Here is a 70854-nt window from a genome sequence, read left to right as displayed (position 1 = left end):
GGGACCCCAAGTTCATCAGTGAGATTTGCCAGTAATTTTCCTTTTTCACGGTGTATTTTTTTTTTTTTTGAGTGGAAGGTATCAAAGTTATACTAGTTTCATGAAATGAGTTGGCAGTAATTATTTTTTTTTCCATTTGTAGAGAAGTTTGGGTAATGTTGTATTGTCTCTTCATTGAATATTTTGTAATATTTGTAAAGTCATCTGTGTCTAGTTTGGGATGATGTAGGAGGAGGGGGTGGTAGATTTTAAACTACTAATTCAATTTCTTTAATAGATACAGAGCTATTTGAAATTTCAATTACTTCTGAAGTCAATTTTTGTCTATTTTTCTAGAAATAGTCAATACATTTTTCTATTTTGCTTAGGTTTTAAAATTCACTGATATAAAGCTATTCATAGTATTACTTTGTATCTTTTTTATCTCTACTTTTTAATTTTTGTTACATCCCTTCTTTTCATTCTACATTGATTATTTTTGTCTCCAAACTTTGTTCTTAATTGTTTCCCAAAGTTGTTCGTTTTATTAGTCTTTTCAAAGAACCAACTGCATATCCTTTCTACTATACAATTTTTTCCACTGAATTTCTGGTCTTTGAGTTTATTCTATTGTTCTTATTTTAGTTCTCAGTTTTGAATGCTTAGGTCATGAGTTTTCAGCCTTGTTTTGTTCCTCATATAAGCTCTTGAGGCTATAAACTTTCCTCAAATACTACTTTAGCTACAGCTTATAGCTTTTTAAAAATTGTGGTACAATTTTGATGTGTGATATTTTATTGTGTTTTAGTTCTAAGTATCTTAAGGTTTTCATTATTATTTTTTGACTGTGTCATTTGAAAATGTGTTAATTAATCTTCAAATGTTGGGGAAAGGGGTTTTTTGTTTTGTCTTCCTAATGTGGTATTGTGGTCAGAAAACATGAGCTGTATTTCACGGATTCATTTAAATATGTTGAGACTTGCTTCATGTATGACTTAGTATGAGGTTTGTTTTTTCATAAATGTATAGGTTCTTCATACAAATGAATTTACTTACAAAACAGAAAGAGACACACAGGCTTAGAGAACGAACATATGATTGCCCAGTGGGGAGAGATAGTTAAGGAGTTTTGAATGCGTACTGCTATATTTCAAATGGATAATAAACAAGGATCTCAGCACATGGAACTCAGCTCAATGTTATGTGGCAGCCTGGATGGGAGGGGAGTTTGAGGGGGAATGGACACATGTATGGCTATGGATATGTATGGCTGATCCCTTTGCTGTTCAACTGAAACTATCACAACATTGTTAATCGATTGTATCCCAAGGCAAAATAAAAAGCTTAAAAATAAATGTGTAGATCTACAGTGTTCCATATGTGTCTCATGAGTCAAAGATGTTAACTGTCTGCTTAAATCTTTTATATCATTAGATTGCTTTAATTTGTCTCTTGATCTATCAGCTCCTGAGAAGGGTATTGATATGCTGACTCTTGCACTATAAAGGCGAATTTCTCAGTTCTTGTAATTCTGTCGCTTTTTACTTTTGCTTTATATATTTTGGGGCTGTATCCAAAATCACTACAGATGGTGACTGCAGCCACGAAATTAAAAGACGCTTAGTCCTTGGAAGGAAAGTTATGACCAACCTAGATAGCATATTCAAAAGCAGAGACATTACTTTGCCAACAAAGGTTCGTCTAGTCAGGGCTATGGTTTTTCCTGTGGTCATGTATGGATGTGAGAGTTGGACTGTGAAGAAGGCTGAGCGCCGAAGAATTGATGCTTTGGAACTGTGGTGTTGGAGAAGACTCTTGAGAGTCCCTTGGACTGCAAGGAGATCCAACCAGTCCATTCTAAAGGAGATCAGCCCTGGGATTTCTTTGGAAGGAATGATGCTAAAGCTGAAACTCCAGTACTTTGGCCACCTCATGTGAAGAGTTGACTCATTGGAAAAGACTCTGATGCTAAGAGGGATTGGGGGCAGGAGGAGAAGGGGACGACAGAGGATGAGGTGGCTGGATGGCATCACTGACTCGATGGACGTGAGTCTGGGTGAACTCCAGGAGTTGGTGATGGACAGGGAGGCCTGGCGTGCTGCGGTTCATGGGGTCGCAAAGAGTCGGACACGACTGAGTAACTGATCTGATCTGATCTGATCAAATGCATTCAACTTTAAAATTGTTAAATCTTCATAAAAATGTTAACCTTTTATTAGAATAGCAGCCAACATTTTCTAAGTCTTCCTTGTATTCTAATATCTGGCACTGATATGGAACTTAGTAAATTTTTAACAGAAATAAGAATTTTTAAGTTAAAAAAACAAAACAAAGCAATGGGATGAAGTTGCCCTGGGTGTGTCTCTGGCAGGCCCCCTAGAGGCAGCACTAGGAACTGATTTGAGTGGAGCCTCACTCTGCCCTGGTCAGCCCCAGGCTCAGCATCACAATCAAGAAATGTCGGAAAGGGGTGTCCAGGGAAGTCCCTGGCCATCTAGTATATAAGATTCTGCACTTCCACTGCAGGGGGCATGGGTTCAAATCCTGGTCAGGGCACCAAGATCCCACACGCCACGCTGCTGCTAAGTCGCTTCAGTTGTGTCCGACTCTGTGCGACCCCACAGACAGCAGCCCACCAGGCTCCCCCATCCCTGGGATTCTCCAGGCAAGAACACTGGAGCGGGCGCGGTGTGGCCAAAAAAAATTTTTTTTAATTTAAAAAGTAAAAAAAAAGAAAAATGAAAAGGAGGGGTAACTAGCTCCAGGCAGTCCCCATTGATGGTATCTGACCCCCCGCCTGGCATGGTCCTCCCAGAATGACTGGGCTCTGGAGTCAAATTCCTTGAGTTTTGGTTCAAACAGCCGCTGAGGGCTGTTTGCTACCCTCGGCCCCAACCCAGCTTCCTCTGCCGATCGCTTCAGGCCACTTTCCACTTCCAGTCATCTCCCTCCTTCCTGCTAGAGGAGCCTAGAACAGGCCCAGCAGCCTCTAGGGGGCAAGTCCAGGGCACAGGGAGGGGATTTTTGCTTGGGAGTTTCCCCACAAAGCCCTGGACGCAGAGCGCGGACCCCTTTCTTCTTCAAGTACTCTCCTTCTGCCCCTGGATCAGGTTTTGTATCCCAGACACATCCAGGACCGAGCACAGCCAGGCCACTCTTGCTCCCCAGCCCTCAGACCCCAGAGCCCTCCCCTCATACCCTGAGACCACCCTTCGATTGATGGATCACTGAGAACTGCCCCTCCAGTCCTGGTTCCCCGGCCAGGTCACCCTCCTCCTCCTCTCGTTCACACATCTGCTCCTGGGGTGCTGTCTTGACCTTTCTCTTACACCCCCTGGAGTCATCTCAGCCCTCTCTGGGTTCTATCACTGTCCCCAAAATACGACTCGTGGATCTCGCTCCCCTGCCCACTGTAGGGGCTACCCCCACCCCCCACAGACGGCCCACTGGTCCCTGCAACTCCACAGCTTTCCACATCTCCCATCCCATTACAACACAACTATCCTAAACTGGAGCCTAGACAGCATCATGGTTAAGCTTTTAAAATTTTTTGTAATTTTAATATTTTGACATTATCTCTGAATGAGTAATAACATTCACATGGTCTAAAACCTAAAAGGCACACAAGAACTGACCATGACAAGTCACAAATAAGCCTATCTTCTAGCCCAGCCACTCAGTCTCCTCCTAGAAAACCACCTTCATTGCTAATTTCCTTTGTGTCCTTCCGGAAGTACCCCAACAGAAAAAGGCGTTCGTTATTTCCTTTATGTCAACCGCAAAGGGAGCACACGATGCCTGTTGTCTCACACGTAGCTGGTTTCCATTTATTATTTACCTTCAAGTTTGTTCCATATTTGCCGATAAAGAGCTTCCTCATTCACTTTTGCCGCTGAACAGAAGTCCATTGTTTCACATGCTGGAATTGATCTGATTACTTCCTACTGAAGGATGGCTTGGTTTTCCTCAGCCTGTTTCTCCTCCAGCTGTGCTGCCGTGTATTACAGCGTGCACACACCGTTTGGTCAGGTGTGAGTGTCTGAAGACTGCTGGGTGCTAGAGCTGTCGTTTGTCTCAAATCCCCTCCTGGGCTGTGTCAGCCATCCTCCCACCAGCGGGGCATGAAAGTTCTTTTCTCCTCATTCTCATCAACAGTCTTCTAGGTGACTTTCTTACGTTTGATATTCCAAGAAGCCAAAAAAAGAGAAAGCAATGGCATCTTAATTTGCATTTGTTTTAACATGAGCGAGCAGGCATTTTTTCATAGTGTTGAAAGCCATCTGCATTTCCCTTTTCTGGGCACTGTGTTTTCATGCCCTTTGCCCATTTTCTTATTCTGGCTTGGTCTTTTTCATTGATTTTCATTTTAGGAAAATTAATTCTTTGTCACATGGGTTACAACCACATTTACCCAGATTGTCACCATGTTATTAATAGTGGCTTGAACCAAGCAGACTTCTTCAGAAGCATGTCATTCATCTCTCTGTCTTTTCTTGTCTGGCTTCTAGTTTCTTTGTAATTCTTAGAAAGGCCTCTGCCATCCTGAAATTGCATTTCTAGAGCCTTCTATGATTTCTCCTTGCTGTCATGATCTCGGTTTTACGTTTGGCTAGTTGACACATCTGATACTATCACACTGTACCATATAAGGTACCACTCCTACCTTATTCTTTCCAAATGGCTACCCCCCTTTTTTCTTTTTCTTTTTTTGGCTGTGCTGGGTCTTCACTGCGGCATGCAGGCTTCTCTTTGCAGAACACAAGCTCCAGAGCACGCAGGCTCAATAGTTGTGGCTCACAGGCTTAGTTGTCCCAGCATGTGGGATCTTAGTTCCTCGACCAGGGATTGAACCCATGTCCCCTGCATTGGAAGGCAGATTCTTAACCACTGAACCACCAGGAAAGTCCTAGATGGCTGCCCCTTGACCAACACCATCTACCCCAAGAGTGTACCTTCTCCTCGCTGCCTGAAGCGACCTTCATCTCATGCTACCTTCATACATGGGCTTAGCTAGCCTTGAACTGAGCAGCATTTCTGGGCTTTCCCTCCTCTCTGTCCAGCATCCAGGGCCTTGAGGGTTCTCCCTCCTGAATAGTTCCACCTCCTTCTCTCACAGCCCATCTCACAGCCTGGCTCAGAACTCACCGTTTCTCTCCAGAGGTGTTCCGATGTGTCAGTATCAGTGCTGGGGGAGGTTTCCAACATGTCAGTGGGATCCTGTTTTCCCAGAGAAGGCCCACTCCCATCTGGTTAGGGCAGGAAGGTCTCGATGCTTGTCCCCATCCACCTTCACCCTCTATCACCACTGGGGCAGACCCCAGAGGCCCTCCATTGCCCGCTCAGAGTGGTCTTGCACCTGCCATTCTTCCTCCCAGAAATCTGTGCTCCTCCTCCTGCCAGGCCAGATGTTACTTCTCCCCAAGACTCCGCATTGGGTGTACCACCCCCAGCTCCCACCACTCACCTCTCCACTCCTCAGCACAGCCCCTACCTTCACCCTGAGCAGGTAGGAGCAGAGACCACCCCCATCCTCCAGTCAGCCTTCCTGTCAGCCTTCAGGCCCCACATGAACCACACAGGACAAACCAAGGCACAGAGACTCCTTGGCTCCAGCGGCCAGAGGCCAGGAGTCTTGGGGCAGCTTCTACTCCATCCACTCTTAGTGTGCCCTCCTCCCACACGGACCCCCAGCCATTTAACCCCGTCACTCTCACCTTTTCCCTTGTGCCCTTGCTACGGTCAGTTGTCCAGCTCTGCCTGCTCTCATGTGGGTGAGCTGGAGCCCTAACCCTAAGCAGGGAGAGGGAGGGAAGACACCTTCAACAGGACCTGGCCTGGGGGGTGGGAGGACACTCCCGGACTACAGGTCACCTGTGCCACTCCAGGCTGACATGCGCTATTCAGTGCATACTCAACGACTTGTCCTGGGCACCGGGCCCTGGGGATATGGCAGTGGAAAAGGCCAAGACTCTGCCCAGGAGAGCTCAGAGCCGGCAGGGACACGGACTATAAAGAATATAACAAATAGAATGAAATACAGGTGGTGAAAGTGCCCTGAAAAAATAACAAAGGAGGCTGGGGAGAAGAGAATGACACAGAAGGGCAGAGGCAGACTTAGTGTGACTAGAAACCAGGCTGAGTTCTCAAAGATCGAAGGCTGAGCACTGCAGGAGGGACCTGCCAAGGGCAAAGGTGGGGAGGAGCTCGAAGTGTTCTCAGGCGCAGCAAAAAGGCCCGTGGAGCTTGAATGAAGTGCACTAGGCCAAGTGGCCAGCAGGCCTACAGGTGCCAGGCACCACTGTGCACTCAATCTGTGAACAGGGAAGCCACAGGAGCCACATCAATATGGCACCCTCTGGTGGCCATGTGAGGAATAGACCATTGTGGAACAAGGGCAGAAGCTGGGAGACCCTGTCATCACAGAAATGTCCAGGAGAGAGGGGACTGAGGCTAGGACCACCAAAGTAGTGGTGGAGGAGGTACAAAGTGGCTGGACCCAAGATATGCTGTGTGGTCTACAGGCTGATGGAGTCAAGGATGATGCCAGTTTCATTCTTAGCAACTTGGCAGGTAGACGTGCCGTTTAACCAGGAGGGGGTGATGGTGGGAGGAGAGGGTTTGCAGGATGGGAATTCAGGCTTCCGTTCTGGAAATTTCGGTTGAGAAGACTGTTGGACATGAGAGTGTCAAGTATGGAGTTGGATGATGTGTCTGGAACCAGGGAAGGAGCCAGACTAGAAATATAAGCATGGAAAATCCCTCTTACCGTATACTTGTCACTGAGTATGAAATATCTTGGGAGGGGGAGAGATTCTGTCCCCTTTCCAGGCTTTTCCAGATCCACCCTCACCCAGCTTCGGCCTCCTGCCCTGGCCCCCTTCTCGTCCTCCCCTCCACACCCCAGACAGCAGCTCATTCTCAGATTGCTCTTCCTGCCCAAGTTACCCAAAGCACCCTTAATTTCTCCCTACTTTGTTCTTCCAACCACACACTGGCTGGCTGCCTCCCTACCTCCCTACCCTCCACCCCCTACCTAGCCCATTCATGGGCTGCACACAGTGATTGGAGAAAGCCCATTGGGGCAAACTCCAGCTTCAGTCTTGGCAAGGCACTGAGGTCTCAGCCATCCTCTTACTGAGCCCTTGAGGGCGCTCTTTCACACACGCCCCGGGCCCTCTGACCATCACCTATTCAGGAACCACAAACCTTCTCCTTCAGTAGACCTCAACTCCCATCTCATTCTAACCCAGCCAGAGATGGGTCCTCCTCCAACTTCCTTCTCCCCCGACTCACGGACCTGGAGTCAGCTGTGTGGTCACGCCCACCCCCTTCACTAGCTGGAGAGCCATGAGCACATGGCCAGTAATGTGCGAGCCAAAAACACTCCTAAGTGTCTGGGAGGCTGAGGCCACTGGGCCAGGTTTCCCGTTCATCATCTGTCCCTCTCCTCTCCTCTAGGATGCTGCTCTGTTCTTTCTGCAACATCTCCAACTGCTTTTCCACATTCACCCCTTCCCATACCGAGCCGCCCATCTTACAGAGGAACAGTCCTGGGGCTTTGCCTGTGTTCCCCCAAGCTTCCACCCACCTATCCAAGCCATCTCTTGGCTTACCTCTTAGGAAACCCCTCACCCACTGCAATCTGGTTGTTCTGTGGCACAACTGTAGCAGGATCAGACCCAGATGTCAATACACAAAGATGAGGGGTCCAGGGACTAGGCCTAGAAGGGCTGGAGACAAGGGACCCCAGTGGAGATTGGCCTGTATCTATGTATTAGGCCATGTTCTTCGAAGGCACCAATGGAGCTCCAAAACGGATTGCCCCTCACCACCATTGAAAACACTCTCTTAAAGGTCATTTGGGACTTCCAGATTCCTAGACCCAAGGGCCACTTCTTGATCCTGAATCAGTCATATTTTTGTGCAGGAACTAAAACCACCCTAGTTATCTTCAGTAGAGAGGGATTTAAGGTGGAGAATTGGGTGCTTTAAAAATCACAGGAAGTACTCTGTGAGTGGGTGGGCCTCCAGGAACGACTCCTAGAACACCACAGAACTGACCAAGAGGACCTGCAGCCAAGGCCACGAGCAGGACAGAAAAGCACAGTGAGGGAAGGGTAAGAGAAGGCAAGTGAGCTCACCCAGGGCTCCATCACAGGCTCCATTCTCCTAGCCTGTCTGCGTCACTCGGCTGCACTCCCCGCCCTTTTAAGCATACTTGCTTTGCATTTGCTTGGTTTCCTTTGCCCGAGCTCCAGGTGTCTACAGAGTCCATTCTGCTGCAGGTAACAGAAACCCAGCAGCAGGGGCTTGATCAGGTCAGCCAGTCAGTCAGTTCAGTCGCTCAGTCGTGTCTGACTCTTTGCGGCCCCATGGACTGCAGCCCGGGCCTCCCTGTCAATCACCAACTCCCGGAGTTTACTCAAACTCATGTCCATTGAGTCGGTGATGCCATCCAACCATCTCATCCTCTGTCATCCCCTTCTCCTCCAGCCTTCAGTCTTTCCCAGCATCAGGGTCTTTTCAAATGTGTTAGTTCGATCAGGCAGGGGGCCTTATAGCCTATTCAGCAAAACAGGAGGAGGCCACCCAGGCCTGAAGCAACAGTCTTGTGATGCCTCGATTCTGCCGGTGTCTTGATACCATCATCCTTGGCACTTGTCCTGCATCTCCAGCTTGTTGCTGTGTATCTGCCAGATGGTGGCCACACACTCACCCCCCTGCCCCAGCCTCACAGTCACATTCCAAGCAGCAAGAAGGCAGAAGGGCAAAAGACCCCAAATTGCATTCTCTTAATGAGAATTTCCTTTTACTCAGGAAGGAGCACCCTTCCCCAGGGACTTCCTTATTGGTCATAAAATGTCACATGGCCACCTTTGGCTGTAAGGGAGGCTCAGAAATAATAATTTAGCTTTCCAGACTTTGTCACAGAGGAAGGAAAGGAGAAGATGGATTGGGAATAGTGTTGAGTGAGACAATTTTTAATGTTTGCCATAGCCAAAAAGGGAATTATTAATGGTTGTCCAGGCTTCAGGCAAGGATGGATCCAGAAGCTCACATCACGTTGTTCGTGGGGCCATGCTCAGTCGTATCTGACTCTTTTTGACCATTTGGACTGTAGCCTGTCAGTTTCCTCTCTCCACGGGATTTTCCAGGCAAGAATACTGGAGTGAGCTTTTCTGCCTCCAGGGGATCTTCCTGACCCAAGGATTGAACCCACATCTTCTGTGTCTCCTGCACTGGCAGGTGGGTTCTTTACCACTGCATCACCTGGAAGCCCTTATAAGATGTCATCCAGACTCAGTCTCTCTTGCTCTGCATCTCCCACTCACCATCCTCTGCTTTGGCTTAATTCTCAGGCTCCTTCTGGTGGTACAGGAGGCTGCAGATCTGTATCATTTACCCAGCTAGAAATCACACCTGAAAGTTTTGTTTTCCTCCTTGTTCTGGCAGAAGTCCCAGGATTGAATCTCACTGGCCCTACTTCAGTCATGGGACTCCTGCTGAACCAGTCACCACAGCCAGGGGATGGAATATTATTAGCTGCACCTGGGTCATGCCTTCTCCACCTGCTTCCTGGAGCTACAGATGAGGTCAGCCTCATAAATCACCTGGACTGAAAGTGGAGGTGTGCTGGTCCCAAAAGAAAGCTAAGACCCTCTCTGGCTAAGGAAGAGCAGATGCCAGGTAAACATGAACAGCTGATGTCTCTAACTCCTGCCCTCGCCTTCCCTGACCTCTCTCCTGCAGGCCTTCTGCCTGTCTAACCTCATTCTCATCTCTGGGGCCCTCATCCAGCTTGGAACCTTTAGCACAGTGCTCCAAGGGGATCTGAGCTCAGTCCTATTCTCACTCCAAAGCCACCGTGACCTCATGCAGTTCCGTGACCCTGTGGTCATCTACATGGTGATGATGCCCAGACGCATACAGCAAGCTAGATCTTGCTGTGGAGTTCCAGATGTGTCAACCTACGATACTATGTCATGTATAAACACATATAATATACACGTACATTTGTAATATGTAAATACATACCACAAATACACATAACATAAAAATCACCGTCTTAACCGTCTTGAAGTGTACAGTTCCGTGGTATTAAATGCACTCATAATGTGCATCCAGCAACCACCCATAGCTCTTTTCACCTTGTAAAACTGAAACTCTGTCCCCATTAAACAGTGACTCCCCACCCCCTCCCCCAACCCCTAGCAACTGCTGTCCTACTTTCTGTCTCTATGATCTTTACTACTCAAAGGACCTCATATAAGTGGAATCATACAGTATTTGTCCCTTTGGGACTTTTTTCACTTAGCATAATGTCCTCAAGTTCCATGTTGCGTGGATGGAGCTTGCAGACATTCTTCATTTTGCAGAATTACTTCAAAAAATTCTTCATTTTGCAGAATTTCCTCTTCTTTAAGGCTGAATCATATTCCATCACGTGTATAGACCACATTTTGCTTATCCATGCAACCATCAATGGCTACTTGGGTTGCTTCCACATTTCAGCTATTGTGAATAATGCTGCCACAAATGTGGGTACATTTGAGGCTCTGTTTTCAATCCTTTGGGGTCTATACACAGAAGTGGAATTTCTGGATCAAATGGTAATTCCATTTTTAATTTCTTGAGGAACCACCCTGTCGTTTTCTACAGCAATTGTACCATTTTACGTTCCCACCAACAGTGCACAAGGGATCCAATTTCTCCACATCCTTACCGTCCTTACCTTACTTGTTTCCTGTTTGTCTGCTTTTGTAAAACAATAGTCATCCTAATGGATATAAGATTGTATCTCACTGTAGTTCTACATTTCTCTGATGATCAATGATGTTGAGCATCTTATTATGTGTTTATTGACCATTTGTATATCTTCTTTGGAAAAAATGTGTGTTCAAGTCATTTGCCCATTTTTTAATTGGGCTGTATGTTTATCTCTTGTTGAGTTTTAGAAGTTCTGTATATATTCTGTATACTAATCCCTTATCCTAAAGGAAATCAACCCTGAATATTCATCGGAAGGACTGATGCCGAAGCTGAAGTTCCAATACTTTGGCCACCTGATGCGAAGAGACAGCTCATTGGAAAAGACCCTGATGCTGGAAAAGATTGAAGGCAGGAGGAGAAGGGGACAACAGAGGATAAAATGGTTGGATGGCATCACTGATTCAAAGGACATGAGTTTGAGCAAACTCCAGGAGATGGTGAAGGACAGGGAAGGCTGGTGCGCTGCAGTATATGGGGTCACAGAATTGGACTTGACTTAGCAATAAACAAAAATAATCCTTTATTGGATATGTGATTTGCAAATATTTTCTCCCATTCCCTGGGTTGCATTTTTACTCTGTTGATAGTGTGTTTCTGCACTAATTTTTAAAATTTTCATGAACTCCAATTTATGTATTTTTTTCCTTTTGTCACCTGTGCTTTTGATGTCTTATCCAAGAAATCATTGCCAAATCCAATGCCATGAAAACTCTGTTCTATGTTTTCTTTAAAGAAGTTTCTTGTGTTACATCTTACATTTAGGCCTTTGGTCCATTTTGAGTTAATGTTTGTAGATGGTATTAGGTAAGGGACCAGCTTCATTCTCTTGCATGTGGATATCCAGTTTTCCCAGCACCTGTTGTTGAAAATCATACTTTTCTCTATTGAACGGTCTGGGCCTCTTTGTTGAAAATCATTTCTGTCTGTCTACTTTTAATCTGTTTTATCAAGTCCTTTTTTTAAAAAAGTATAACTGTCAGAGCAACCTTTCTAAACTGTAAATTAGAGGTAGTCTTGGCTCCCAGCTCTTCACATCTGGTTGTGTGATCCACGGGGGACTCAGCCTCACTCATCTATGAAACAAGATCACAATGGCTGTCTCAAAGGGATGTGGTGAGGAGCTCTGGAGACAAAAGACATGAACACCCTCTATGGTGTCTGGCACAAGGGAGGTTTCCTACCAAGGGTGGTTCCTTCCTGATCTATTATCAGTCTGGTAAGATAAGAAATATATGCTGTGTTCTGGCATGCAAAACCTCCCACAGTCTAGCGACCATTTTCCTTTGAAAGCTCATCTCCCCGGCCCCTACTAAAGCCACAAGCACAGATTCTCTCACCTAACAGCATGCGTTCCGACCTACAGATGCGCGTAGAGGTCACCTGCTCAGCCTCACCTCTGTGGTCCGCATATGCTCTTCCCACCACTCGATCCCCCTCCTTCTTCTGCCTTCTCTCCTCCAAGCCAGTTCACATAACCTCCCCTCTGGTCCCTTCACTGGTTATCCCCACTCAGAATCCATAATGACCTGCATACCTGTTCCAAGAACTCATCACGTGCCCATAGAACCATCAGGGGATGGACTGCCCCATCTGACTGGCTGTCCAGGGCTCGGCTGGACCTCACTCTGTCTTGAGCAGAGGCAGTGACATGAAAAGACAGATGTGGCCGTTGTGGGATCTCACATCCCTACCACTCACAGACCCTGGGACCCTGGACAATACACTTCACCCTGGGGACCTCAGTTTCTCCTCTGTAAAATGAGGATAATCATAACTATTTCACTGAACGTTTGTGAACATCGGAGATCAATGGATTGTTTAATGATGTATTCAAATATTACTGGAATGATTTTTAAATGTAAAACTCTATCAAATGGGACCTGTAGATGTTGAATGGACACCTAGGTCACCCAGGATGGGAAGCCAGGATGCAGATGCAGGCCATCTAAATGCAGAATGCAAGTTCTCAACCACCCTGGCAGATGGACAGGTGGTGAAGGGATGGAGGAAAGAACGGCTGGTGGATGATGGATGGAGGCCGGGAGGGTGGGCCAGTCACTGGATGGAGTCAAGAGGCCGCCTGTGAGGCTTTTCCAGCTGAAGTCCAGCCTTCCCCCACTTACCCCCACTATTCCCCAAAAGGGGCTGGACTAAGGTGAGACACTTTGAGGCAGTCATCTCTGGTGCAGAATCTAAAGGGAAGCCAAAGTCACTAATCAAGATAAATTAACCTTTAGGTGATAGCTTTGGAAATCAAGTGCCAAAAAGTCATGGTGAACAAAATATCAAAGTAATGTTAATTTTTTACCTTTGAAATAAAGATCAAATCTCACCCAGCAGTTGTATGACCTTGTCTGTCTCCCTTGGTCCTGGCCTTACCTACCACCCCAGCACCTCCTTACCCCTCACCCATCTCCCCCAAGACATCATTTCACTACCATCCCCATCCCCACCCTGAGCCAGCATGGAGAGTCAGGGAGGGAAGTGATGGAGAATGAAAGAGAAGGCAGGTTGGGGGCGACGCTGCCACGCTATTCCCAGCGCCCAGCCCTGGGCCCCACACAGACCCCTCAGAGGAGCTCCAGGCCATGGCTTCTCTGAGTGGTATCCCCTCAGCCACCACAGGGTGGAGCCCGTGGGCTGGTTTTGGTCTCAGAGGAACCAGAGGAAGAGGGAAGGGAAGAGGGTGGTCAGAACATTCTGGGTCACCCATGGCTGGGTGTTGGCTGCTTTTTGTGGATTCTTTCATGAAATTCCTCACACCTTCCCTCGAGGGAGGTGCTGACATGATCCTAGGTTTTAGAGAGAAGGAAAAAGAGGCCCAGGAAGGGAAAGTGGGCCATAGCTGGTGGGGATCTGGCCATGTCTGCCAGGCTCCAACCACTTACTGGGAGCCCAGAGCCCTTGAGCCTCGAAGAGCGCACTCTGGGTTGGTCCTGGGAGGGCAAACGGGCCCATTCTATAGAGTTGGAGACTGGGGCTGATGTGACTAAGGCCTTTAGCTCCTGTCACACAGCCAAGGGGGACAGAGGAAGCAAGGGAAGCTTGACTGCCTGGCATCATCCCATGCCTTCCACCCCCTGCCCAGAGTGACCCCCAGCCGTGAGGCCCCCTGTCCTGGCCTGCAGACCCAGGCCCAGAGAGAAAGTTCTAGCAGGTGGGGGTCAGAAGTCTTTGTCCGTCCCTACTCAGTGACGACTTTAGCCAATTCACATGCCCCATCGGTCCCAGGACCATCTCAGGGCCCTGTGGGCCTGGGGTCATGTGAAGAAACCAAACGGGGCCTCCTCACAGCCCTCCCAACAGCCTGGTGACCCGAACAGCAGGGTCTGAGGGGCAACCAAGGCAATTGGACAGGAGATAAAGAATAAAAAGCCTCACCACCATTTTTTCCTCTATAACCATAAAGGGCCTTTGAGCAGAACATTCTGGGATTTCAGGATTGCAGGCCCATTGCCATCACAAACTGATCTATATCACCATCCCTGGACATGAGTCTTATGGCCCAGCCTGGCCTAGGGGCCTAGCTTCCTGATGACCGAAGGTTCTGGTTACCAGAGCTGCCATGATCATATGGGGATGACCAACCTCAGAGAGAAATAATGGCTCTCATTTCATCCCAGGGCCCCATTGGGAGCATTACCATCTCTGAAACCACAGTTAGCAGATGGAGAAGAGTTGCCGGCTGGCCACCTGCCTTTTGGTTAGAAGGGACTTTACAGTTGTAAAACGTAGAAGGTCGGGGATCAAAAAGTCCTGAGAACAGATTTGGTCAAACCCTGACACCCACCCCAGCCATTTATTCATTCAACAAATTCTTAACATCACCATGTTCCTCAGGCTAATGAATTAGAACCAGCCTCTTAGAGTTTATGATCCAGCAATGAAAACAAATATTACTGTCCTGAAGGCAAAAGGGAGCCAACTAAAGGTTCTTAGGCAGAAGAGTGACGTGACCAGATTTATGTCTTAGAAAAATCAGTCTGAGTACTATGAGGGCAAAGGGTCAGGGTAAGGGTGGGGCGAGGCTTGAGGCCAAAGGACCTACTTGGCCTGTCACAAGAGGAAGGACAATGGTGGCCAGAATAGGGAGGTGGCAGCGAGGAGGCAGGACTCCTGAATAGGGAGTCCATGGCTCTGAGAGTCATTCCAGACACCAGGCTCTAGGGAACATTGATTGTCCAGGCAGGGAGGAGGGAAGAGAAGGGGTCAAAATTGACACTTGGGATCCCACCTGAGTGACTGGGGATGGAGTGGGAGCAGGAAAGCAGTGCTGCCCTTTGCTGAGCTGGAAAACATGCAAGGAGCCAGTTTTGAGACCCACTGAGCTGAGAAAGCACCCAAATGGAGCTGTCAAGTGGGAAACTGGAAATGTAGGTCAGGAGTCAGAACAGAGCAGAATGTTGGTGTGGGGGTGCAGCCCTTGAACGATAAAGAAAAGGTTGCTAGCCTGCTACATACCACTGTGCCCATGTCTGCAGGGCCCAATGTGTTGATTGGCGTGAGGAAGAGTGGCAGCTGGTGTTTTCCAAAGAGGGCACCACCAATCTCCCATCCACATACCTTCTCCCAGTGTGACCCTGTGACTGTGGTGGAAGTGACGCTGAGAGACTTCCAAGGCCAGCTCATAAAAGGCTCTTCCATGGGCCACACCCCTTGGCTCCCAAAGCTACTGGCTACCCTGGAACTGCCGTGTTGGAGGGGCCATGTGGAGAGGCCACAGAGAGCAAGAGAGAGATGCCAAGGAGTTCTAGATGTTCAAGCCCACAGACCTGTCACCAAACATGCAAGACACAGAGTCGCCAGATATCCCAGGACCAGTCTTGGCTGCCCCAGGTGATACCAACTGGGGTAGAGACCAGCTGTCCCCACTGAGCCCTGCCTACATTACAGATGTGTGAGCAAAATCAACGTCTTTTAGATCCACCAGGAAGTTTTGGAGTGATTTGTTTCATAGCAGAGCAGATTGGTGCTTCACAAATATGTATGGACAAACACTTCAGGACACGTGGAGAAAGAGAGCCTGCAGAGGAGACTATGAGATGGTCAGGAGGTCAGAAGGGATCAGAGAGTGTGAGTGAGCGGCCCAAAGATACACAGCAGGCTGGTGGCCAAAACTTTAAGTTTGGTCTCCCCTGACCACTACATTTGAGTAGTGGTTTTGCCTGAGATTTTTATTCCATCTTCTTCCCTTTCTTTCATGTTGAGAATCTATATCTCCCAGACTCCCATGTATACAAAAATCCAGGAATATGAAAGTAGAAAATCAGGTTCAGGAGAAAAGAAGAAGGCAAATATGGCAAATGATGCTAAAATTGAGCTTCAGATTTGCCTGAGTTTCCTGGCAGCTGGAGTAAAAAGGGAAACAGGGCAAGTTACTCAGTTCTCCTTACTGGAAAGGCGGAAACAGGTGAGTTCCTCGGTGAGTTGCATTTTCCTAACACCCTGCTAGAAGAAAGCTCTGTGTACTCTTGATGTAAGGACCACTGAGTGACATCATGCCTTCAACAGCAAACACAGAAGTGGTTTCCTTATTTCCTGTAATAACCACTTTGCTAAAGGCTGACCCCAGAGCTCTGAAGCCCGGAATATACGCTGACATCATTTCAGAGAGGAGGACAACGTCTCCCTTGCTGAGGTCTCAAGCATCTGAGCATATGTTGATTTCTACATTTTTATTTATTTTTGGCTATGCTGGGTCTTCACTGCTGCTTGAGGGATTTCTCTAGCTGCAGCAAGCAGCGGCTCCTCTCCAGTTGTGGTGTGCGGGCTTCTCATTGAGGTGAATTCTCTTGCTGCAGAGCACAGGCTCAGTAGATGCGGTGCACAGGCTTATTTCCCCCATGGCATGTGGGATCTTCCCAGACCAGTGATTGCAGAAAAGGGGACTGGGGGACCCTCGAGGACATGTGTAAACTGAACGTTTTATTAAAGCTCTATAATCAGACTTTTGAGAAAAAATAAGACTGTGGTAAACCGAGACTGACTCAAATTTACATACTGAAGTATTGGGTTTCCATCTTTTGAAGACTGACAGAAACTTATTTTTGAGGAGCGGCCTCCAAAATAAGAACTGATATCCCAGGGAGATGACCCAACCTCAACCAGAGTAACCCAAAAGTCAGAATCAAACTTCGGGCCGAATCCCTGCCTGCTGGTGGCGAACAGGGGGCGAGGTGGGGGTGAGGCATCTCTGAGCCAGTTTCCTAGTCTACAGAGCAGGGAGCTGAGGGGCCTAGGGGCCTCCTCTGGCCGCCCCCTCAGCTGCCCTCCACTCTGGTATATCCTCTCCTCCTTCCTGGGACCCTCTCCAGTCACAAACACCCGAGTCCCTAGCCTGGCTCAAGTAAAGTCACTCCCTTCTTTAAAGTGCCCTCCTCCTCCCACCAGCAAACCCTACTCTCACTCTTTCCTCTCCAACAACCCCGCACTGCCTCCACTTCCTCAGCTCCCCGGCCTGCTGCCCTTGCCTGGCTGCTTCCCACTCGAGCCACCCAGCCGTAATGCAATGGACACTCAGGGACCTTCGACTCTGCCGCCTGACTCTGCTGGGGACACCCTCATCTCAGGGTCTCTGACCACATCCAGGTTTCCTTCTGTCTCTCCAGCTGCTCCTCTTCCATCCCCATGGTGACCTCTCCCTCCAAGGCCCCACAGGCCAACACCTTGGTTCCTACTAACAGTCCCTCCCTGGCTGGGAGAGCCCATCAACTACCTAGATGCTGCAGATACCAGGGGCTCTGTTTACCAGGATCCCTGGCATTCCAGGTGCAAGCATGGGTCTGCCCTGGCCACAGGGGATGAACAGAGCCCTGGTGGGCACAGTCGAGTAAATATGAGATGCTTGGAGCTGCTGCAGCCATCTGGTGACCACAAGGGAGAGAGGACACGGGGATACAAGGCCTCTGGCTTGTCTCAGACCTCAGCCCCATCCCACCCCACGATGCAGCCACCCAGGCCCACTGGAGACCTTCTGCTTCTTTCCTGTCCCCACTCCAGTGAGCTTGGGAGGAGGGTTCACCTGGGTCACCTTCTGCATGTGCATTATACACACAGTGCCCTTGGTTTGTGCACGTGTGTGTTCCTGTGCCCAGCAGAAACTTCTGTCCCCAAACTGCTGCAGCCCAAAAGGAGAAATCAGAGAAAATTATGAAGGATTGGAAAGGGGAAGTGGGAGTCAGGGAACCGCCAAGTGGAGGGCAGAGGCCTAGGAAGAGGAAGAGGTTCAGGGGAGGCAGAGAGCTCAGGCAAAACCAGATCCAGGCCTGGATTCATCCCAAGCCCCACTCTCCATTTCACCTCAAGCCTCCAAGCCTTGGCTTGTGCTGTTTCTTCAACATCCTTCCTTCACCTTCTCTGAAGCACAGACTCTTGCTTGAACTTCCAGAGGATTCTTTCCTTCCGTGTACACATACCAAGACTCCAGACCAGCATCCCTGCTCTGGGAAGCCCTCACTGAGTGGTGTGGCAGTGATTGGTCCAGGGATGGGCACGTGACCTAGGCCTAGCCAATCAAAGTCATTCCCTGAAAATCTTTTCAGGTACGTCCTCTTTCTGAACTCAAAGGTGACTTGATATGAACCTGGAGCTTTTGGTGGCCAGATCAGCTGCCCCATGGAAAAAACTCATGAGACAGAAACAGCTAAGACAGACAGAGAATGAGGGAAAGACAGAGAGAGAACAAGGATATTTTGAATTTCTGGCCCAAAGCCAATCACATCCCTGACTCTCCAGGAACTGAGTCAGTATATTCCAGTTGAATCCAGACTGAGTTATGCTTACTTACAAACAAAAGATGCTTGAATTCTGCATTATCCTCACTCTTTTTAATGACTCACACTGACCCATCATCTGGGCACAAAATAATGTATTAAGCGTTTAGTCCCTGATTTGCATTTTGACTCATCCCCAATTCCCTGATTATCAGTGATACTGGGAGGAGCCTCTGTGAGCTCACTCACCCATTTCCACATATGTGCAGTTATCTCACTAGAGCCACTTTCTAGATGTGACCTTGAATATGAAAGTGTGCTTCACTGCCCATACACCTATCCATCCAACCCTGTCTTTGGCTGAGCCATGGACCCTCCCACAAGTCTAGGTTCCTCTGTCCCTCTGTCCTACAGGCTCCCAGGAAGTCTTGTGGTCAAACCTAGATGAGGAGTGATAGGTCTGGTGGAAATCAGGCTTGTTTGGTGAGCCCATGGACTTCGAGAGCCCTGCTTGCTGCTCAGGTCTCACAGGGCAGACCCCTGGCAGCCCCCAAATGCAGGACTACCCCACCCACCAGACCAATGCTATCTCCAGCTACGAGTCATGAGAAAAATGAGAAGTCAGAGAAAATTGTGCAGGGGAGGGACTTCAGAGATGACTCATCCCAGATACTCACCCTACCCACTGCATCCCACCTAGTCCAGCTGACTTAACCATGTGCCCCATGAAGGCCAAGATTTTTGTCATGTGCCAGTGCCAAAAACAGCACAACACATAGCAAGTCTTTGATAAACACCAACTGAATGAGTGGACAAATGGATGGATGGGTGGGTGGGTGGATGGTGGATGGATAGATGGTGGGTGGATGATTGGATGGATGGGTGGGTAGATGAATGAATGGATGGATGGATGGATGGATGGGTGGATGGATGGATGGATATATGGATGGATGGATGGAGGGTGGGTAGATGGGTGTGTAGGTGGGTGGATGGATGGGTGGGTGGCTGGCTGGCTGGATGGGTGGTTGGATGGTGCATCAGTGGGAGGATAGAACACTCTAACTGTACAGCATAAAGGGTTTCAAGGGCAGGTTCTGCCCCTTCCTCAGTCTAAGTCCCCTCCCTCTTCAGGTCTCAGTTACCTTATATGTAAAATGAGGTCATTGAATTAAACCACCTCTAAGCTCCTTCCAGGTCTCTTTCCCTGAGCCAACTGTGTTCAAATGAGGAATTCTGAGTGTTGTGGCAAACAAAGGTGTTATCCACATAGTTTTGCTACAGTTTGATTCAAGTGCTTTTTGTCTCTCCCTTAAGGTGTGGACAGGCTGCTGAATTTCTTTCTAAATGTTCAAAATGATGCTCGCATAAATTCAGAGTGGCAGTGAAGTCAGCACAGGGCTTGAATCTGAGTTTTGCCTCTTCCTGGCTGCATGACCTTGGACAATTAACTTAACCTCTCTGAGCTCAGTTTCCCCCTGTATAAAACAGGGATTGTATCACACTTCAGTGAGTTGTAAAAAGGATTAAATGAGGTGATGTGCACTTGGCACATCGCCTGACAGGTAGTGAGCCTTCTAGAAATGGTTGTGGTGGTTGTTTGGGGATTGTTGTGTGTTGTCCCATAACCAACTATGAACCTTCACCTAGTGTACATGAAGGAAACAGAGACTCCTAACATCAGGTCAGAAAGAGCTTCAGGAACAGCCCTTTAAGGGAAGCCCTTCTCATCCTCACTCTTCTTCCTAATCTCATATTCAAGCATAACAGCTAGAGATCATGCAGCCACTTTGGACCATGAGGAAACCCCAAGGACAGAAGCAGTAAGTTAGAAGGAGCCTGCATCACTGATTACCAGGCCTCCATGAGGGTAGTCCTGTATTACCTACCTTGGGCTTCTTTCTTGTAAGAGATATATACCGCTGCTGCTGCTGCTGCTGCTAAGTTGCTTCAGTCGTGTCTGACTCTGTGAGACTCCAGAGATGGCAGCCCACCAGGCTCCCCCATCCCTGGGATTCTCCAGGCAAGAACACTGGAGTGGGTTGCCACTTCCTTCTCCAATGCATGAAAGTGAAAAGTGAAAGTGAAGTCGCTCAGTCGTGTCTGACTCTTAGCAGCCCCATGGACTGCAGCCCACCAGGCTCCTCCATCCACGGGATTTTCCAGGCAAGAGTACTGGAGTGGGGTGCCATTGCTATACCTCTAGTTTCTTTAAACCATTGTTATTTGGGTTTTCTGTTTCATGTAAACAAACTTAGTCTTATCTGTCCCCACTTTGCCGATGACTAAAAACAAGGCTCAAAACAAGGGAGAAGTTCACACAAGTGGCAGATGTTGAGTCAGGATTTGAGTCCATGTCTCCATAGCTCCCCTACTCTTGGCTCTACCAAACCCTTTGCCACTCATAGTAAGAGTACCTGAGATGCAAGAGACGTGGGTTCAATCCCTGTGTCAGGAAGATCCCTTGGAGTAGGAAATGGCACCCCACTCCAGTACTCCAGCCTGGGAAATGCCATGGACTGAGGAGCCTGAGAGTCAGACATGACTGAGCGACTGAGCACACACACTCCACCATTTCCCCTTTTGTAGCCATATGTTTGTTTTCTGTGTCTATGAGTCTTCTTCTGTTTTGTAAATGAGTCCATTTGTAGCAATTTTTTTAGATTCTACATATAAGTGATTGCATATGGCATTAGTCTTTCTCTGACTTACTCCATTTAGTATGATAATCTCTAGGTCCATCCATGTTGCTATAAATGGCATTATTTCATCCTTTTTTATGGCTGAGTAATATTCCTCTGTGTGTGTGTGTGTATGTGTGTGTGTGTGTGTGTGTGTGTCACATCTTCTTTATCCATTCATCTGTTGATGGACACTTGTATTGTTTCGATACCTTAACTACTGTAATAATACAAGCAGGTCTTTTAAAGGATAACATTTTCAGCCCCATTGTTAACACTTTTCTGCGCAGAGAACGGTACCTTTCTCCCCATTTCTCTTTTTGAAGTGACCCAGGAAATTTTTTTTTGTGCCTGAGGCCCAGATTTGTTGAGAAAGTTCTAGTTTACCATGAATATAAATTCAAAAAGTTTTCTGAGAGACAACCTTGAGTTAGGCAAGAACCAGTGGGCAAGGGGTTATAGCATGGGGGCAGCTTTGAAGAGTCCTGAGAGTTCTAGACCAGTAGTGAAAAGGCCCAGCCACTGGTCCTGAGCTGGCCACTCACTCAAATTCCAACTTGGTCAAGCATCTCCCAGAAAGGAGCCCCAGCTTTCTCTTTTCCACATGTCTCCATCCTCAACAGGCCACCCAGGGTAGCTGGGCCACAAGGTTTCTTAAAACCTTGCCTCGAAAATCATGTAACATCACTTTTGCCACATTCTAGTGGTTGAAGAAAGACATAGCCCAGCCTAGATTCGAGGGGAAGAGAAGCAGACACCGCCTCCTAATGGGAAGAACGGCAGTGTCACAATGCAAAGGGGTGTAGAGACAGCAAATGGTGGAAATCTTAGCCAGCTTTCACGTCAACCAGGCCGTCTCAACTGTGTGCCCTTCACTCATCCATTCACTCATCCATCCATCCATTCATTGTATCCATGACCACCTACTAGGCTCCCAGCATTTCCCAGACATGGAATACAGAGGGGACCTTGTTGTCATGGGGCCTCAAGACTGATGGGGAAACAGATAAGTAAGCCAACATGTGCCACAAAGTTACAAGGAATGAGTGTTTATAGATCTTTATTTACACCGTAATTTTTTCTGATAAAGGATTGAATCAGCCTGCCCAAAAAGGCACATGCAATAAAATTATGCATTTTAACCCCTAAAGAAAACTGAAACCAAAGGGAGAAAGAAGATAGTGTTTACTGAATAGCCAAGCACCTCACACATATTCTCTCCCTCCATCTTTTTCACAAGCTGAGGAGAGGATTAGTATACCCCTTTTATAGTTAGGTAAACCGAGGTTCCCACCCAAGACGAGCAGGTCATGGTGGAGAGGTCTGACAGAATGTGGTCCACTGGAGAAGGGAATGGCAAACCACTTCAGTATTCTTGCCTTGAGAACCCCATGAACAGTATGAAAAGGCAAAATGATAGGATACTGAAAGAGGAACTCCCCAGGTCAGTAGGTGCCCAATATGCTACTGGAGATCAGTGGAGACGATGGATATGAGTTTGAGTGAACTCCGGGAGTTGGTGATGGACAGGGAGGCTTGGCATGCTGCGATCGTGGGGTTGCAAAGAGTTGGACACGACTGAGCAACTGAACTGAACTGAAACTGAGGTTCATGGTAGATAAATGACTCACTCAAGTTCACAAGGGTCCTGAATGGCAGGGCTAAGTCTCACTGCTGAGTCTGGCCTCAAAGTCTGCGTGCGACAACAGAACAGCTGTAAAAGAGCTTTGGATTTGGTGGAGCTTCCTAGTAGCCTGGGGGAAAAGGGAAACTGAACATATTGCCCAGTGGATAACTAGAGGAGAAAAAACTAGGTATTTCATTGAGGGGAAGCAAAGCCCTGCTTAGCATTGAATTAATTTTTCTTTGCTCAAGAAAGAGTTGGTGAAAGAGAGTTTATGGGGTGGAATTAATGGGGCTCAGCTTGGACCATCTAAGTTGGATGATCCTTTAAAAAAAAAATGTATATATTTGGCTGTGCTAGGTCTTAGTTGCTGCTCACAGAATCTTTGTTCTTCATTGGAGCATGCAGAATCTTTAGTTGCAGCATGTGGGATCTAGTTCCCTGGCCAGGGATTGAACCCGGGCCCCCTGCATTGGGAGTGTGGAATCTTAGCCACTGGACCACCAGGGAAACCCCCTGAATGGCCCCTAAGTTTATAGGCAGGGAGGTTCTGTTCTCCAGTAATCATCTTCGTCTGTGTGTGTGTGTGTGTTTCTCTGTGTCACTGTCTTTCTCTTTTTACCCACCCTCTCATCCCTCTTTCTGTCTCCTTTGCCTCTATTCCTCCCTTGCCTACACTCGAAATGCAAAGAATCCCCACCACTCAAACTCCGCTGGTTTTAGGAAGTGCTACTACGTCAAGAGGCTGCGCACTAGACCCCAGCAAGACAGGACTTCCTCCCCAGGCTGTGCTGGGCGGAGCAAACGGGAAGGGGCCTGGTGTGTCTGAGGTGACACATCCCTGCCTGAGCAGCCCGAGTGGCAGCGGGGTCAGCGGGCTGCAGGAGTGCAGGCCACTCTCCCCCGGGGGCTTCAGAATGGACTTGTGCCACCCAGGTAAGCACCTGGGCTGACCTGTCTGGGCCTCAGTTTCCTATTCTGTAGAATGGGGGTAATAGTGCCTGCCTTACAGGAAGCAGCATGTATAAATAGATATAACACAGGTGGGACATGCAGAAACAGGCGACAGACGTTGATGAGCTCAGGCTAGGTGCCAAGCTGTGTTGCAAGTACTGGGAGTCCAGCAAACAAAGCAGGCATGGCCCCTGCCCTAATGAGCTTACACTCCAGAGAAGGAGACAGACAGTAAATATATGAATGTGCTATCAGATGGTGAGAAGCAGGATGAAGAACAGTAAAGTGAGATAAGGAAGATGGGAGAGAGTGGCCAAGAAGGCCTCAAGAGGGGACACTGTTTGAGCAGAGACTTGTAGCAGAGAAAGGAGTGATCCATGTGGGTTTCTGGGAAAAGAACTTTCCAGGCAAAGGAATCGTCAGTGCAAAGGCCCTGAGGTGGGATTGAGAAAGGTGGTTTGTGCTGAAGATGATGATGTTGCTGAGGAGGATAACTGTCTGGGTGACATAATAACCCTGCAGCCCGTTTGGCCTCTGGTGGGTGACGATGGCCTTTGGGGAGGCTAAGGACACCAGCTTTGCCAGGGAAGGGACTGGCAGGGGATGAGCAGCAGGGGCTGTGGCTGAGAGTCTGCCTGGTAAGCAGGCAAGGAGGCTGGGCAGCTGGGATGAGAGCAGGACCAGGCTGTGTTGTGTTGTGTATCTGTGATGCAGAAAGGACTGGGACTAAGCCTCTGTGCCCTGCATCTCAGAATGTTCCAGCATGGCCTGGAACTCCAGAAGACATAGGCTGCCTGGAGCTGTCCATTTCCCCAGGTCCAGATGACATGAACCCTGTTAGCAACAGAACCCTTTCTTCAAACAAAACTTAAGACAGAGCATTCTGACCCCACCCACTGGGACTCCCCTTGCCCCAAGGGTTCTGGGGAACACAGTTAGAGAACCACTGATCTGTTTCAACCGCCCTCATTTACTTGTGTGCTCAGTTGCTAAGTCATGTCTGAGTCTTTTGTGACCCCATGGACTGTAGTCCGCCAGGCTCCTCTCTGTCAATGGGATTTTCCCAGGCAAGAATACTGGAGTGGGCTATCATTTCCTCCTCCAGGGGATCTTCCAACCCAGGGATTGAACCCATGTCTCCTGAGTCTCCTGCATTGGCAGGCGGGTTCTTTACCCCTGAGCCACCTGGGAAGCCCTCATTTAGAAATGGAACAAAAGGAGGGACACAGTCTTGCTGAGGTGACTCCACACCCCCTGGCTGCCTGTTCAGCACTCTCACCACAACCGCTGTGCTTCTCCTGGGGGCTTTTGGGGCCAGGTGGCAACTAGGGGGGCAAGAGGAGCCCCAGGATAAGCAGTGCCAGGCTCAAGGTCACTCAGCAAGGGTGACAGGAGACAGTGAAGTAATTCCCGCCCCCCAACTACCTGTCTTTGCACCTTTATTCTTGGGGTCTTCAGATACAAAAATCTTTAGGATGGTTTGTCCCCACCATGCAAGGAGGTTGTCCTCAGGAGACTGAAGCTCACAGAGGTGAACTGGAGGACAGGATGGAATTGCCCAAAGTCAGGCAGCCAATAAGTGGCAGAATAGGGACAAGATCTGAGAGGAGCGAGAGCCCCAGTTTAGCCTGGGCTGTGGGGGAGGTGCGGGAGGGGTGGGGCCTCCCAGGGAGGCCAAGGGGTGAGTCTCTGCTTCAGGCTGGTCCCGGGAGGACAGGGATCCAGCGGAGTCACTGCAGGCAGTCTCTTGGGAGATCTGAGGATTCCATTGATCAGTTCGCCTATTCATTCATTCATACAATAAGCAGTCCTCTGGTGTGCAGGTCCTGGGCTGTGCGATGCTGGAGACAGCAATGACCAGGCCACAAGCCCAGCCCTGAGGGAGCTGCTGGTCTGGGATGTGGGGCAGGGGAAGAAAAAATCCTGCAGGACAGTGACCCAGGGCAGATGTGCAGAGGGGCACAGACCTGCAGCCTGGGAGGGAGACACTTTCCACCCAGGGCAAGGGAGATCTGGGAGGACTTCCTGGAGAAAATGAAGGGAAGGAAGGTCATTTCTCTGCTACCCAAACTGGGTCTTTATTGGAGCTCCTTCACAACGTGGTGACTTTCCCTCTCTGAGCTCAGGTGTGTCATTTCTAATTGGGCACCGTCATCCCAGCAAGACCTAGGAAAGCGACCTGATTCAGGTCCCACCTCTGCACCAACCTGCCAGTGGTCACAATGGGCCTCTTCCTTCTGTGGGTTTCAGTTTCCTCACTTGTACAATGGACGGGATGGTGGTGAAGGGGCTGCCTCCCTACCTCCAGCTGTGGGTGTCTGATACCCGCAGGTCCCCTCCCCCGGGTCTGCTGAAACGCTGAGCGGTCTGGGCAACAAAGCCCCGGTGTGACCAAAGGCAGCCGTGGGGCTGGTGCAGCAAGACTGCAGGTTAAAAATAGAGGCAGCTGGGCTGGGGGAGGAAGCCACACGATGCGATGGGCGCACAGGGCCTGGGGGGCTGGGGCGAGTGTAGCTAGTTGGCCGCCCCCCACCCCAGGTCCCCTTGCTGGATTCTGAGGAGCCTCTGCCTTCAAGGCCCCTGGATCGCACCCCCTCCTGCCCTAGAAAGGGGAAGCTGGTCCAGCTGTCCTGGAAGTGGGGCTATGAGCAGATTTCTAAAAATATGCTGGGAAAGAGGAAGGACAAAGGGGAAGTAGAGAGGAGCTGGGGAGCTGGCTGGGGCGGCACCTGGGCACACTCAGCCGGCCTGGGCCTGGGGCGCAAGAGGTGGGGCGGGGGTAGGGTGAACAGCCCAGCTTGATGAGGGGGAGTCGTTGGCGAAGGCGGCCTTCCAGAGGTGTGGATTTACAGCCCAGTGAGGAGTAAACAGATCTCATGGCAGCGGCAGTTGTTACTAATATTTTAATATTCTTGTATTTTTTATCATTATTATCACTATTTTTATTATTGTTAAAAATCCATCTCCCACGAGCCGCACCAGTGCCTGAAACTTCATCATCACTTGAATTGGAATCAGCAGTGACCCCTCTCAGGCCGTGCCCTTGTCACCGTCTCTGAACCTCAGTGCCCTCAGCTCTGAAATGGGGAGAAATCCCCAGTTTTAAGCAAACAGGTGAAGGGTCGGAAGGCCCCTGTCCACCACGTGAGGAGAGCAGCAGGTTTGGGGCCGTCAGCACTGTTTCGGGGTTGGAGGAGGGTTAGATGTACTTGGCCAGCTGCCAGCTGTTTGGGTCAGGACCTGACAGAAGGGGACAGTGGCCTGAGAGGGTTCAGGAACACACCTGCCAAACCATGAAAGGAGCTACATGAATAAAAAGGCAGGACTTCCTGGCGGTCCAGTAGTTAAGACTCTGCACTTCCAAAGCAGGGAGCACGGGTTCGATCCCTGGTTGGGGAACTGAGATCCCACTTTTTGGCCACGTGGCCAAAAAGTTTAAATCATTAAAATAAAATTGAGCCTTAAAAGAAAAAAATTTTTAATAAATAACCTCTCACTACCCCTTTGTCATTCCACTCTCCCAGGTAGAAAAAAATAGCACTTTCCCCAGCTCTATGATGTTGGCCTCGTTTTATTTTTTTACCCCAAAAGAGAAGGGGGCTCAGACTGTGGACATCACCCTGCACCTTGTCTTCATCCTCCTTGGTGGTCAGCAGTTCTGGGTAGAAGATCCACACTTAGCATCTTGTGGGGGTTTTGACGATCTGTACAGAGATGCCTGGCTGCAGAAGATGGGTGTCAAGATGGGTATCAAAGCTGTGGCCTCAGAGCCCCAGATGGGCCAGGGTGTGAGCCACAACTCTGCCACCTTCCAGCTGTGTCCCCTTGGGCACGTCACTTTACCTCTCTGAGCCCCTGGTGCCTCATCTATAGAATGAGATTTAGAAATACCTGACTCCAGAGTCAGGGTCAGGATCAAACAAGATAGTGGATGGCAAGAGCCTGGAGTGCCCAGGGCCTGCAACACAGTAGGTGCTCAACCAGCATGTCTTTCCTTTGCCAGCAGCTTGGCTTGTTCATGGAGCAAGATCCCAGATTTGCTGCAGGGATAGAGGGGGTTGGTGGTGCACAGATGGAGCACAGGAGGGCCCCAGAAGAGATGGAGAGAATGAGTAGGCACTGCTAGGCAGGGAGGAGAAGGAAGGGCATTCCTGACCCAAGGAACAGAATGTGCAAAGGCCTGTGGAGGGAAAGAGCAGCCAGGAGGCCCTCAGGCCAAGGGCAGGGGTGGGTGCAGTGTGAGATGAGCATCGGCCAGGTAAAACTTGGGGTCTTCTTTGTAATATTGATTGTTTGGCTATGCCAGATATTAGTTGCTGCATGAGGGATGTTCAGCTGCAGCATGCGAACGCTTCATTGCAGCATATGGGATCTAGTTCCCTGACCAGGGATCAAACCTGGGCCCCCTGCATTGGGAGTGCGGAGTCTTAGCCACTGGACAATGGGGACATCATGGGAGACTGGATGGGAGGGACAGAGTGGAGGCAGGGAGGCTTCAGGAGGCTCTGAGTTATCTGGAGAGAGTAGCCCAGGGTCTGGGTGAGGATGGAGGCTGTGGAAACAGAAAGAAGATAAACAGGGCTTGGTGATGAAGGAGACACAAGGCTGAGAGTGAGGTATGTGTCAAGGTGCCTCCTGGGGTTCTGGCCAGGGTATCTGAGGGGCCATTCCCACAGCTTCAGAACTCAGGAAGAAGGCCAGGTTGAGGGGACATTCTAGGAGTTCTGCTTCAGTTGCAGTGACAAACGAGCTGATGGTCAGGACACAAGAGGGGTGGAAGGGTCTGAAGCTCAGGGCAAAGAGTTGGAGCTGAGGGTCTGGGTGTGATTCCTTGGCCCAGAAGGAGAGGGGGTAATAATGAGACCCCACAGGAAGGGAGGAGACGTCAGCCTGGGCCCCAGACATGGGATCTCCTTGGTTCATCCTTGACCATCTACCTTGGGGAGCATCCGCAGAAACATGGAATTCCTACCTGGCTTCTATCCAACAAGCAGCCAGTCGGGAATTTACTTGGCCTCCACCAGCAGGTATACCCTAGGCGAGAAATGGGCCTTCAGGATAAACCCCTGCCAACGGGAAAACAATGAAAAGCAAACAAACACAAAAGTTTGATCTTTCACTCCAAAGTCAACTAGAAGTGACTGGGTTTTTCCACTGTGGAATTCAGCCTCCCTCCACTCCTGACAGAGGAGTTCCAGGTCCCAGTCTCTAGCACCGCCTCCCCTGCTATGGCGCTGCTCCAGTCCCCGTGAAGATGGCCCCTCACTCTGTCCATCCCTGCATGTTTCCAAAGGCATGCAGAATCTACTTCTCCTGGGATGGAGGCTTAGGTGTGGGAAAACTAGGGTTCTGATGCCAGCACTGCCACTTCCTGGCTGTGTGACCCAGAGCAAGTCACTTCACCTCTCTGAGTCTCAGTGTCTTAAACTGAGAAAGATCCATTTAGAGGTTAATGAGACGCTTACTTTGTCCCTTGGTATAAGTGCTACCTCCTCTCACCTCCACTTCACTCCCACTTGGAAACCAGGATCTCTAGACCTCATAGTTGCAGGGAGAGAAAGGAAAACTCCCAAGTGGGTCACTAGAAGGATGGTACCACTCCTGGTTCCTGAATCCCAGTAGATTACCTCCTGGAAACAAAGCACCATCTAATGGTCATTGATTTAAGGTGTGTAGTACATCTTCAAGGATGGTGCCCCATCCGAGCAGTTTAACACCTGCAACTGACAGCTCAGCTGCATCTTCAACAGGCTGCTCTGTCGCTCCATCAGGCCAGCATCTTCCAGTGGTAAAATGCGTGAGAGCACCATTGAGTCCTTAGGCCTCATGCTCCTCCCACGCCTTCTTCAGTGTAAAGAGGGCGCCTTAGTCCAGTGGAATGTTTTGCTGTATTCTGGGTCAGCAGATTGAGCCCCTGGATAGTGGTGCTGGCCCAGGCTCTGTGGGCAGGAAAAGCCACCATAAGCAGAATGAGGGATCCAGTGTAATAGATTTGCTGCCAAGTTGCTGGCTGCTCTTGTCGAAAAACAGTGGGTCTCTGTTGCTGGCAGGTCTGATGTGGAGTAGTGGCAGTAGCCTGGGGACCTGGATGAGTGGGTCCCCACAGAGCCTCCAAAGGGGTCACATGGCTGCTTCATCATGCACCATGCAGCACTGGGCTAGCCAGGCAGAGACTGGCTGATGTCAACTGGTTGAGTCATTCTCTCTGCCTGGTGATTTAGTGACTCTCCTGTGGTGGCTGTTTCCTGGGGAACATCAGTGTGTTTACAAAAATCTTCACACTCTGCACACTGCCATAGGGCCACCCACTTGCCTCTTCCCCAGGCCTTTTTGTTCTCAGTCTTCTTTCTTTCTGACCAGTCAAGGCACCTTCTTCTACTCATGAATGCAGGTATATTCTCACTTCACACTGCTTCTCTTTCCACATGAAATAAATGCCTTTCCCAAAGCTCTGCCTACTGGAAGGACTTCTCGCCATTGTCCTTCCTGAACACCTTGAGCAGGGTTGTAGTTCAGTAGCTATTCAGTTTTACTTGTAACCAAACCCTGAGCCATCCATCCCAGAACAAAGTGCAGCGTTTTTCTCCTTTGTCATCAGGTCACAAGGGACCCATCCGTGAAGACATACTATGAGCTGAAGGACCTGGTGTAACAGCAGTGGATGACATGGGGGTCTGGGTCATCTGTCCCTGGGGCTTCCTGGATCCTTCTGTCTCTAAGGATTGCTGTTGCGCTCACTTGACTTTATCACTTGGTGGGTCAGACAGACTCATCTTGGCTGCTTGATGAGGGGGTCATTACCATATATACTTGATACAATGTTGCAGAAGCCTTCCTTCTCTGGGCTTGGCCTCTCCTTCAGTCAATAGGGCTTGGGTCTAAAAACTGGCTTGGTCCACAAACCAGGCAAGGGGCCTTGACTTTTTATATAGTGCCTGCCCAATGGGAGCAGTGTATCCTTGGGTGAGGCAGCTCCACTTGGGCTGAGGTAATTTCTGAGGACAGACTCAGCTGTGAGTCCTCAGCAGGTTACACACGCCCACAGCCGCCACTGAGCGGGTGGGTGCCTTGGTCCTGCAAGGGAGAGCTAGGAGGCACAACGTGGCACCCATCATATGTGTGTTGTGCCCTTACCATATGTCACATACTCACAGAGTGTTTGGCAAAAGTCAGCATTTTTAATCCTGACGACCACCCTCTAGGTTATGGTTCATGTTTCAGAGACAAGAACACTGTATTAGTTGTTTCATGTTTGGCTGATGTAACAAAAAGGCTCAGAATAACAGAGAGTGAGACATCCTCAAAACTTATCTCTCTCATTGAAAAATGACTCTTCTCCATATGGATGCCTGGAGCCCAGACTCCTTCTAGCCCGATGCCCTGCCATCTTAATACCCAGCTGACATCTCAAAGTCCAAGATAGCTGCTCAGTCGACAGCAGGAGGACGTAGGGAAAGGGACCCCTTGATAGTCTCTCTGCTTTTATTTGGAAGAGATCATGTCTGTATTTGCAAAACCTTTAAGAAATGTGATCAGGCGCTTCCTGAAGCTAAGCCTTGAGAGTCGAGAGAATTTGGATGAGCAGACGAGAAGAGGCATCCTAGGGTGGAGGAGCTATAGAGGCCAAGGTGGGAAAGTAAGACTGTTAGGCCATTTGAGGGCAGGCTGCACTGGTGGGCTCTTGTTGAGAATGGCGGGGAACAAGGCTGGCTGGAGAGGCCTGGGAGACTGTGGAGGCCCCAGGACCAAGATGAGAACTTTCTCCTCTAAGGAATCAAGATTCCATGGAGATTTTGACCAGGAGAGTGTTATGGGACAGGAAGCACAGCAGGGTGAATAGCGATGGGTCAGCTGACCCAGGTGGGGAAACGGTCACAGTGCCTCGCACAGGACACTGGCACACTCGCGTCTCCTTTCGTTCATTTCCAGGTGAATTGTAGTCATCCCAACCCAAGTCCCACCCTGGCAGCAACTTGCCCCTTTGGAACCCTGGCCAGCCCATCTCACCTCTCTGAGCTTGACTGAAATGTCCCCCCAAATCCAGTTTCCTCATCTTTATAGTAAGGATATCAGGGCCACCCTACTAAAGGCTCATTACCTCGCCTCTCTTGAAGGTAGCTGTGGCCATGTGACAACAGGTGGCCAACGGGATGTCAGGGTAAATGATTGCCACTTCCTGGTCACACAAATATATGAATAGATGAGAGATACATGATCCAATGAAGAAATAAAGTTACAGCGAAGGATGAATGCCTCTGGCAAGTATGGCACTGAGTACTTGCTATGTCAGCCTCTTTCTAGGTGCTGTGTGTGTGTGTGCTCAGTCATGTCCAATGTTTTGCGGCCCAATGGACTGTAGCCCACCAGATTCCTCTGCCTGTGGAATGTTCCAGGCAGGACTGGAGTAGGGTGTCATTTCCTCCTCCAAGGGACCTTTCCAACCTGGGAATCGAAACCTCATCTCCTGCATTGGCTGGTGGACTCTTTCCTTTTATTTTTTTAATGTATTTATTTTTTGGCTCCGCTGAGCCTTGGTTGCTGTGCAGGCTTTTCACTGGTTGTGGTGAGCGGGGCTGCTCTCTAGCGGTGGGGCTCAGGCTCCTCACCGCGGTGACGTCTCTTATTGTGGAAGGGTACAGGCTCAATAGTTGTGACACACAGACCTAGTTGTTCCGTGGCATGTGAGATCTTCCCAGATCAAGGATTGAACGTATGTCTCCTGCAATGGCAAGTGGATTCTTTGTCACTAGCGCCACCTAGGAAGCCCCTTACTTGGTGCTGAGGATATAGCAATAGCAAAATTATTGAAGCGCCTGTTCTCATGGGGTTGAGTGGAATGAGTAGAACACAAATGACGCAAGTAAACAGATGGCTGAGCGAGTCTGTACCCAGAAGGGCAAAAGAAACAAAAACCTGGTGGACGGCGAGGGTGGGGCAAGAACTGCTCTAGACAGAGCAGTCAGGGAAGGCCTCGTGGAGGAGGTGGCATCGCAGCCATGGCCTGAGTGAAGAGGGCAAGCAAGTCATGGGTTTCTGGAGGGAGGAGAGCCCTGGGGAAATGAGAGATAGCCAGGTGGCTAAGGATGGAGCTGAGGGATGGAGGGGAGGGCTGGGAAAGAGCCAGGGAACCACCAATTCTTCTCTCTCCAGACCCAGGGGAGCTGAGCAGCGGGGAGGCGGAGGAGCTGCAGCAGATCAAATGGCACCGGAAGCAGCTTCTGGAGGATATCCAGGTGTGCTCACACTCAGCTCACAATACACACGCTTTTGTCCACACTCGTGTTCATGCCCTCGAACCGCACCCACACATGAGCAAACACTCTTACTCGCTCCTGAGCCAGCCAGGACCAAGAGCAGGCGTAGATTCCTGCCCACTCGGAGCCTTGGCCTTGGCCCTTAGGAGTGGGAAGGACAGAATTCCCAAGGGGACTCCCCACTCCTGGCTCACTTCCAGGGCCTAGAGAGAGCCACGAGAGCAAGGCAGAGAAAGGGAGCAATTAATTAAGCACCTACTATGTGCAGAACCCCACCTTCATGGCCTCCATCTGGTCTCATCCCCACCCTGGGCCTCAGCTTCCACCCTCCTAACATGTAGACCATTTAGTCAAGACAACGCCAATATCTGCCTAGCACTTTGCCACCTCATCAGCTCTCAGACGTTAGCTCATCTGATTCCCAGAAACCTTCTGAGACAGGCTCCGCTTCTGCTCCTGGAATGAGCCACGCAGCTCGGTCCTGCCCCTGGGCCTTTGCACTCACAGTTCCCTCTGCCTGAGACTCTCCAAGCCCTCCTTAGAGCTCCTCCTTCTAGTTCATTCTTGGCTCAAATGTCTCTCCTCTTAGGGACCACCCTGTCCACCCTGGCTGTAGTTGCTGGAACCCCACCTTCCACCCCACCACGCATATACCTAGGATTCCAGAGAAAGCCAAAGGCACAGGATCATTCCCTCAGCAAGTACCTACCACCTGACAGGCTCTTTCTAGACCACTGCTCTGACCATGTTCTGTGTGGTCATTTCAATTGTCCCAAGATCCCAATCCCACTGGACCGTGAGCTCCATGTAAGGGGAGCCTGGGTCTGTTTCCCACCACTGCATCCCCAGCCCAATGGTCAGAGCATAGTAGGTGTTCAATTAATAATTTTGCATGAACCCACCCCCCATTTTATTTGTTGAGAATTCACTCAGTGACTGGGCCAAGATCGCATGGACAGGAGCTGACTGGGCTTAAAAGCTCTAGGTTCTACGCTGCCCCTAGGTCCCAGGACAACGCCCTAGGAATCACCCGCCCCCTTCCAAGGTCTTGGTGGAGGAGAGGGAGGGCTGGGGTGCCTTCAGGGGCTCTTGCCAGGTGCGCATGCTGCTGCCCTGCAGAGGGATGCTGGACAAGCTGCCACCCCTCCCCATCTACCCAGTGGTGGTTGTTGGCAGAGTTAGGGGGTCTCCTGGAGACATGTTGGACACATGATCTCACCTCTCTGGGCCTCAGTGTCCTCTTCTGTAAATTCCACTGGAATTGCAAAGTCCCCGAGAAGAGAGCCTAGGCTGTCTTGTACCATGGTGCACCCAGAGAATCTGGCTTGTAGTGGCCACAGAGCCTAGGGTGGGGCAAATGGATGGAAGGAGGGAAATCAGAGAGGAATTGGGCCCTGATCACAGGGCAGGAATTTGTCCTTCTTGATGCGGAGGTAGTAGGGAGCCATGGACAGAGTTTGAGCAGAAGAAGGGCCAGCACCAAGCTGTGCTTCAGAAAAATGGCAGCTGGGTGGAGGAGGGCTTGTGGGGAAGGTTTGACTCAGGGCAGGACACCTTACAGCGGCAGAGGCAAGAGATGGGAAGACTGGAAATAGAGTGTAGACTGGGGACTCCCTCACCCTGAGACAGGAGCCCAGGGAGAATTAGATATAAGAGACATCTGGAAAAGGGATCTTCCTGGGGAGGGACCCTTAGTGACAGCTCAAGACAGAGGTCTGGGAGTCATGCCCAGGGAGGGAGTGGTTGTGTTGTGTGGAGAGGGCTATGAAGCCCATTTTGTCCTGGCCTCCACCCCCTGACTCTCCCTCTTTGTAACACCCCTGCCACTCCACAGAAGCTGAAGGATGAGATCGCAGATGTGTTTGCACAAATCGACTGCTTCGAGACAGCAGAGGAGAGGTGAGGGGCCGGCCGGGGACCCAGGGAAGCTGCCACAGTGGTTTCTCGAGGATATCACATGTCAGGAGTGAGAGTGAATGAGCCCAGGCTCTGGTGAAATCGGGGATCAGACCCCCAGATGGGAGGCTTCGGGGTGAAATAGGAACACGGCAGCTCTGACGGTCCATCCTCTGGTCTGGTCTGGTCCTTGCTTCCAGACTGCCCCCTCTCTTCAGTACCAATCCCTGTTCTCCTGCCTCCTCCACCCTAAGTCTCTCCCAGCCCACCTGACCCCACCCCTGACCAATCACTAGCCAGGAGTATCCTGGGAAAGGTCAGGGAGAAGGAAAACTCAGCCCCAAGGATGAGGACTAGGAAGCCAAAGGCCTTATGGGAACAAAAGCCATGCCTGTGGTCAGGCCAAAGCTGGTCCACCCCACCCCACTCATGAGTGTCATCCACTCCGCCCCTTCTGTGGGAAGATGCCCTCTGGCTCTGAAACCTGCGGTTGGTCCTCTCCCTTCTCTGGGCTTCAGTTCCCTACTTGTGCAATGAGAAGGTTGGTCCATACATAACCCCTAGGGCCCCAGGGCACTGACTCCTACGTTTGGTGACTCAGAAAATCCCCACCCTGCCCCTGCCAGCCTCAGTTCTCTGATGCCTCTAATCTCCACCTTCCAAGCAGGACACACACACACACATGCACGCACACTGATGCGCGCACACACTGTTACACACACACACACACGTGCACGGCCCCCATGTCTCTAGATCCCCTGCTCCAGCCCCAACAAAGACAGTAACATAATATTTACACAGCTCCTACCACCCATTGTTTTCAATGCTTTAACCTCTCAACAATGATTGGAGTGTTGGAGGTGGAGTCACCCCCCTTTTTACAGAAGAGGAAACTGAGTCCCAGAGAGATGAAGTGACTCCCCCTGAGTCACTTCAGGAATTTGCACCTGAGTGGAATTTGCACCTGAGTGGAATTTGCACCAGGAGTCTGGCTCCAGATCTTATGCTCTCCTCACCCTCCCCCACCCTACCCACCAGCCTCCTTGTTATGTTGCTTCCACTCCAAGCCCTTCTAAATCCTCTCCCCGGGAGCATCTCTGGCTCCCGAGGTCACAGCTTCAGAGCTGGTTAAAATGCTGGTGCTGAGCCCATTGGAAATTGGGTTTCCTGGCTCAGGAAGGGGTCCAGACCCTGCATTTCTCACATTCTCCCAGGTGACTCTGACCCCACTTGGAGGTCCTTAAGGAATACTGGCTCTAGCCAAGGAAAGCGTCCTTGGGGATTGGAGGGGTGCCCTGGGGTCCAGGGGCGTCCAGGCTGATGTCTTTCCATCTACAGCCGCATGGCCCAGAGGGAGAAAGAGCTGTGCATTGGACGCAAGAAATTCAACATGGACCCCATGAAGGTGAGGGGGCTCGGGTTGGGGGGCCAAGGGAGCTGCATGCTGGGCACCTCCACAGTGTCCCCTTCTTCCCCTCAACCGACACAATTACCTACTTTCCAGAGGAGGAAACTGAGGCCCCGCTGGGCTCAGCATCTTGTCCAGTGCCCCATGCCATCAGGGCTGGGGGCTCCGCCACCCCACAGCCAAGTAGCCCCAGGGCCTGAGGTGGGAGCCAGGAGGATGATGGGGGCTCTGTGATGTCTATGAACTTGGGGTCCCGTGACTTTAGGCCCCTGTCTCCCACTCTGTGAGTAGGACTTTGGTTGGTCGGGCCTTTGGACTCTGGGGCTCAGTCTCCGGAAGGGTCTTTTAGTTGCTCAGCTTAGGCAGCCTGTCCTGAGATGCTGGCATAGAGCCCTGACTGCTCAGATCTCAGCTATGATCTAACCCCCACCCCCACTGGCCTCAGAGGAACCCCAGCCCCCACCCCTCGCCCACCTAAGTGGCAGCTGGGCTCCTTTCCTGCAGGAACCGAGACAGGAGGAAGCCACAGCTGACACACGGAAGTGGGGTCAGGGCAGCCACGGGGTCCCTGGAAATTTACTGCTCTGGTTTAGAAGGCTGTCTCTTCTGCATCACAGATCTCCTGTGTTCCCAGACACAGAAATGGACCCCTGCTCCCATCCACATGGACCACACAGACCACACACACACACAGACACTCACATTCCTGCCTAAGTGCCCCTCAGGGAGGGGGCCTCTGAGGGGCCCCGGGGCCATCTGCCTGTCACACAGAGCCTTCCACAGTCTATCCCCACTCTTCCAAGCAGCCTCTTCTCCAAAAGGAACAGGGATGCAAAGGCATCATCACAGAAAACCGGAGCCCAACCCCTCCAACTCCTAAAATTAGAATGACAGACTTTGAGTGCCTGGGTTGTGAGGTGAGATGTTTTGATATTGTCAAATCTGAAAAGCGGGGCAAGGCACACTCCCATTTTCATGCAGAAAGGGGAGGAAAGGCACTACCGGCGAAAAGTGTCTACCTCCGAGCCGTAGCAATTTCCTCTCCTTTTGATTGAGCTGGGTTTTTTTTCTAATTTTTATACAATGGACATAGATTACTCATGAGAAAAAAATGAAACACTATTTTAAAATAATACAAATATTAAGGGGACAAAAGGAATAGCTGAATCATTCAATCTTAAAATTATAAATTCATTGAATCATCAAAGCATATGATCAGAGAGTGGCAGACTGAGGGGGACCTGGGGGAGCAGCTGGCATGAACCTGGTTCATGGCAGGAACCCATGTCTGTTTGCATACCTCTGCTGATGGGGAGCTCATCACCTTAAAAAGGCAACTTCAATTAAGGAGGGTCACAAATTCCCAGAACAAGCTGTGCCAGTGCTAGAATTCCAGGCCCCAGGGCTCTGGCCACAGGTGCTCCCTCTCTCCCCCTTCCCAGGCCAGCTGCTGGGTGGGGGCTGCTTACAGGCTCTGTGTACCACCTCCAGGGCATCCAGTATCTCATTGAGCACAAGCTGCTGACCCCCGACGCCCAGGACATCGCCCAGTTCTTGTACAAGGGTGAGGGCCTCAACAAGACAGCCATCGGCACCTACTTGGGGGAGAGGTAAGGAGGGTGGGGCCTTAGGAAGGCAGGGAATGAGGATGTGCAGCTGTGCACAGGTATGTGTGAGGGGTGGGTTGTGTGTGCAGGTAACTAAGGAATGAAGCATTTAGGAAAGTCGTAACTCCTGAGGCTTGAGCAGGTTAAGTCATCACTCTCCTTCCAGACCTTGAACCAAAGCATGTCTGCCTTCATTCCTTCCTTCACTCATTTAGAAAACAAGTAGATATTTTTAATATCTACTGTGCTTCCTGCATAGCTCAGTTGGTAAAGCATCTGCCTGCAATGTGGGAGACCTGGGTTCAGTTCCTGGGTCAGGAAGTTCCCCTGGAGAAGAAAACGGCAACTCACTCCAGTATTCTTGCCTGGAGAATCCCATGGATGGAGGAACCTGGCGGGCTACAGTTCACGGGATCCCAAGAGTCAGACAAGACTTAAGGCTATCTTTACTAGGTTTACAAGGTGCACCAGGCAGTGCTCTAAGCCCTGGATTTATACCAGTGAAGAAGACAAAACTGCGGGGCAGGGAGTGGGGATAAATTGGGAGAATGGGATTAACAGATGCAATACAATACATAGCAGATTAACAACAAAGAATTACTATGTGGCACAGAGAACTATATTCAATATCTTGTAGTAAACTACAGTGAAAAAGAATTGAAAATAAAGAATATATATATATACATACAAATCATTTTGCTGTACACCTGAAAATAGCACAGTTATAAATCAACTATACTTCAACTAAAAAGAAAAAAAACTTCTGCCATCAGGGAAGGTACATTCTAATGGGGAAGACAGGTACCAAAATATGTAAAATAAGTTAGAAAAAATTAAAAGTTCTTTGGAATACAAACAAATCAAGAAAGGGAGATGAGAAAGTTCTGGGAACTGTGCTTCAAAGGCTGTGACTTTAAATAGTGTGGACACAAAGGGTCTCACAGAGAAGGTGAAATTTAGAGGAGGTAAGCAGTGTGGCTCTAGGGGAATAGCATTTCGGGTCGAGGGAATAGAACATGAAAAGGCCCTGGGGCAGAAGCCTGCTGAAGGACCAACGAGCCAGTGAGACAGGGGCAGAGGGATGGAGCGTGGGAGGAAGTAGTCGGCGACAGGCGGGGACACCTGAGAGGGCCCTGGGCCGAGGGGTACTCTGAGGGGATCCCTCTGGCTGCTGGGGGAGGGCACAGACTGTAGGGGACAGGTGTGGAGCTGGGCCAGCAAGCCAGCACCCCCTCTCCCAGGCACCTCAGAGAACACTCTCCTTCTCCTAAGCAAGTTGGGAATGCAGCTGGCAAGAAGGGCAGGGCTTTCTGATTTCAGATCTGAGAAGACAGAGGAAGTGGGGGTGGACATGGTTCTCTCCATTTTACAGATGAGAATACTGGGGCTTGGGGAGGTCTGGTGGTTTGTGAGGGGTCACCCAGACAGGAAGTGACTCAGGACAGGCCACTCCGAAGCCAGAGCCCCTCTCCTGACTGAGGTCAGTGCTGGTAAGCCAGGAGAGTGGGGCGGGGGGGTGTCTGCTGTGAGTGGGAGGACATGGGTGTGCAGATAGCGGTGGGAGGATGGTGATGCAGGTCAGACATGTGAGCAGACCAGAGGGTGGCTGGATTCAGAAGGAGGATGTCTCTCCCCTCCTTGGCCTCCCCCACCTCAACCCGCTCTAGAAGGGGGTACAGATGCTCAAATGTGTCCCACCCTCCCTTCTGTCTCCTCTCCAGAGACCCCATCAACCTGCAGGTCCTCCAGGCCTTTGTAGATTGCCATGAGTTTGCTAACCTCAACCTCGTCCAGGCCCTCAGGTGAGTGGTCCAGGAGGCAGGGGCCTGACTCCCAAGGGGCTGGAGGGGTGTTGGGGGCACCATCATCCACATGGCTAACAGCACAAACAAAGCATCAGGAGCAAGAATTAATTAATGAGGGAATTCCCTGGGGATCCAGTGGTTCAGACTCAGTTCTTTCACTGCTGAGGGCTTGAGTTCAATCCCTGGTCAGGGAACTAAGATCCTGCAAGCTGTGCAGTGTGGCCAAAAAATGGTTTTTAATAAATAAATAGAAGTAATTGATGACAGTATCCCCAAAGAGAGCTGAGGTTAGATGAGATAACAGGCATGGACTGCCTGTATCAGCACCTGGCTTGTTACTACTACTACTACTACTACTACTAATTACTATATTACATCATTATTATAATAATATTTAATCATTTTAATCACTATTACTATTATTATGACTGCTATTCCCACTGCTTTTTAAATTAGTGCTTATTTTATTTATTTAATTAATATAGCTTAGTGTGTACTACATTTATTATTACTTATTATTTTCTAATTAGGATATTATTTTTGCTACTCATTTTTACAATGATGGGAGGCATTAATATATATGGGTAAGGAACACAAACTCTGGAGCTAGACTGCACAGTTCATATCCTATATCTGCTACTCACCCCTGGGGAAAGTCACCAAAAAAAAACCCCCAAAAAAAACCTCTCTGTGCCTCAGTTTCTTTATCTGTAAAATGGGGTTAATAACAGTACCAACCTCATAGGGTGGTGAGAACTAAGTAAGAAAATGCTTAGAACTGATCCATAGTAAGGGCTTAGTAAGTCTTGCTGCTGCAGATGAAGTCTGGAAAATCATCTCCTGAGTAGGGGCATTTGATCTGGGTTTTGACAGATGATTAGGAGTTTGCAAGGGAGAGAAGGAAAAAGTCACCACTATCTAAGCAATGTGGCCTTCCCTCCAACTCTCACGCTTTTTAAAGGAGAGGGGTAGGTTGGGAGTCTCCAAAATTCATTCGTTCATTTATTCATTTGTTCATTTTCTCACTCATTTAACAAGCCTTTACTAAGCAGGCCCTGGCTCAGTAAACACAGTCCCAGTGTTCAAGGCTCAGTGGGAGATGTGAGAGGAGCAGGCATGGCCCTTGACCTTGGTGAATCCAGTTGGAAGATGTGGATATCATTCAGTTCCAAGAAAAGGAAGCTCAGCCAAGGAAAGACAACCTCCCCCGGGTCCCACGGATCCCAGGGCCCAGTGGCCAGGTGGAGAGAGGCCTTAGAATCTGAGAATCTGCATTGGTCCCCTCATGGGCTGGAGTGGACTGGGCCACAAATCTGGGCCACAGATGGGCAGAGAAGAGTGTCCACTAAGCTCCTGTATTCTAGAAGAAAAGGCATTTCTTGGCTCCCTCCTGCAGACTTGGTGCTCACAGCACAAATTCCACTGACCCTTCCCATGAGTCTAGATGTCAAGTGCAGAGTCTCCCATTTACAAGATAAAAAGACTAAGCAGAGAGAGGCAGAGCAGTTTATTGAAGGGGAGGAATGGGGGGCCCTCTTGCTCCCCTCCGAGAGCCCTCCACCTCCACTGCCCATGGCTCTGTTCCCTGTCCCCAGACAATTCCTGTGGAGCTTCCGGCTGCCAGGCGAGGCCCAGAAGATCGACCGCATGATGGAGACCTTCGCCTCCCGATACTGCCTCTGCAACCCCGGCGTCTTCCAGTCCACAGGTGCCTATGTGGGAGGGGACCCTGCCAGGTGCAAATCTACCTCCTGAGGCACCAGGTCTCTCCCAAGCACCCAGACCCTGGGAGCCAGATCCTGTCATCAATGCTCACTGAGCACCATATCCGTGCCAGACCCTCTGCTGGGTGTGTGTCAGGCAGAGCTGCCTACATACACATCTCCCGAGGGCATGATCCTTGGGAGAGAAGGCAGGAAATAATGGCATGGGGTGCTAAGGTATCAGTGTCTCATCTGCGGGTGGGGATGGGGGATTCAGCATGTCCAGGCTGGCTTCCCTGAGAACCTGATTTCTGAATGGGGTTTTGAAGGATGAATAGGAGCTCTTCAGGAGGTCAAGGGGAGAAAGGGCCTTTGGGACTGGGGTTCTAGTTTGAGCAAAGGTACAGAAGCATGAAACAGACTGGGCAGGAAGCATAGGGCCAGGGTGGATAAGAAGGATATCAGCAAAAATCAGTCCTCCACACTTCCCAACAGGATGGGAGAGAAATGATGGCAGGCTTGTCCTGGCCTCTTCTCTGGATCTGAAGGTACCATAGCAATAACCAAGTCCAAGTACTAAGCACTCTCCATATGCTAAGTGCTTTACCTATGCAAGTCATGTAATCCTTACATCTACTCTATGAGATCAGCAGTATTCTTATCCTTCCAGATACAGACTCAGAGAAGCGAAAGGGGCTTCTCAGCAGTGCATCTATGGACAAGTCCTACAGAGCATTTGCCTACTTTGTGGTTATACATAAATTAGGGATTTGCTTGCTTAATATCTATCAGCCCCACAATTTTAAACAACCCACAAGGGTGGGGACCATACAGATTTTTTCACCAGTGAATCCCCATTCTGTAGCATTTATTAGTTACTCAATAAATATTTTTAGGAAGGAAGGAATTTTAAAGCACCAGATTTGAATCACAGTTGAACTATTTAATCTTGTGACCTGGGACATGTAACTTACTCTCCCTGTGCCTCAGTTTCCTAATCTGTAAAATGGGTGGGGGCAGTAACAGTGCCGGCCTCATTAGTGTTGTCAGGGGATGTAAAGAGCTTAGCATAGGGCAAGCAACAGCAACATTAGAGTCACTGTTATCAGAGGTAAAATCGTTAATGAACATGAAGCTTTTTCAAAGTTAAACCTTCTAAAATATTGCAGGGGCTTCCCATGTGGCACTAGTGGTAAAGAACCCGCCTACCAATGCAGGTTAGACATAAGAGACGCAGATTCTATCCCTGGGTTGGGAAGATCCCTGGAGGAGGGCATGGCAACCCACTCCAGTATTCTTGCCTGGAGAATCCCATAGACAGAGGAGTCTGGCGGCCTACAGTCCATGGGGTCACAAAGAGTCGGACACAACTAAAGCGACTTGACACATCTCATACTGCAGATGGGGAAGCTGAGGCTCTGGGAACTCAAGTACTTTTCAAGGTCAACCAGAGAGCTGGGGTCACAGCTGAACTTCCCTGGCTCTGGACTCAGGGCTTTAAAACATCACAGAGTAGCGATCATCTCCCTCCCAAACGCTCAGCCCAGCCTGGCTCCTGAGCACAAGCACGTGAAAGTCTGAATAATAGAACAGGAGCTCGGCTCTGGGAGCCCCACAATGCCAGCAAGATTACCAAGCAGCACGTGACCAAGCCCTGAACAGGGTAGCAAACAATAAGCATCCTCTGAGTTCCAAGGAGGCAGAGAACAGAGTGGGCAGGGGAGCAGGAAGGGCTCGGCGGGGAGGAGGGCTGGAGCAGGAGACTAAAGAGCAGGAGGGTTTAAATGGGTAAAGGGGAGAAAAGGGCGTGCTAGGCAGGGGGCCCAGCAGGAGCAGAAGTGCCGGGTGTGAGGCACACAAGGGCTCGGGCAACTGACAGTTGAAGCTTGTTTGCAGCAGGGAGCTCCGGAAGAGTGGGAGGTGAGGCTAGGACTTGAATGCCAAGCCGGGAGGACAGGGTGGACCTTCAGGGCATTGAAACAGCCAACTCTCCGCCCTGAGGGGTTAGGGCGGAGGAGGGGGCGTGGCCAGGGCCAAGACTCTGACCGCTGTCGCGTCCCGCAGACACCTGCTACGTCCTGTCCTTCTCCATCATCATGCTCAACACCAGCCTCCACAACCCCAACGTCCGGGACAGGCCGCCCTTCGAGCGCTTTGTGTCCATGAACCGAGGCATCAACGGCGGCAGTGACCTGCCTGAGGAGCAGCTGCGGGTAAGAGGGCGTGGCCCCACCCAGCAGGTCTCCAGGCATCCAGGAGGAGCCTGCCTTTGGGCGGATGACCCAAGAGGGGCTCATCTAAGAGAGACCTCTCCAGGAGGGGGCCCTCCCAGGTCAATAACTGTCTTGAGATGTGCTAAGTTGCTTCAGCCGTGTCTCTTTTGCGACACTATGGACTGTTGCCAGCCAGGCTCCTCTGTCCAGGGGGTGGACAGTCACAAAAGAGGTTGGTCCTGAAATGGGCTTTTGCAAGCAGTCCCATCTTAAGAAGGAGGTCCAAGACTGAACACCCAGGAGGTCTGCCCAGACCTCAGCCTTTGGGGAGCTCTCGACACCCATCATTCACACCTTCCTCGAAAGGGTGCCTCACACCACCTAGTCTATTTCTTGGAATCCCAGAGTCTTAGACTCTCAGTGGGTCAGAGTAGAAAATTCCCAGTCTCTGCTCAAACCCCTCCCTCTTCCAGAGAGGAAGAAACAGGTCTTCCATAGGCTACACATCAGCTCAAGTGTTGAGTGGAACCCAGGCTTCCTATCCCATCCTAAACAGCCCTCACCCCTGCCACACTGCACCAGGCTCTGGCCTGGCATAGGGCACCCAGGGATGATTCAACCCAAGGTAAGGGTCTGGTGGAAGATAAAATACATGTGAATTCCAGCCCTGCCTGATTCATGTTATGCTGACCATAGGAACCTAGCTATGGAGACCCAGTGGACAATACTATCACTCTCCCAGAGGCAGGGAAAGGGTGCCATCGTGGAAGACTTCACAGAGGAGGTGACTTTTGAACTGGCCTTGAAAGTTGAGTGGGAGTTTGCCCAGGGGAGAAGCAGGGAAAGGACATTCCAGAAAGAGGAAGTGGCCAGCACTTGACCTGGTAGGGAAAGGGAGGGGCATCCTGGGTAGCCATCTGGGTACATACAGACAGTGATGGGCACCAAGTCCAGGGCTTTGAACAACAGCCTCCAGAGTTTACCTGCTTCCTATGGGCAAAGTGGAGCTGGGAACTATCTTAGAAAGACAGGAGTGAGATTCAAAGCCTGGCTCAGCAAAAATGAACTGACACTTCATTTCTAGGATTAGAGGTGCCCAGAGCTCTATAGAGTTTCAGTTCCCTCTGGGTCAGAGTCTGGCAGGAGGGGAGGAGACAATGTGAACCCCACCCTGGCAGCTTAGCACCCTGTGTATGTCCCGCAGCAGAAGTATGGTGGGGGTTGGGGAGAGCCTGGATCTGGAATGACTCTGGTGCTCTTCAGTGTTTGACAACAGCCATGCCCTTAGCCCTTCACCCTCCTTGATCCCCAGAGAATATTTATTTTGGAGGGGGGCATGATATAAAATGAGGGCTTGAGAGTAGATTAGAGCTCAGGTCAAGTCCCATCTCCCCGTTGTTCGCCTCCTGGATGACCTTGAGTAATGACTCACCCTCTCGGGGCCACCATTTCCTCAACCAGGAGAATGGGAATAATGACGCCTGCGTCACAGAGCTGCTGAGTAGTAATTTTTAAAACGTAAAGGGCATAGCCCATGCCAGGTACATAGCACAAGCTCTAAATGGTAGCTTAGGTCGCTATTAAGAATCACTAATAATTATTTAAAATCCCCAGCCCTTAGTAAACTGCCTGAAATGTGAAAGGCCTTTGAAAACTCATCTCATTGTGGTACTTGGAGCAGGAAGCTGGGCACACCTGGTCTGGCAGGTAATGAGTTAACAGCCTGCCAGCACCAGTCCTGTTGGATCTCCCAGGTGCCACTTTATTGCTTCTGTCCCAGGAGAGCCTCCTTCAGCGGCTCCCTCCTTAGGCATTTTTCCCAATTCAAGTCTTTTGTTAATAACAATGCGCTGCATTTGTATAGAGCTTGTAACTTTCTTCTCATAGGGCTTTTAGGTCTATTATCTCAATTTAGCTTCAAACTCTGCCTGGGAGGTCTGGAAAGGGTTTATTATCCTCCTTGGCAGCCAAGAGGCAGGGAAAAGAACAGAGCGTTGGAGTCACAGCCACATCCAAGTGCTAGCTCCTCCATTTTCTAGTTGTGTGACTTTAGGTGAGAGGCTTGACCTCTCTGAGCTCCCAGCTTATGGGATTAGTGTAGACATGTAAGGTATTTAGCACAGCACCTATGCCTCTGGGCTGGCTAATTAACCCAGAAGCTTTCAGGGCACAAAGTGAACCACACTGGCCTAGTCCTTGCTCTTCAAGGCTTTTACAGAAAGCTGCTGTGGACAGGGGTCTTCTTGCTTTCTTTTGGGGCTTCATCTTCCCCATGTGTAAAGCAAGGACTCAGCTTTAAGTATCTTTAAGTATCAGTTTGTGGCTTTGCAGAAGGATTCTCCAGGACATATAACATTTTTAAATGACCTGATTTATGAAATTAAATTGACACAGACACATCACCTAAAGAGAGGTCACTCTGTGACCATGAGGGTACGCAGGTGGGAAAGGCTTTGGAGAGGTGCATGATTGGAGCAGGGGCTCAGGCAAGTTGAGCGAGTCTTGCCCTGGCCATCCTGATGGGGACAGGGCAGAGTGCCTAAAAGACTCAGGGCAAAGGCACAGGGTGTGGACTCAGAGGACAGGAGATCAAATCCCAGCTCCGCCTTTATGGCTACATGTCCTTGAGTGTGAGCCTCAGTTTCTCCATCTGCAAAGTGGGCTGATGACACTGACCTTACATTGTTCTCCTGAGAAGCAGACAAAGCACTTCAAGTGCCTGGCTCCACTCACCATGACTGGGCTGCCCAGAGAGGGACCTGGGGTGGAGAAGGGAAAGAAGGAGAGGGGACAGAAGGAGAGCTCATCCATCCTCTGGTGCCACAGGTGGAGAAACCAAGGTCCAGCAAAGGAAACAGTCAGTTTGGGGCATCTTCTGCTGTGGGTAGGGCCAGACCTCCTGGGTTCTTGTCCAAGCATCTCCATCAGAAATGACTGTATATTGGGCTCCTTAAGTTCTCCTGACAACCACAGGCATCAGGTACCATACCCCCACCCCCCCAACCCCAGTTTACAGCAGAGGAAACTGAGCTCCAATAGAGGTAGCTGGCCAGGGGGGCTCAGACTGTGAGGAGTCCAGGTTCAAACCCACGTCCATCTGAGCCCTTCCCTCTGCAGAGACCAGAAAGCAAGATTTGGGAATGCAGATTTTGACTTGTTTCCCAGCTTCCAGTTTCTTCCTCAGCTGGAGGAATTCTCAACTCATGTCAATGAAAAGATGGGGGACTGATGTTCAGCTTCAGGTTCGGCTAGATCCAGGTGCTTCGTTGAGGTCAGGGCTCAATCTGGTCTTTCCATCTCTGAGCAACCTCCTCTTCCAAGTTGGCTTCCTTCTTAAACAGGCTTCCCCCCAAGGCTTCCCAGAGAGGACCTGGGCAACTCCAGGCTTCCATCTTGCTTAACAGTTTAGAGTCCCAGAATGAAGGCTTATTCGCTAGTGTAGGTCACAAGTCCCTCTCTGAATCAGTCACTGTGACCAGTAGGATGAAATGCTCTAATTAGCCAGATGGGAGTCATTCACTGTCTCCTAGAGCCATGAGGGAGTGCTGAGTGGGCAGTGTCAAGCCCCTGAGCAACCTGGACAGAAAGTAAGGGGGTGATTCTCCAGAGGAGAACAGAGTGGGTGGGGAAGGATGGACGCAAGGCCAGTACAACCACTGATGAGTGGCTGTTGTCTTTCTGACCACGTCTACCCAGCCAGGAGAAGACAGCCTGATTTGTTGGTGGGAGGTGCAAGGGTGTTTTCTTACAGGGGGTGAGGGGAGCCTGGTTTTACAAGATACAGGAAATGTGGGTGAACAGAGCTTCTTTCCTTGTGGGGGCAGAATGTGTAGGCTGTAGAAGGCCCTCAGAAGCTGCCAGGGGGCTCCCCGTGGGTGTCATGAAGGATGAGGCCCTGTCTGTGCCCCTGCTTCCCGCCTTGGGCCTTCAGAATATTTGTATGGGCTGCCAGCTTTGCTGACAGAGAACGGGCCTTAAAGAACAGAACTCCTTCAACCAGCCGGTGCTACTAGGGAAAGTTCAGGGCCAGGCTGGGCCAGAACGGGAGGGGCAGCAGGGCTTCCTGGCTGCTCTAGGAATGTGGGGGCTCCAAAAAGGGAAGGTGGTCCCTGCCCTTCCCCACTCACCCCACCGCAGCCAGCTGAGTCCTCTCTGTCAAATCCAGGAAAACTTGCTACAGGCCAGCGCCCTCCTCCCCAATCCTTACCCTACCACCACCCCTAAGCTCCTGGATCAGAAAAGACTTTAAAAACCAGCAAACACCATTTCTAAAACTTTGGGGAATCGAACAGTACTTGTGAAATTTTTCATTTAACATTTCGAGGAAACCATCTGAACAGCAGCACACGCAAACACAACAGAAGGAAATGATTTCATTATGTCGATGATGGCGACCCAGCATTGTGCCTGGTTTTAATCAGCAGAATTAGACAATTTAGAATGTTTTTCCCAAACAGTTGGAAATCTGGGCAGGTTGTCCGTAGAAGGCAGTGTCCCACAGCAGGGGTTCAAAACACAGAGGGATGATCATTGCCAACATCTACAACTCTCCCACAGGGAATTCTCAGCCCTGGCTTGCATACCTCTGGTGACAGGGAACTCACTGTCCTACAAAGTTGCTTCTTCCATATTTCAGCAGCTCTAACAGCTAGAAAGTCCTTCACAGAGAACTGAAATCTGCTTTCTGGGAAATTCCCATCCCTGAGAAGAGATCTCTGGTCTCTGCCTAGGAGAGGGGCCTATAAGAGCCAAGATCAGCATCCCACCTTGAGGCACACAGAGTCAGTGATCTGCCCGAGGCCACATAGGCCAGACCCAGGCCCTGGATGAATGTCACAGCGGGTCTTTCCCTCCCTTCTCTTGGGGCAGAACCTCTTCGACAGCATCAAAAGCGAGCCCTTCTCCATCCCCGAGGACGATGGCAATGACCTCACCCACACCTTCTTCAAACCTGACCGCGAGGGCTGGCTGCTCAAACTGGGTGAGACGCACACTCCTGCACTCTGGGGCACATGCACTGATGTGCCTGCAACACTCAGCAACACAGCTGACACATGCACCCATTTGACTTGAAGCCTCGGGTGGTGGAGTTGAGAGTCTCCTGAGCCCCAGGGCAGCAGTCTGCTTGCCCTAACCCTCCCTCCGTCTGTCCTGGGGATGAGGGGACAGTGGGGGAGGGAACAATGAGCAGGAAGGGAGACAGAAAACTGACAGATTCATAGATAAGGCCTTCAACCGCAGATCTGTCTTCCTGAAGTGATTCTGAGGAAACCCAGGCCCAGTGAGGTTAAGGGACCAGCCCAAGCCACATAGCCAGCCAGTGGCAGAATTCGGTGGGCAGATGGCTGGCTGTCCCTGAAAGATGGGGGGCGGGAGTGTGAGAGGATGTGGCTTGGGGAGCCTCTCCTCAACAGGACTAGGGGCAGGGAGGGCTTTGGGCCTGCAGAGGGGAGCTATGGTGGATGCCACAGCAGCAGCCGCTGCAAGTTCTAGCAGCGGAACTGTAGGACCCGGCCATCTGAGCCTGTCACCCGCACACACGCTGGGCACCTCTGGGCAGGGGCAGCCAGCCAGGCCCAGAGGCTTTCCAAGCCAGAGGAGGACAGACGCCGTATGTGAGAGCAGGGCCCTGGCCTGGGAGCCCATCCAGACCCTCCGTCTCTCCAGGCCCACCTCCCAGTCCATCCACCTGCAGACTGCAACCTCCTTTTCTTGCCCAGCTGACAGTTCTCAGCCCCAGGGCAGCTCTAAGTCACAGATCCCAGCTCCTCCATCCATCCTTGGCCTCAGTTTCCACAGCTGTGGAATGGTAACAGTCATCCCTGGGAGGATTAAACATGTGGGGAAATGACCATGCACTTGGGCTCTGGGGCTCAGACACTGGGGTTCAAATCCCAGCTCTGCTGCCAGACCTTAAGCTGATGATGTACCCTCTCTGCCCTGCGATCTCCTCATCTGTAAAACGGGGTTAATAATGGTCCCCTCCTCATAGGTAGTCATAGGGATTAATAAGTGAATGTTTCTTGAATCCTCTTGAACATTGCCTGGCAAATGAAAGATGAAAGGCTTAGGCACAACACCAGGCAGGGAGCCAGCCAAGGGATGAACAGAGTGGTGAGGGCAGGAGGAAAGTATAGGAATGGCCAGCCTGCCCCTGGGGCCGGACCAGGGAGGAGCTCTGGTGCAGCCTGGAGGTGATGGAACCCCTCAGGTTTTTAAGTGGGGGAGAGATAGATAAGGGGGAGGTGTGGGAAGCTAGGGGTTAGGGGGCTAGGGTGGGGGCACAGAGGTGGGCATCGGAGGCCCTGCTCTTCCATGGAGAGAAGTGCTGGAGCCCAGGGCAGAGGAGGGCTAACTGACTCCATCACTGGCTCTTGTAGGTGGCCGCGTGAAGACCTGGAAACGACGCTGGTTCATCCTGACAGACAGCTGCCTCTACTACTTCGAGTTCACCACTGTGAGCCTTACCCTTCCCTGTCCCTCCCCTCAAACCCTTTCCAGATTCTCACTAAGCAGTCCATTGTAGAGCTGGGGCCTCTTTGAGATCATTTGGTCCTCCTCCACACCCATCTTACAGATGGGGGAAACAGCTACAAAGAGGTGAAGGGGCTGGGCCAAGGTACAAGGCAGAGCTGGGGCTTAATGTCCGGCCTCCTAACTCCCAGCCAGGGCTCTTCCCATGCTGCTCCCTTGCCCTCTCCAGGGCTTGTCAGAGTCTAGGGAAGATGGGCACACTCCTCTTTGGGTATGGGGTGCTGCTGAGTTCAGACAGAGGAGCCTGGCAGGCTATAGTCCACAGGGTCAAAAGAGTTGAAGACGACTTAGTGACTAAACAACAAAACTTCCAAGTTCACTCCCTGCCCTTGACTCGAGACTCCCTTTGCTGATCCTGATCTTTCTTCTTATTCTCCTGCAGGACAAGGAGCCCCGGGGAATCATACCCCTTGAGAATCTCTCAGTGCAGAAGGTGGACGACCCCAAGAAGCCAGTAGGTGTCAGTGAGGTGGCCTCAGGCCAGAACAGCTGTAGGAATTTCCAAAACAGAGTGCAGGGAGAGGGCGGCTGGGCTGGGCTCTCCAGGAGGCGAGGCCATGCCTGTGACACCTTCCAGTAGCTCAGGCTTGCCTCAGCCTCCCTCTTAGGGACGGGGATCCTGGCGTCAAGAGGCATCAAGAGGGCCTGGCCACACTGTCTCTCAGAGCCTGGCCCCTGATACTGGCTCTGGGACCTTCAATAAGTCTCTGCTGCTTTCTGAGCCTCTATTTCCCCATCTGTCAACTGGGGATTTTAAGAGGAATCATGGATTTAGGTCAAGTCAGGCACATAGTAAGTTCTCAACATGAGAAGCTGCCTGTTCTCTCACAGGAGGGCCTGGCAGTCAGGTGTGTCCTGCTGCTCTTCCAGATGCTGGTCTTGCCCAAGTGTCTAGGCCTCTCCAACCTCTCCGAGCCTCCCCGAGAGCCCACACGGCTGCCCTTTCCTCCTACCCCTGCCCTGCCCTCACCTGGCCACTTCCCCACAGTTCTGCCTGGAGCTGTGCAACCCCAGCTGCCGGGGCCAGAAGATAAAGGCCTGCAAGACCGACGGCGATGGTAAAGTGGTGGAGGGCAAGCATGAGTCTTACCGGATCTCAGCCTCCAGCGCCGAGGAGCGGGACCAATGGATCGAAGCCATTCGGTAACGGATGGCTGGGCTGGTGGGGAGGAGTCTCTGTTACCTTTCAGAAGCCTCTGCTCCTCTCAGGGTCCTGTTTCCTTGCCTGCAAAGAGGGCTAACTCCAGAACTTCCCTTCTGTTTCTGGCATGCAAATCCCTACCACCATGTTCCGTGAGCATCCTCTCTGGGCCAGGCCCAGAACACGGAGGAGCAAGGCACAGAATTCATGGGAATGGTGGAGGATCATGGGAGATGTTACAAGTAAAGCTCTTTGCCCAGTGCCTGTTAGCATCAGAATCCTAAGTGGTCCTGGAAAGGCCTGGTGCAGGTCGGGAGGAAGACTTTCTAGGTGGAAGGAGCAATGCAGGCCAAAACAAAAGGGCAGGTCAGGCATAGGGATGCCTAGACATCTTCCTGGATAGCTGGTGCTGGGCAGCATGGGACCAGGCAATGCCGGGCAGTGCAGCGGTAGGGCTATGTAGAGACCAGGCAGCGTGAGGACTAAGCATTGGGAAATGAGGCTGCAAAGGATGGCAAGGCCTTGGTGGCCATGGCAGAGAGCTCAGGTTTCTCCTGAGTGTGCTGGAGAGCCACAGACAGGTATGATGAGGGGAGAAAGTCCACCATGCAGGTGCTGGGGTTCAACAGGTGTGATGGTCAGTGGAGGGACAGGAGGCGGAAAGCCAGGTGAGGGGCAGGATAACACCTTGACTCTGAGTCCATGGGGCGATACCAGTGAGGGTGAGTCCTCTTAGACAGAGGGAGACACAGAAGTGGTCAATGGGCCAGGGACCAGGTATGTCCCAGAGACTTGTAGGGTCTTTTCCCTCCAATCTTGCAGCAGCCCTGTGAGGCTGCCAGGCCAAACCCACTCTTACCCTCATTTTACAGATGAGGACTGAGGTCCAGAGAGGGAAAGGACTTGCCCAGGGCTACACAGCCAGAGAGGGGCAGAGCTAGGACTGGCAAGCAGGTCTGCTAGTTCCACTTGGGCTCTTGTCACCTCCTTCCAAGTCTGACGGGGTCTGGGAGGCGTCCAAAGATACGTGGGGGCAGAATTCCCGAGGCTCTCAGGCCCGCCTGTGGCACACCCTGGCTCGGTCCTTGTTGGGGTCATTAGGCTTTACCCCTCCAGGTAAAGGCCAACCTCGCCCTGGGAGAAGCACACCCTTATTACAAGCCCTGGGAGATGAGATCCCTTTGCCAGCCCATCCAGCCCTGAAATCTTTTTACTACCCTCACTCCAGAGCCAGCATCACTCGTGTCCCTTTCTATGACCTGGTCTCTGCTCGGAAGAAGAAGATCGCCAGCAAGCAGTGAGCTTCCTTGGAGGTGGTGCCCGGTGTCCTGCGAGCCCCATGACCTGTGGTACCTGGAGACCCACTCCCACCCCAGGGCCCGCACACATCCTCCTTCAACCCCCTTCACTTCGACCTGACAGCGAGGGGCAGGGGTGGGGGAGGCAGGGCTCAAGAGCCAGGATGGGTGGGAACCACCAAGGTCTCAGAGCCCGATCATGAGGCTGCTGGCCCTGGGCATCCAGCAAAGGCCCTACCCCTGCCCCAAGTCCACTACAGGAAGGGGTAAGGAAAGCGGCCACAGCCTGGCATGCTGCCCTCTCTCTGGGCCTCAGTTTCCTCTTTTGTTAGAAGTCTCCTTGCCCTCTGAAATGCCATCAGCCTTCAAAGCAAGAGGGGCCTGAGTGCTTCCTACCCTCCACCATGGCGATGCCTCCTCTTCTGCTCAGGGGATTCTCAGCCAGCTCCTCCCCATCTTCAGTGGGAACTTGGCCCTCCCTGCCCAAGGGACACAGGAAACACATCTCAGATCCATGGACATAACCTTTGGGAGACCCAAGAGCACTGGACTAGGAGCCTGGACATCACAGTCTCAGTCCTAGCTTTGTCTCAACTTGCTGTGTGCCCTCGGCTGAGTCACACTCCTTCTCTGGTTCCTGGAAAACTGTGGTGCTTGGCTAGGAATGTCCCAGCCCTTCTGGTTCTGTGCACTTCGCCCCTCAACCTGCCAGCAATGGCCCCTCTCAGACTGCTTTCTGTCCGTGAAAGGATAGGAATGTGCTGGGTCTCCCAAGGAGCTTCTGGCTGGAGATGTCTACACCTGTTTACTGAGCCAGAAGAGGCTCTGGATTGAAGACTGCTGGGAGGCGGAGAGCAGAGTGGGCCCACCCTCAAGGATGTTCATTTTAGAGAAGGGACATGTGGGACTCCTCGAGCAAATGGCAGAGACATACAGACATACTCAAGCAGACATACTCAAGCAGAAATGGTGGTACAACCAAGAAGCCAAGAAGAGAGCTTTGTGATCTGTGGTTACCAGGAGGGCTGCCTGGAGGCAGCAGCCATGCCATGAGTGACGTACACCCTTGTAGCAGAGTCTCCGCCACAATTTCCCTGCTAGACCACTGCCCAGGGCCCCTGAGGTGATAAGCAGCTGCCCCAGCAGGGTCCTAGCATCCTGAGACTCTCTGGCATAGCACCATCAAGCATGAAGCTGGCTTCACTACCCACAGGCAGGCAGTTCTGTCTCCAGGGAGGCCCCAGCCTGGAGGAGCATTCCACAAACAGGTTTCTTCTCAGTAGCACGACTTACCCCGCACAGACCCTGGGGGAATCCCTAGGGGGAAGTTCCCTTGCAGGAAAACAGGATATGGGGTTACCTTGGCTCGACTGTCAGCCTGCGTAGGTGAGCCAGACAAGGTGAATTCCCCAGGGAGGGGAGGCAGCCTCTCTTCCCCCACCTCACAACACACACACAACACAACACACAAACTCTCTGTGGGGTCAGGACAGAGTAGCTGCCTTGCAAGTGGTGAGGCCACTGTTTCTGGAGGTGTGCAAGCACCTCGTAATGATACTGCACTGAGGAGGATCTGTTTGGGTGTGACAGGAAGAAGATTTACAGGACGTCTGAGGTCTTCCACAGGCCCCATGGCAGCATGGGAGCTGAGTGCCACATCTGCTGCCTTTTTTGGCCCTGAAGGGAGAGCCAGGGGTCATGGGCTCTGAGGTCCTCTCCTGCCACTGGCTGTGCAATCTTAGTCCACTCTCTTCCCCTCTCTGGTCCTCGGCTTCCTTCCCTGTCACTGAGAGGGTGGAATGGGGGATTTCTGGGCATGAGTGGCTGTTCTGGGAATCACTCAGAATAGAGAATAAAGCTCATGAGTCAACTCGTGGGTGGGGCTCTGTCCTCTCCATGACCACATCTGCCATCCTTGAGGCCAATGTAGACCCTTCACCCTCATCCCTTTCCCAGCTGGAGACCAGGAGGGCCAGATGGGGAAGAGTGGGCATTCAGCAGACCCTGGACCCTCATCCTCTGGCCACTGGGGGCTGCCACCTGGACAGAAATCTCCAGGAGCTAAATTTTTGAAGCAAGGGTCCCTCTAAGCAGGGGCAAGAGTGCACTGGTTCTGCCAAGGCCAGGGGAAAGCAAAAGAACTTCCCAACAGGCCATGCTGTCTGAAGACAGAAAGGATGCTGTTCAGGAGATAAGTAGTGAGTTCCCTGTCCGAGAAGGGATACAAGTACAGATTGGATCCAATGATCACTTGGGGAGTCACAGAGGGTCTTGAATTTGTTACTCTTCATTCATACTTTCCACAATCTTATATTAAGTGCCTTGTTTCAAGCACTGGTAGAACAAGACAAAAGCCATGCCTGCATGGGGCCGACATTCTGGTGGTCCTGAGTTCTAGGCAGGCCCTTCAGATGTATAGGGCACTGAGATGGCCCCCACACCTTAATCCAGCCCCTTGGTTGAAATGCCACCATTGCATCATTCTTTGAAGACCTTAAGGCGTTGAACTGATCAACTTTCATTCGGCCCAGGTTTTTGAAGCACCTACTATGTGCCAGGTTCCACACACAGAACCAAGGATCCAAAGATGATCAAGGCAAAGCCCTTGCCCTCAAAAGGAACTCAAGTCTAGTGGAGAAAGACAGCCCATTTCAACTCTCCACAGAGTGGAGCACATGGGCCGGTGGAGGGCTGAGCTGGGCAGCGAGGCAATCCGGCGGGCTTCTCGAAGGAGCCGTACTTGAGTGTTGGCAGCCAGAGGGGAGAAAAGACACACACCTGATACTGCAGTGAGCTCACTTCAGGTCTGCCCCTCCCCATCACACACATCTTGACTGCGAATTCCTCACAGGCCAGATTGTCACTGCTCGGTGCCTGGCACACAGGATGCGCGATAATTCTGACTGAAGTCAACTGAAGACTCTCTGGGCCTCAGCATTAACTAGTGCAAGTATCTAGAGGCGCAGGGAACTGTGGAAACGGTGAAGCCGCTAGGAAGGGGCGTGACTAGAGAGGTGGGCGGGGCCACATCGCAATCTGGTCCCTCTCTGCCTTGCTGGCCAGAGACTCACCAGCTCCGGTGGCCTCTGCCCACCTTCCCGTCCTTCTGCCACTCCTCGCTCTGGGCAGCAGGGGGCTCCCACCACTCGTGGATGAGAGGTTCCACGACACAGTTCAGACAGCTGAACTGGCTGCCCCTTGTAGGAATGAGGCCTCGGCCCAGAGTAGAGCCTTGACGTCGGCCTCCTGGAGAAGGATGCACCCGGTCAACTAGGACCTGTGGGCTCCAGCAGCCCCAGACACCTGAGGGCACAGATGCCCATCGGCCTCCCCCCTCCCTTCATGTGGGGCACAGTCACCCCTGCTCAGCCAAGGAGTCGGGATACCCTGGCTCTCTGGCTTTCTGGTTGTGTGACCCTGAACTAGTAGCTTGCCCTCTCTAGATGTGATCTTCCTTCCTGAAGGGTTCAGACAGGGGAGTTTCTGGACATAACCTTTAATGAGGACTTCCCTATAAGTGTCAGACACGGGTACCAGGTGGCCCCTGCCCTGAGATGAAGTGAGACTGGTGTGTGTGGTGGGGTTGGGTGGCAAGTGAGAAGGTGCCACAAAAGCTCCTTACTGTAATAGGCCACAGGGGGCAGTGGTGAGGCCATTCGGGGTGGCGGGGCGGGGGCGGGGGTTGGAGGGGGTGCATGGGTTCAAAGCCCAACTCTACCCTGTGTCTTAAGCAAGTTTCCTAGGCGTTCTGAGCCTCAGATTGCCCATCTATAAAAAGAAAATAATAGACTATATGCAAAATACTTAGAACAGTGTTGAGTACCTACTCAGGGTTAAGTGCCATTATTATTATTATCACTTCAAGGCAAACTATATACATGCTTTGATGAAGATACAAAACAGTCTGGACCATCGGAGGAGGAAAGATTCATGCGGAGGTTGAGGGGTTGTAGATCCGGGAAAGCTTCTTGGCAGAGGTGCCCATGAAAGATAAAATAACTGGAGGCCTGGCTTTTCTAGCCAGGAGGAGCCAAAACAAGGATGCTTATTCTGGGACTCCCTTGCGTGTCCCAGAACAAGCCCCCAAAGCAAGAATGTGAAAGGTTGAATGGGGGCTGAGCTGTGTGCCCCAGGATGTAGTCCCTTGCATCTCAAAGGCTATTTTGCCCTTTGTCATGAAACTCTGACTGGGGATTCAATAACATGGCTGCTGAATGAGGCCATCACAGAAAGAGAGAACAAGCTTGGCACAGGATGGCCTGAGGTGGAGTAGGAGTGGGTAAGGAGGACCCCTGCCCAGTGCCTGGAAGCGTAGAGCTGGTCCTGGGGCCCTATGCCCAGATGCCTGGGGCCGGGAAATGGGGAGGGGGCGGGCAGCCAGGAGTCAAGTGACAGGTGTGAGAGACCTGGAGAAATTGATTTATTAGAGACTATGAAAAGAGCTAAATATGTTTGCCAGCTCAGCGATGACTCAGGCATTCCCCAGGGGTCCACAAAATGTGAGCATCAGGGAATCAAAGTCAGGCCTCTTCCCACCCGGGCTCTGCCAGCCTGGAGCCTGTCCTTTGCAATGGAAGGATCATCCAGAGTGCCCTGAGAGAATGGTCCTCAGGGGGCAACAGAGACCTCGCCCCTCTAGCTAGCATCCCCTGTCTGCCCCCTTACCAGCCAGACTTCTCCAGAATGGCTGAAGAATGAAGCTTCAGAGTGAGACATATCTGGGTCGAAGTCCTGGCCTGGCCCCAAATTGCTGCGTGATTTTAGACAAGTGACTGACCCTCTCTGGTCCCACATTCACCAGGAAGGACAGATCCCCACCAAGTCAGGGCCCTTCCTCCATCTCCCTGTCTGGCAGTGTCATTCCTACCCAATTTGGCTTCTTCCAGACAGCTGTGAACACAGCCTTCTCTGCCTAAAATCTACCAACTTCCCTCCAGGAGACAAGCCAGATTCCACAGGGCCTCATTTCCAGAGAACTCGCTCTTCCGGTGCCGGGTTCCGGGCTGGTGCTCTGGGACAAACAAGAATGAATCAGAGTCAGAGGCTGGAGGCAGGGTACACAAAAGAGGGAGGAATGGTCTCCTTGTGGGGCAAAGGGCTGGGGGGCTGCAGTAAGGGGGTGGAAAGAGGACCTGGGAAGACCAAAGGAAGAGGGGCTCTCGGGGGAAAAAAAGGGTCAGTTGAGGGGGCATTGCAGGGATTGCTGGGGGAAAGGCGTGGATCCCCTGCACAGCAGTGAGCATGGATCTGGCAGACCAGGCGCAGTGAACTGTTCATCCAGCATGGAGGGGCCTGCGCCTGGGACAGCAGAACTAGGGAGCCAAACAGAAGCGGGGACGAGACTGGCCAAGGAGCAGTTAGCACCAGGGGTTGGGGAAGGGGTCACGGCAAGAGACAGGGGAGCTAGAGGTTGTTTCCAGGTGGTTCCTCTAGCTGCTAGTACGGATGGATTAAGGAAGTACATGAAGGCGGGGCATGGGATGCTGGGGGAAATGACTAAGGGACAGCATGGAACCAAGACCATCTGACCTGAGACCTGTGCAGATTTTAGTCATCAAATTACCAACCAAAATGGGGCCCCTTTTAAGAGTGCTGGAATGCCAGATGAGAGTGGATGCTGGGACAACAGGAGCAAACGAGGACTGTCCCAGGTCCCCAAGACATATGATCACCCTGGATACTGAACATATCTACTAGGGACCAGCAAGGAAGTGGGGACATACAAGGTGGACCTATGGGCTGGAAGGGACGTGACCCAGGGTTGCTTAATCACGGACAAGCAAAGGCAGCTATTTCATCTAGAGCAGATGGGGCTCTGCCACCACCTAATTCCAGGGAACACTTCCCCCTCATGAGTCTTCCCAAGTCCTGTCCCAAAGGGGTGTCATATGGAAGGATCATGAATGTAGCAAGCCTGCATTTGTATACCAGACACCCTCTGCAGAAATTTGCAGCCACTGTCGTATGAGAGTGGAGTCGTTCTTGCAAGACTGAGAATGGGGACTCTGAACAGAACTGCTACAGGTGCCAGGGGCTGCCCATCCCATCCTTCCCGGCCCAGCTGAAGACCCCCCTCCTGCAGAAAGTTGTCCCTGACTACTCCAGCCTTTAGGGCTCCTTCAAGATTCCCAGAAGTCTCAGAACACAGGCCCCGTAGCCCCAGGACCTACTAAGGGGACTCAGTACCTACTTCTGTCTCAATCTTAAATATTCACAGTTGTGGCTTTGGAGAGCTGGCTTCATGGTCTGGTTCTTCCAGGCTCAAGAGAGGGTATAAGATTTGATTCTGCTGCTGGACTCCAAGGCCCACAAGCCCCTTCTCCCCATCTCTCTACTTCTACACAGAGAGCCTCCAGTTTCATTCACAAATGCCTTGGCCTGTAAAACCATCCTTCTTCTTCATGAGGAAACTGAGGCTCACAGAGGTCAAAGGGCATGTGCTAAGGGGTCACCCACCATTGAGGCTCCATGAGAAAAACAGAGGCAGAAAGTACCAGTATTTACTGAGCATCCTTCATGTCATCTGATCTGGTAGCTCACAGGGTAGACAGGATTATTTCCATTTAACAGATAAGAATGTGGAAGCTCAGTGAGTCTGTGACTTGCCCAGAGTAACATGGCCAGGAAGCAGCATCTGATCGGCTTGTTTTTGTTGAGCTGTTGAGGCTGGGAGGACCCAAGAAACTGCAGGGAGCTTCCAGCAGAAGTAGAGGATTAACTCTGTGACCTTTACAGTCCCCTTGATTCTTTGAAACTAACACTTAACTTTCTTCTCTTCCTGCCTCCTCCAAAAGATCTTCATTTAATAAACAAGAGCCCAGAAAAGACCCAGCTTTGACCCAAGGAAATTATATTTTGAATAAAATGTCTCCTATGAAAAAGGAATAAACATGCTCATTGGAGAAAATTGGGAAATGCAATGATCAAGAAGAAAAAAGCTTAGATCAAGAATTCTTCAACCTGATATCATAAACATTTCAGATTATTTCCAACACACTTATACACTTTATGTATCACATCTCTGCAATGCTTCTACTGCATAGACAAGTTTGTAAAAGTCCTTAACATGACAGAAGCAATATTTCCCCAGTTGTATCAGTCAGCTCAGGCTAGGTTATGCTGTAATAACAAATAACCCCTAAATCTCAGCACCTTCACACATAAGAGTTTATGCCTTGCTCACACTGTATGCTTAGTGGGGGTTGGACAGGGGCCTCTGTTTATCACAGTCACTCAGGGACCCAGACTGGGGTGGTGCCATCCTAACGAAGTCCATCCAGAGTACTGTCTGGACATGATATCACTTCCGCCTACATTTCACTGGCCAAAGCAAATCACATAGCCACCTAACTTCAAGGAGCCAGTGAGTTACCCTCTACCACCAGCCTACCAAGAAAGGAGAACAGAAATACTTGAATAGCAGCACTAATGCCCATTATAATTAGGATGACCAATTGTCCTCATTTGTCAGGACCAAGGGCTTTCCTGGAATGCAAGACTCTCAGAACCATAACTGAAAAAGTCCAGGGCAGACCAGGACAAGCTGTTCACCCTCCCTGTACCATGTTACATATTCTTTACAAACTCATTTCTCAATGACTGTACAACAGTCCATCTAGGAGATGAGTCATGGTTTTTCTCCCTAATCCCCTATTGTTGGAGACTTAGATTGTTTCCAGTTTTACACGTTTATAAATCCACTGTCTTAATAGCTTCATGAATAAAATCTTGTTCATATAGCTTCTCAGAAGTGCAATTACTGGCCATTTTTCAGGCTCAGAATACTCACTGTCCCTCCGTATTTCAAAAGAGTTTGGAACAACATGACTTGCCTTTTACAGCAGAAGCAAGGTCCACTCCTGAACACTCACCTGGAGCCCTGGGCAATCATTCTCCAATCTTTGCAGCAGAATCCCCTGGAGGGCTTGTTAAGGAGAGCTTGTTAAAACAAACTGCTGGGCCCTACCCCCAGGGTTTCTGATTCAGTAGTTCTGCTGCTGCTGCTGCTGCTAAGTCGCTTCAGTTGTGTATTTCTAGCAAGTTCCCAGGTGATGATGGGGGTCTGAGACCACACTTTGGGAACCATTGCCCTAGAGGTTCAGTGTCCCTGCTTTGTAATCTGACAGGTGATGCTACTCAACTACACACCATCTGTGTAATTGGGAAGATTGTGTAACTGATCTCCCTCAGCTCAGTTTCCTCATCTGTGAATTGGAGTCATCGTGAGGATGAGCACAAGCAACATTTGGAGAGCTTTTAAAAGCATATCGGGGACTTCCGTGGTGGTCCAGTGGTCAAGACTACAAGCTCCCAATGCAGGAGGCATGGGTTTGATACCTGGTTGGGGAACAAAGATCCTGCATGCCACTCCAAGAGGCCCAAAAAAAAAAAAAAAAAGCTCTGTTAAAGACAGTTATAGTTTTCAGCAACAGATTGAATAACTTCATGTTTTAAAATATTTGTTAATATGAATAGAATTGCAGTTATTAAAGTTTTCATGCCTTTTATGTCTTGAGTGGGAATGAATTTTTTTCCATGCAGTGATGTAGCATTTGTATTTCCTTTCGAATGTGAATTGTCAGCTCCTGTCCTTTGCCCACTTACCCTCAGGTTTCTCTGTCTTCGTGGTCTGCCCTAGCTCATTATAGAGCAAAGATAACAGACGGACCCCATGGCTGGGCTTGTTTGCTACAAAAAATTCTCCAAGGTTGCTGCTTGCCTTTCTACTGAGGTCATTTTTCTGGTCATTTTACAGAGTGGCCAAATCCATTTGACTTTTCCGTTTTTATTTCCTCTATCACTTTTAAGCTGAAATTGTCTCCCTTCCCCTGAATGTGAAAAATATAAAGGAACTGGATTGTGAATGATGGAATTTGGTGCACACTGACAGTTGGGGGTGGAGTGGGGAGTGAGAAGAGGGTGCCCTCCTGGCCCATCTCAAACCCTGTGGTTTATGCCTCTGGGCATATTCAGAAATCCAGGGCCTCTCAGCAACACCCACCACCGTGCACCCTCAGCTCTGCCCCAGACATAGCCATGTTGTCCGTCTGCCCAACGCCCCCGCCTAGAGAGGCACTGGACAGTTCAGGTTTGGATGGGGCCACTGAAAACTGTAAACTGGCCATAGGCCTTAGACAGCTTCTGGTTCAGATCTCTCAAGTGTTTGCCCTGTAAGCTTTGCCTAAGTCTCTATTTTCTCACCTTTAAAATGGGATTGATAATACCTGAAATTGGTGGTAAATTTCAAATAGATCACCAGCCATGGCGCGCTTAGCACACTGCTGGGTGCAAAGAAAGCGCTCAAATAAATGGAACTCGTGCTGCCCAATTCTGTTTCCAGGGCGGGGGCATGAGCCCCACAGCCTTTCCTCTGTGTGGACTGAAACTACCCAACACTGCGAGCCCCAAGTCCCCAGGTCTCCGCAGAAATGAACCTCAGTGCCTCGAAGCAATCGCGCGCCCAGGCTTCCAAGCGCGACCCCAGACTCTCAGCCCATCAGCCCTGCCCGCGCCCCCGGGCTCCCAGGCTCGGATAGGCCAGGCTGCTGCCGGGAAAGCAGAGGCAGCTGCGCGCCCACCCCTATCTCCCCCGGGCGTCTGAGCGTGTCTCCGGCCCTTCCGCCCGCAGATGAGCCTCGCGCGCCTCCTGCTCCCGCGCCACCGCCACCAGGCGCGCTGCTGGGGCCTGATTTCCATAATAATCAGCCACAGATCTCCCGAAAAGGCCGGTAGCGGCAGCCGCCGCCCACCAGGGATGCTCCGGAGGGCGGGTGCCCCCCTCCCAAACACACCCCACCCCCGCCTCCCCGCCCAGGAGGGAGCCTCATTTTTAAAAGCTTATAAGAAACTGTGCGCTCGGGAGGCAACTGCGAGACACCAGGAACGTCACTCTCTCCATTAAAGGGGGTGGGGGTGGGGGGCAGCAGAGAGGACGTCGAGCTAGTGTAGACCAGCCCCAGGGACAGGAGCAGAGGGGGGAAACTGGGGAGCCAAGGGCGGAGGCAAATCTTCACTGCGGCCTCACAGAGCCTCTGAGAGTGGGGTTTTCTGCTGCTGCTGCTAAGTCACTTCAGTCGTGTCCGACTCTGTGCGACCCCATAGACGGCAGCCCACCAGGCTCCCCCGTCCCCGGGATTCTCCAGGCAAGAACATTGGAGTGGGTTGCCATTTCCTCCTCCAATGCACGAAAGTGAAAAGTCAAAGTGAAGTCGCTCAGTCGTGTCCAACTCTTAGCGACCCCATGGACTGCAGCCTAAGAGGCTCCTCTGTTCATGGGATTTTCCAGGCAAGAGTACTGGAGTGGGGTGCCATTGCCTTCTCCGGGGTTCTCTGCTAAGACCCACTTTACAGATGGGGAGACTGAGGCCTGGAGAGGTTTCAGGTCTTCCCCTTGATGAGTGGCTGAGCAAGGACCCACTTCGCGGGTGGTGGATCCAGAGCTAGAGACCTACCACGCGGCCTCCTCCAAAGCAGGGTGTGTGTGCGCTTCCCAAGATGAGCCGACCTTGGAGACAGACTGCACAGAGCCCAAAGGAGGAATGCCGAGGTCCTGCACTGCACCTGGAGCTGATCTGGTCTGGAAGTTCACAGGCTTGCCGAACTGAATCCGAACCTCAGCTCTATCACCTACCAAGCAGGGGTAAGCAAACTGCAGCCCACCAGCCAAATCCTATCCACCACCAGGAACCAAGCATGATATTTACATATTTTAATATTTTTAAAAATCAAAAGAAGAATAAGATTTCCTGACACATGAAAATTATATGAACTCCAAATTTCAATGTTCATATATACAGTGTTATTAGAACACAGCTATCCCCATTAATATTGGCCACTTAAATCACTGCTTTCCACTACCATGGCACAGTTGAATCGTTCTGATGGAGAGACATGGCCCATCAGGTCAAAAATATTTACAACCTCACCCTTTCCAGGAAAAGTTTGCCCATCCTTGTACTAATGGGACAAGTGATGAAGTCTCTGAGCCTCAGTTTCCTTATCTGAACAAATGAGAACAACATTAATGAGGATTAAATGAAAAGACATCATTAAATGCAAGGCATCAGGCAATTAGTTCCTTTCTAGGCCCACCTTAGAAATACTGGTTTAGCCAAAAAGTTTGTACGTTCAGAATTTTCCATAACATGAAAAACCTGAACGAACTTTCTGGCCAACCAATATCTTTCATTTTCTTCTAGCCCCTCCCATCCCAAATCTCAGCTACTTGGATGAAGTGAAAGTTGCTCAGTTATGTCCGACTCTTTCCGACCCCATGAACTATACAGTCCATGGAATTCTCCAGACCAAAGTACTGGAGTGGGTAGCCTTTCCCTTCTCCAGGGATCTTCCCAACCCAGGGATCAAACCCAGGTTTCTCGCATCGCAGGCAGATTCTTTACCAGCTGAGCCACCAGGGAAGCCCAAGAATTCTGGAGTGGGTAGCCTATCCCTTCTCCAGAGGATCTTCCTGACTCAGGAATCGAACCAGGATCTCCTGCATTGCAGGCGGATTCTTTACTTGCTGAGCTATCAGATCAATGCACCCTGAACTCAAAGTGTTCACCACCCACTGCCTAACCCTGCTTGCCCTCTTTCCATTCTTACCAACTGAGCCCCCAGCCCTCATCCAATCAGTGATCAAGCCTGACTGGCTTCCTCTCAGTTCCCAGCACAGTCCCTGGCTTGCAGCAGATGCTCAGCAAACACAGTCTAGATAAATGGATGGGCAGTCTTTCCCTTTTTTCCATTCTCTCTGTTCTGACCTCCATCATCTCTTGCCAGGTCTCCCTGACCCCTTCACGCTCTCTCTGGTATCACACCTCCCCCTGGCTTCTCACTGCTCCCTCTATTCAAGCCATGCTCCCAGTGCAACATACAAGGGGCTGAGTTACCGGCCTTGTTCAGTCTTACCAAACATCTAAACTGCTAGTATTTCCCAGAACCCCAAAGGTTGGATCTAGCCTCCAGGTAGTTACTCATGCTATTCCTTCTTGCCTGGATTCTTCTTCCTTACCTCCAGTCCAATGGGCCTGGCATCCTCTACTAGACCCTTCCCCAAGACTCAGTTCAGTCCCAAACTCCTCCTGGAAACTTTTCATATCTTTCACCCACCTCCATGGTCTCAGTTTACAAAACTACTTGGGCACCAGTGGGATTTCAGTGCCATTATGAATATGCATGAACATGAATGCATGAATATGCATGCTCCTCGTGAGCCCTTGAGTCCCCTGAGGTCTGAGACTGCAACTGGCATTTCTGTATCATCAGTCCTAGCAAAAGCATGGCCCAGAGAAAGTTCTTAGTAAAATTTTTAGTAAATGCAACAATGAAAGCAGGAAGGAATTAAGACATATGGGATCTTGCCCTTCCCTTGCTCAACAACTTTCAGTGGCTCCCCAGTTCTCCTCTATAAAGGCCAGGCACCCAGCCTAGTCTTTAAGTCTTCAAGTCTTATAGGCAGTGACTCTGATCACACACCCTGGTGAGGGGTGGGAAAGGGGGTGGGGGAAGCGGGCAGGAACAGAACTGGATCCCCCAGGTCTGTCTTCCCTAAACAGCCCCCAGTCTCCAAGCATTTGCCCGTGCATTTCCTGCTCCCTGTACATCCTCTTGACTCACCCCCATTTGTGCCTATGGGAGCCCAGGCTTCAGGGACGCAGAGGCACCTGAAGTAGGGAAGCCAACTACCGTCACATTGCCCAGATCCCACAGCAAAAGACAGTGAGCAGGAGGCCTTGGGTCCAGGGTGAATCTTGCCTTTACTATGAGGACATCGCTTCACCTCTTGCAATAAAATGGAGAATAACACTTGCCATGTAGGGTTGCTGGAAGGTTAGACAGGTTGTGGTTTAAAGATTCTGGCACACAGTAGGTGTTCAATAAACAGCAGCTCTTCCAGGCCTGATGGGAGCTTTTCTGCCAGAGAAAAGGCTGAGGGAGCAGACCTAGAGCTCCCCTCAGTCTGCAGACCCAACCTCTCTCTTCCCCTCTCTCCTTCACCCCCGACAGCGCCTGCAGCCAGCGACTGATGCTGCCGTGGACAGAATGACAATGAGGCCAAGGCCTAAGCAAGCCCATCTGAGAACTCAAGGCTCAAGGATGAAGACGAGGCAGGGACAGGCAGGGGTAGGAGAGGGGCAGCCAGTGGGGAAGGAGTTCTGGATGAAGGTGGGGCAGAGGCTGCATAGGAGAGGGCAAAGCAGAGCAGGGCAAGGCAGGGCAGGGGTTGCCAGAAGTACGGGATGGGGCTGGGATGAGGCAGGCCTCGGATAGGAACCAGAATGGCTGGAGCAGGGGTTGGGCTCGCTGGAGAGAAGAGGCTGGAACAGGGATCCAAACAAAATCACACCACACCCATGGGGCAGACTGTGAGAGAGTCAGAGGTCCTCCCAGGTCAGGAGTGAGAAAAAAGCACTTTGAGAAAGAGTTGGAGGAAAAGGAATCTAAAAGGGGAGTGTGAGCAGGGAGAGGACAGGAGGAAGCCACTAACACTTGAGTCCTGGGGATAGCCCCATTTGTGCCAACTTCCTCCCTTGCCAGGTGGGGCCAATGCAACCAGAGAAGGCCAAGGACTCACCTAACCACCCCCAACCACCGTCCCCTACCCCAAAGAGGAAGCTGAATAGAGATTAGCTTATCTCCAGACTCAGAGAGGAGGCAGAGGGAGTGGGTGGGGCTGAAATAGCGGGCAGGGTGGGACCAGCACAGACTTCTGGGACTAACAAACCAGAGAGACCACAGCCATTCCTCTCAGCTGATGCAAGCCCACATCACAGAAGGCTGGTCCAATTCCTGCCACCTGCCCTGCTCATCCCATCTCCCCACTTTTGCTTAAGTCAGTGGCACCCCCCCCAAACCCCTGCCCCAGGGGCGCCTTTATCTCCTCCACTCCAAACATTTCATTCCCTCCAGTCTCAACTCACCATCCCCTGTCCATGCACCTTGACTCTTCAGGCCCTCAGACAGTGCAGCCCTGATCTCCCTCAACAATGCCTTTCTCTCCCTCACCCTCGGGACTTGATGCTACTGGGGTTACATTCTGGTGATCCAAAGTACATGTTGGTTCCCCATAAATGTGCTTTAGTCCTCACAAACAGTTTGAGATTCCGCCTGGCCAGGTTCAAGTCCCAGCAGCTTCATTTTCTAATTGAATTTGTATGTTATATTGGAAGCACAGTTGAGTTACAATGTTGTGTTAGCTTCAGGTGTATAGTAAAGTGATCCAGTTATGCGTGTGTGCTCAGCTGCTCGGTCATGTCTGACTCTCTGTGACCCCATGGACTGTAGCCCTCCAGGCTCCTCTGTCCATGGAATTTTTCAGTAAAGAATAATGGAGCAGGTTGCAATTTCCTCCTTCAGTGGATCTTCCCCACCCAGGGATCAAACCCCTGTCTCCTGCATTGGCAGGTGGATTCTTTACCATTGTGCCGCCTGGGAAGCCCTGATATGCATATATCCATTCTTTTTCAGATTCTTTTCCCATATAGTTATTACAGAATATTGAGTAGAGTTCTCTGTGCTATACAGTAGGTCCTTGTTGATTATCTATTTTAGATATAGCAGTATGTATATGTTAATCCCAAACTCCTAGTTTATCCCTACCCTCCACATTTCCCCTTTGCAAACCATAAGCTTGTTTTCTAAGTCTGTGAGTCTGTTTTGAAAATAAGTTCATTTGTATCATTTCTTTAGACTCTACATATAAGTGATATCATATGTTATTTGTCCAGCAGTTTCATTTTTGTATAATATCTGCTTCATAAGTGCCAGCCCCTCCCCCTTCTCCCAGCCCATTGATAGATCAGGACACACACACCCACACACAGCATGTGACCAGCAGCAGCTCCTGGACTGAGCCTAGGTGCCCTTCTGTTCCCAGAGGATGTCTCCCCTGCCTTGGCCTCTCAGCACTAGCCTAAACTGTTCAGCTTGGGAGAAAGGCCCATTGCTCATTCCCCTTGAGTTTCTGCAGCTCGGGCAATCAATCGGTCGCCATAGCAACCAGCGCTCCAATCAGAAGCAGACACTTCATTGGCTGAGCTAGAACCACCCACTCTCTCATCCACTCAGGCCAGGCCATGCAGGTCCCTTACCTAGGACTACCTGGGCTCTGGCACAGTCTGGGGACACCTGCCAGCATCCTCAAGACCTTGGGATCTCCAAAGAAAGTGCATTTTCTTGGGGGGAAGGGGCAGTGACAGAATGACCACTCCATCTGACCTCTTGATTCCCATATGTTACTGCTCTCAGTGCTCAAAAGAGGCCTGAGAGGTGGGCATCATTAGCACCCTGGACAGACAGGAAAGCTGAGCCCAACTAGAGAGATAGTGGTGAAACTGAGTATATATTCCCTCCTTAAGACCCTACCTTCAACCCTTTCCTTCCTGGCCAGAATGGGAGTAGGAAAGGGGAAAACAGAGAAACTCTTGACCCCACTACAGGCACCACCTGCCTTCCCACGAAATCTGTGCTTGATACTTCCAGTGCCCACTAGCACCAGGCCCACCAGGGTTCATTAGCCAAGATCTATGGGCTCACCCACCCATATTCGGCTGTGGCCTCCAGCCCGGATCATCCACCTTTCCCACGGTGCCAGCCAGATGGGACAGAGCCCAGACTCTGAGCCAGAAAGGCCCACGTTTGACAACTGACTCCTTGTTGGTGAGCCTAAGCAAGCCAGGTAACCTCTCTGAACCTCAGTTCCTCTGTTGGGAAAGTAGGAATAACTATCCCTATCTTACAGGGGAGTGGTGGAGTCAAATGAAGTGTGTAGAGACCTCAGCACAAGCCACAGAGTATGCGGCTTGTACTCAGTGAGTGGAGAGAAGCCCCTCTCTCCATCCCCATTGCCCCTCTCAGTGGCCAAAACCATCCCTTGGAGCTGACCTAAGACTCCTCCAGGACACCCTCACTAGGAGGAGGCAGGAGGCAACTGCTGTCATTATTAATAACCAGCTCAGGAAAATGTAAGTTACAGAGGAGATTTAGAAAAGGCAGTTCAAATGCAATCAGAAAGAGGCAGGATTCAAACCTAGGTCTGTCCAATTGAGACCTGAGCTCTCTCTTCTGCAGCCCAGGCTCTCCTGGTCAGTGCAGCTGCAGCCAGAGCCCAGCACCCTGTGCCCCTGCTGCCCAGCTCTCCCCAGTGTTCAACACTGACTGAGGACCCATGGTATGCTTGGCTCACTAGGTACCCACCATGATTCACAGGGCTACAGAAGCAAAGTCAAGGGGATGCTGAGATGCACTTGAGGATCCAACCTGTTTTAGGGTGATGGGGAAGACTTCTGGGAGTAGCACCACACAGGCTGCTCCTGCTACCCACTGTTTGGAGTTTTTGCCTCTCTGCCTAGAAGTTTCCCATTACCGTGCTCTGTCTTCCAGGACCCAAAAGGTGCTGCCCAGAGAGCCATCTGGCCCACCATCACAAGCCCAGCCACAAGGGTCAGTTGTCTCAGCCCCACCCAACCTGACTCCAGCTTCCTTCTCCATCCTGCCAGTTGGACTTCAAACCTAAGGTTGTCTCTTGTTCCCTTTCCTGAGCATCTACTATGTGCAGACACTGCAAGGGGCATATTTACAAATGTTAGCCCAGTCACCCTGCTGGGCTGTCACCCTCTTGCAGAAGAGGAAATGGAGGCAAAGAGAGCTAAAGTGGATTTCTCAGGGTCACACAGCTGACATAGTTCTGAATCAGGATTTGAACTCAGGTCTGTGAGACTTCAAAGGTCTATACATCAGTGCAAATAGCTGAAAGAAGAAACCAGGACCCCACCTTTTGGATCTGCCTCTTTTCCCTGCTCCCCTTCCCAAAGACTCTTGTAGGACAGGATGGAGCAACTTGATTCAAATTATCATATTTCTTCTTCCCTCTTTCCTCCTCCAGAAAACAAATTGATTCATCAAATTACACCTTTAATCTGTCCTGGGGAAGGTGAGGAATGAGCCTCAGCCTCCCCAGGAGGAAGCACGGCTGATTATCAGCCCACCCATCCATGTGCTGGGAACGTTTCCCCATGCTCTATCCTCCCATGATTAAACACTAATTGCCACCATGCTCTCAAATTGAGGACTTTAATTTCCCGAAACGAAAAGTACATTTCAATCAGTTCCTCTCTCAAACCATCCCTCCTAAGAGGAGCCAAGACCAGAACACAAGCTCCTCAAGACCACAGACAGATGAACCTACTTCCTGTATGCCTGTCTTCCCCTTCCCCCACCAGTGCCACATCCGTCCTTCCCAGGTACCACCCAAGCATGCGTGCATGCTAAGTCGCCTCAGTCATGTCTGACTTTTTGCGACTCCATGGACTATACCCTACCAGGCTCTTCTGTTCTATGGGGTTCTCCAGGCAAGAATACTGGAATGTGTTGCCATGCCCTCCTCTAGAGGATCTTCCTGACGCAGGGATCAAACCTGTACCTCTTATGTCTCTTCTGTTGGCAGGTGGGTTCTTTACCACTAGCATCACCCGGGTACCACCCAAGAGATTCCTACAATTGTGGGTTCAAAAAAGTGAGGCAGGGCCCCCAGCGCTGAGGTCAGAATCAGATGACAGGAGCAAAGGAGCGTCAGCCACAAGCAGGGTGGTGGTTGCTCCCTCCACTCTCACTCCCCCTTAGATGCTTCAACTCAGCCCAAGAGAATGGAATGAAGGCTGGACAGAGGGCCCAGTAGAAGAAGAGACTGGGAGGAGGGCAGAAGACCTCCCTTCTCTGGGTCTCAGGGTCTTCATCTGTCCCAGAGAGACTGGGGAGGGGCTGAATCAAGAGCTAGAAGGCTCTTTGGTCTGTGCCTCCTAGGGACCAGGACTCAGCTTGCTGAAAATTCTCTCACATCCTGAGGCATGGCACACCAGGTCTGGAAAGGGGTCCAGGAGCTGACATTTTTTTTTTTTAAGTTCTTCAAAAGACATTAATATGCTGCTGGAGGATTTGGGTACTGCCAATTGAGGGTAGTCCAGCCTGTTCAGTTGACAGATGTGAATGTGGGCCCAGAGAGGATGAGTGTCTAGCTCATTGTCACACAGCAAACTAGAGGATTAGACAAGATGACCTAATAATTCTTCCAGTTTAAACACTTCAAATAATGTGGCAAAGACAGAGTGAAGGGGGCTCAGGTGTGGCACACACTGCCAGGGAGAGGAAGGGTTGCAGAGGGGTCCAGGGCTGAGAACCCTCGAATTTCCACTTGGAACCATATCCCTTCCCCAGTGTTGGCTGTGATCCTGAGCAACTCACTCAACCATCCCTAAATGTAGAGGGGGCTGGGGATTCAC

At 50.8% G+C, this 70854-nt stretch overlaps 1 protein-coding gene across 2 annotated transcripts; it reads left to right on the top strand.

The window, feature by feature from the left end:
- The first annotated feature begins 23570 nt into the window (after window positions 1–23570).
- On the top strand, window positions 23571–56199 carry CYTH4 (cytohesin 4). 2 transcript variants are annotated; one of them, XM_005887446.2, is made up of 13 exons: window positions 23571–23699; window positions 32868–32950; window positions 34806–34870; window positions 36206–36272; window positions 37767–37885; window positions 39604–39684; window positions 41283–41395; window positions 43455–43603; window positions 48473–48584; window positions 49984–50060; window positions 50520–50591; window positions 51126–51280; window positions 52507–56199. In XM_005887446.2, exons 1-13 carry the CDS (start codon window positions 23681–23683, stop codon window positions 52577–52579), a joined length of 1185 nt encoding a protein of 394 aa, XP_005887508.1. In that variant the 5' UTR covers window positions 23571–23680; the 3' UTR covers window positions 52580–56199. The 2 variants fall into 2 exon arrangements, with proteins under 2 accessions (XP_005887508.1, XP_070227444.1); XM_070371343.1 differs by lacking the exons at window positions 23571–23699; window positions 32868–32950; window positions 34806–34870; window positions 36206–36272; window positions 37767–37885 and adding an exon at window positions 39310–39362.
- The last annotated feature ends 14655 nt before the right edge of the window (window positions 56200–70854 follow it).

Source organism: Bos mutus, chromosome 5, assembly GCF_027580195.1.
Source record: "Bos mutus isolate GX-2022 chromosome 5, NWIPB_WYAK_1.1, whole genome shotgun sequence".
Taxonomy (NCBI): Eukaryota; Metazoa; Chordata; class Mammalia; order Artiodactyla; family Bovidae; genus Bos; species Bos mutus.
The sequence above is the reverse complement of the archived record's forward strand: the minus strand, read 5'-3'. Positions and strand labels throughout refer to the sequence as shown.

Coding starts and splice junctions, on each gene's coding strand:
- CYTH4 (XM_005887446.2), top strand. Junction 32,951..34,805: donor AGCTTCTGGAGGATATCCAG/GTGTGCTCACAC, acceptor GCCACTCCACAG/AAGCTGAAGGATGAGATCGC. Junction 50,061..50,519: donor ACTACTTCGAGTTCACCACT/GTGAGCCTTACC, acceptor ATTCTCCTGCAG/GACAAGGAGCCCCGGGGAAT.